The 69,123-nt window shown below is 41.3% G+C and overlaps 7 protein-coding genes and 1 long non-coding RNA gene across 16 annotated transcripts in view; 4 read left to right on the forward strand and 4 right to left on the reverse strand.

Annotated features, from left to right (window-relative positions):
• Positions 1-352: 352 nt before the first annotated feature.
• On the reverse strand, positions 353-23,847 carry LOC114848579 (glycosyltransferase family 92 protein F13G3.3-like). 3 transcript variants are annotated; one of them, XM_055505872.1, is made up of 6 exons: positions 23,759-23,847; positions 23,255-23,410; positions 3,345-3,983; positions 1,005-1,335; positions 734-909; positions 353-666 (listed from the first exon to the last, which is right to left on the reverse strand). In XM_055505872.1, exons 3-6 carry the CDS (start codon positions 3,350-3,352, stop codon positions 435-437), a joined length of 747 nt encoding a protein of 248 aa, XP_055361847.1. In that variant the 5' UTR covers positions 3,353-3,983; positions 23,255-23,410; positions 23,759-23,847; the 3' UTR covers positions 353-434. The 3 variants fall into 3 exon arrangements, with proteins under 3 accessions (XP_055361847.1, XP_028995029.1, XP_055361846.1); XM_029139196.3 differs by lacking the exons at positions 353-666; positions 734-909; positions 1,005-1,335; positions 3,345-3,983; positions 23,759-23,847 and adding exons at positions 20,466-21,007; positions 21,075-21,250; positions 21,346-21,676; positions 22,021-22,659; XM_055505871.1 differs by lacking the exons at positions 353-666; positions 734-909; positions 1,005-1,335; positions 3,345-3,983; positions 23,759-23,847 and adding exons at positions 20,466-21,007; positions 21,075-21,250; positions 21,346-21,676; positions 22,021-22,220 and having other exon boundaries at positions 23,255-23,407.
• On the forward strand, positions 9,977-13,027 carry LOC114848582 (beta-1,4-galactosyltransferase galt-1-like). The gene is made up of 5 exons (XM_029139201.3): positions 9,977-10,105; positions 10,567-11,169; positions 11,241-11,571; positions 11,670-11,845; positions 11,943-13,027. The coding sequence occupies exons 2-5, from the start codon at positions 10,577-10,579 to the stop codon at positions 12,184-12,186; spliced, it is 1,344 nt and encodes a 447-aa protein (XP_028995034.1). The 5' UTR covers positions 9,977-10,105; positions 10,567-10,576; the 3' UTR covers positions 12,187-13,027.
• Positions 23,848-35,515: 11,668 nt separating the features above from the next.
• On the forward strand, positions 35,516-39,530 carry LOC114848580 (glycosyltransferase family 92 protein F13G3.3-like). Of its 6 annotated transcripts, XM_055505874.1 has the most exons (6): positions 35,518-35,667; positions 36,898-37,009; positions 37,311-37,533; positions 37,765-38,095; positions 38,194-38,369; positions 38,453-39,530. In XM_055505874.1, the coding sequence occupies exons 1-6, from the start codon at positions 35,656-35,658 to the stop codon at positions 38,682-38,684; spliced, it is 1,086 nt and encodes a 361-aa protein (XP_055361849.1). In that variant the 5' UTR covers positions 35,518-35,655; the 3' UTR covers positions 38,685-39,530. The 6 variants fall into 6 exon arrangements, with proteins under 6 accessions (XP_028995032.1, XP_055361849.1, XP_028995030.1 ...); XM_029139197.3 differs by having other exon boundaries at positions 36,898-37,533; XM_055505873.1 differs by having other exon boundaries at positions 35,540-35,667; positions 36,646-37,533.
• Positions 39,531-40,851: 1,321 nt separating this feature from the next.
• On the reverse strand, positions 40,852-46,197 carry pdcd10b (programmed cell death 10b). Its single transcript, XM_029139905.3, has 8 exons — positions 46,038-46,197; positions 44,336-44,551; positions 43,893-43,946; positions 43,006-43,123; positions 42,778-42,904; positions 42,266-42,344; positions 42,094-42,176; positions 40,852-41,671 (listed from the first exon to the last, which is right to left on the reverse strand). The coding sequence occupies exons 2-8, from the start codon at positions 44,423-44,425 to the stop codon at positions 41,590-41,592; spliced, it is 633 nt and encodes a 210-aa protein (XP_028995738.1). The 5' UTR covers positions 44,426-44,551; positions 46,038-46,197; the 3' UTR covers positions 40,852-41,589.
• A 1,393-nt stretch (positions 46,198-47,590) lies between these two features.
• LOC114849023 (uncharacterized) lies at positions 47,591-48,767 on the reverse strand. The gene is made up of 3 exons (XR_003784534.3): positions 48,663-48,767; positions 48,559-48,584; positions 47,591-48,080 (listed from the first exon to the last, which is right to left on the reverse strand). It is a non-coding gene; the product is annotated as an uncharacterized LOC114849023 (long non-coding RNA).
• Positions 48,768-48,839: 72 nt separating this feature from the next.
• LOC114848959 (inositol-3-phosphate synthase 1-A-like) lies at positions 48,840-52,670 on the forward strand. The gene is made up of 11 exons (XM_029139895.3): positions 48,840-49,038; positions 49,305-49,429; positions 49,503-49,664; positions 49,857-49,986; positions 50,106-50,299; positions 50,409-50,558; positions 50,677-50,892; positions 50,965-51,129; positions 51,208-51,321; positions 51,400-51,617; positions 51,702-52,670. Exons 2-11 carry the CDS (start codon positions 49,316-49,318, stop codon positions 51,889-51,891), a joined length of 1,653 nt encoding a protein of 550 aa, XP_028995728.1. The 5' UTR covers positions 48,840-49,038; positions 49,305-49,315; the 3' UTR covers positions 51,892-52,670.
• A 186-nt stretch (positions 52,671-52,856) lies between these two features.
• On the forward strand, positions 52,857-54,533 carry tpgs1 (tubulin polyglutamylase complex subunit 1). Its single transcript, XM_029139901.3, has 2 exons — positions 52,857-53,253; positions 53,554-54,533. Exons 1-2 carry the CDS (start codon positions 52,907-52,909, stop codon positions 54,209-54,211), a joined length of 1,005 nt encoding a protein of 334 aa, XP_028995734.1. The 5' UTR covers positions 52,857-52,906; the 3' UTR covers positions 54,212-54,533.
• A 102-nt stretch (positions 54,534-54,635) lies between these two features.
• Positions 54,636-69,123, reverse strand: part of gna11b (guanine nucleotide binding protein (G protein), alpha 11b (Gq class)) — a 17,777-nt gene continuing 3,289 nt past the window's right edge. The window contains exons 2-7 of one of the 2 annotated variants that reach the window (XM_055505879.1): positions 64,363-64,547; positions 63,684-63,838; positions 62,669-62,797; positions 59,567-59,696; positions 59,310-59,463; positions 54,636-59,175 (exon numbers count right to left, since the gene is read on the reverse strand). In XM_055505879.1, the coding sequence (XP_055361854.1) occupies positions 58,985-59,175; positions 59,310-59,463; positions 59,567-59,696; positions 62,669-62,797; positions 63,684-63,838; positions 64,363-64,547 (944 nt within the window). In that variant the 3' untranslated portion in view covers positions 54,636-58,984. Of the gene's footprint in view, positions 59,176-59,309; positions 59,464-59,566; positions 59,697-61,670; positions 61,800-62,668; positions 62,798-63,683; positions 63,839-64,362; positions 64,548-69,123 lie in introns of both variants that reach the window. The other variant, XM_029139899.3, reaches the window with a different exon arrangement.

A 69,123-nucleotide genomic window follows, 5' to 3' on the forward strand; every position in this document is an offset into this window, starting at 1 on the left:
TGAGTGTGAGGTATGGGTTTCAAATATTTCTTATTAAGCACAGCAACAACAAATACACCTTGGGATATTTCCATAAAGTTGTGAGATGCTGTTGAATGAGGTATTAGGTTGAGACAATTTATTCCGTCGTTCCCCTGTTTCCAGGAGACAAAAGTAAAGTCTGTTGGACATTTATAAAAGAGAGAGAGGAATGCACAGGAACCCACACAAGTAGTTCAAAAAGCAAAATATGTCACATCATGATAAGGTAAAACCCATAAAGATAAATAAAAAATCTCCCTCTGATTCATTGATTTAAGTCAATAAAAAAAGCTATTACATGATCATTATGCGCAAAACATTCAGTTCACCAGCAGGTATCATCATTTATAACAGTAACAGTACCACCACTTCCCTTGATAACAATATAAAAAGCATTTGGATCCACTCAGTCATCACTTCTGCTGGTCTGAGCTCAGCAGTCCCACTTTCCTCAGCACGTTGTCCACATTGGGAATCATTCTTTCATGGAAATCCCAAAGTCGTTTGTCCACCTTCAGCTGCTCCAGCGTCAATGAGCCCTGCAGAGGCACGCGGACGTGAATGATCCGACAAACCTCCGGTGGAACCTTGAATCGTTCTCCAAAGTTCTTCCGCATCTCGTGAATGGACGTCTCCTCCACCATCCTGCCGCACACAGTTAGGCTGAGTTTACCATGTTGACATATTAGTGGCCATCACTCCGAACGCTTACCTAGGCTGAACTATCAGCTTGTAAGGTTGGTATGCGGTCCTGTCTGGTTCCTCCCTGTAGACGTGCTCCAGGATGTTAATTCCCGGCACGCCGCTCCACTGAGGCAGGTGAAACCGCTGACTTGGCTCAAAGTGTTTCTTGGGGAAGATGTGGTTCTCAATAAAGAAAACTCCTGTCTATAGAATGTGATACAAATAAATGGTAAAGGTGGAAGCATAAATCATCATTTAAATGTGATTCTAGACTTTGGATGATACCAAAGCCGCCGTACATTGGGATGCTGCGGTTGGAGCGTGTCCATCAGGCTCGTCAGGTTGTCGTGTTGGTACGGCATGATGATCTTGTCGATGTCGTTCAGCAGGACGTAGCGTGAGCGACGCATAGACCTGTACATGCACTCATTGAGCGTGGTCACCTGGCCAAAGTAGTGCACGTCCCCTGGGTACTCTAAGATATTCCAGCCCCATGCCGGTTTCAGGTGCTTGTCGATCGGCCATGGGACCATCTCCACAAAGCCCTCCTGGCTGTAGCTGTGCAGCAGGCGGTTGAGCTCTGGACCACAGCTGGTGTTGTAGATCACCACTCTGCCCACACCAAGCAGCCTGGTAAACAAAAGAAAGTAAAAAAATATTGTATTGTAGTGACACACCTTTTGGCACTGTGTTGGTATTCAAAGAGATAAATTAAGCTAATATTATTTTCTGCGTATTCCTGTCCTGTCCTGATGTGACCTAATCTGATTCTACAGTTTTGCAGTCAATCTCTTGATATCTCTGTCAACTTCATCTAGTTTAGTCCTTCCCTCTGCTGCAAAGCATTTACTGTATTGTTCTTCTAATCTTGTATTGTTTTTGTAATCTTTATCCTAATAATATCCTAACCCTGATAAAGTCCTCCTCAGCTTTGTCTTCTTTCAGCTTTAACTACTTCAGCATACTTTAAGCTATAGATGCCGTCTAAACTACAAAACAATCTTCAACTATTCAACTATTAATCTGTTGTTCAACTTTTTAATATCTGTAATACTTTTTGATTTATAGAAGTTTATATATCGGGTGGTTTTGCTTTCCCATTAGTGTGTATTGCGTGAGCTAGAGTGTGTGATGTCACAGCTAGAGTGTGGGGACACGTTTTTTTAAGCCATCACTTGTCTTTAACTCATCACTACAGCTTTTTTAGCTATTTAGTGATTAATAAGACACTTTCTCTGAATCCTTTCGAAATAAAAGCACCAATACAAATGTTTCATAGCACTATTTTTGCTTTTGAATGGGTAATTGTGACTAGTTAATGAGACAATTTTAAAATTAAGCTATTAAGCACACATCCCTCCTGAAAATCCTTTCAAAATAAAAGCACTACTCCAGATTTTTAGCTAATAATAGCAATATATCTACCCTCAACTGGTTTATTATGAACAGTTAATGAAACTATTTTGTTTAGCAATGTTTAGCAATTACCTGCACAGGCTTCCTCTGTATCCTTTCAAAATAAAAGCACCAATCGAAATCTTTAGCTAAAAATACAATATTTCTGCTTTCAACTGGCTTATTATAAGTTAGTTAGAGACTATTTTACAATTTAACAATTACTTACACTTGCTTCTTTCATATCATTTCAAAATAAAAGCACCAATTTAATTTATTAGCTTTTTTGTCATTTTTATGCCTCCGAATGGGTAATGACTGCTAATTAGACTGTTTTACAGTTTAGCGATTGTCCACACAATTTTGGTTTTAACTGGTTAAATATGACAAATTAATGAGACTACTTCATAGTTTAGTAATATTGCATGCACGTTTCGTGCATATCCTTTCAAAATAAGACCAAAAATCTAAGTATTTAGCTAAATATAGCAATGTTTCTGCTTTCAAGTGGTCTATTGTGAGTAGTTAATGAGTCTGTCATACAATTTAGCAATTACCCACAACATCTTCTTCCATATACTTTCAAAGAAAAGGACAAATCCAAATCCTTAGCTAGAAATAGCACTATTTCTGCTTTCAAGTGGTTTATTATGACTAGTTAAGACTCTTTTGCTGTTTAGCAATTACCTGCACACGTTTCCTCCAAACTGCAGCTACTTTTACATAACTTTAAGCTATTCTTTTATCTCTTGATCTCTGAAACTATTTATTTATCAGATTTAGCTGTTTTTGTTACATTTACATATATTGTGTATTCCTGTATTTTCAGCAGTTCTTTGAATTTAAATTTCAGCAAATCTTTTTCTACTTACTTGCTACTTTAATACCTCAATTTGAAATTCAACTGCTTTAGCTTCTTCTGCAAAGATTCAGCTCTGTTTAAACAACTCATTCTTTTTAAATAAATTCATCTGTTCTTGAAATGCTTCAGCTATTTTCAGCTGTCTTTAGTGTTTTAGCTACTTTCAGCAATTCTCTAGGAATACATTCAGAATGGCAGCATTCACTGTGTGTATGGAAATGCTTTATCTAGCTCATCTTTCTTTTTGCCTTGTACAGAATCTGCCGTTTGCATATAGAGAAGTACAACCAGTCCAACAACAGATGCACCTGTGCACTGGGATGAAACTCCCAGCTGTGCAGTAACAGTATCTATATTGACACAGTGTCGCTGCTGTGCTCACCTGTACATCTCCAGGGTCTGTGCAAACTGAAGCACATTGTTGTATCCACCGAACAGGTTGGAGATGCAGACTGTGAAGTCAAACTCGAAGTCATCCTCCTTCTTTGTCACCAGTTTGTTTCTTATTGGAAGCCAAGTCTGATTTAAGTCCTTCACATTATCCGGTTGTGTCAGAAGAGCGACATGTGTAGCATCGCAGTTCTGATGAATTTTTCACATTACAAATGTAGCGGTGAAGGGAAAATCATAGTGGTCTGCCTGTTGTATGTTTGTTGGAGTTGTGTTTGATATGGACAAAGTAGAACTTTGACAAAGGAAAATGCAGTAAAGTGATTGGATGGAGTCTCTCCTAAATATGCCAATGATGCGTATGTCAAAGCCAGTGACCCTCTGGTCCATGAAGGCTGACACCAGTAAGTGCTTTGTATTGATGAGTGGGGTGATGGTCTGGTCAGACACTTTAGCTAAGTCTGGTTTCACAGGCCCATGTGGCTGTGGAACCAAATTAAATATCCTGGGTGTTCTCACATTGGTCAAGAAGATGATGATCGAGATAACAGTGGTAATGAAGACTACTAGAAAAGCCCCCCTTAAATTCTTTTTCCTATCCATCCAGCCAAAATCAGGGCTGACTCCAAACCTGAGGCAGGAGAAGAAATTGTTTAATTAATTTAATTAATTAAGGAACAAAGTGTGGTTTACAGTCTGATTAAAGGGCATTGGTTCATTTAGGCTTGTCTGCAGTGTTATAACTGCCAAATGTAAACAACACAACTGTCATTTAACAATTACTTATTTCACAAAGGTTATACGATAAAGATTTATAATTATGAAAAAAAAATCCAGTTAAGGAGGTAAGGGTCGATCTACCTGTGGCTCAGTGGTTCTGTATGTGGACTTATGGTCAGTTTTTGTTGGAGTGGTTGTGGGATCGATTCCCGTTAAAATTTGTTTATTTCACAAAGTGTTGTGAATTTATAATTGATGAATATTGAACTCAGTCAAGGCTACTTACATAACTGTAATACGAGCAGTGTTCAGACTGCGTCAGGTTGTTTCTTTTAAAACTCTACGTAAAACGTGTACAGATGACAAGACATCAACGAAACAGTGACACGACATCGGCAAGGACAGTAACACTACAAACAGCTGCTGTAACTGAGAGCAACTGGGGCGGCATTCGGAAGTCGGTCGTCAGTTAACGTGGTCGCGACTTAATACGGAACACCGGTTTCTCACCAGCAGCTGTACTCTGGCTCATACAACTAACCACAAATATCAGACTGTGCATGCTGAAAAACTCACTGTCTTCTAAATAATCGACAGCGGGAACCTCGGCCATTGAATATTAGTGCTTTACGAGTATGCAAGAAAAACAATGGCGGACAGAGCAGTATTGGTGCAGTAGGCTGGCTCCGCCCCCCCTCCCAGCCAGACCAATGCTGGGGAAGTACAGAGAAAACAAGGAAAGCACTAGTTGTAGTCTGTGAGTCTGAGGCAAAATGTCTTTCTTGTAGACTTTTTGTAGAGGCAAAAAGGATCATTTCACATAATATGGAGGAATCTGAGTGTCCCTTTCATTCTTAAATGATATGTAATGCAGTTGTTGTAGACAGGCTTGGATTTTAGTGCAGAATCATGGTGCTTCTCGCTGAACAAGACCGACCTACAAGGAGACAAACGCCAGTGTTGCTGCAGAATATTTCAAGATGTCACTAAAACCAAAGAGACGGCAGAAAGCTAAGAAATCGTAATTGTTTATTTAGTTCGCAGCATTCACTTTCAACCGTCAGCTGAGGCCTGCACCACTCTGCTTCGCTTCACCCTGTAATGGAAAAATTGGGCCTTTGTGCTTTTTCTTCTCCAACCCAGTCATCATGTGCTGGTTAGGTGCAGAGAGACATTCCACCAGAGCCAGAGAAAGGGGTTAAAAGGCAGAAACAACCTGAGGATTGTGGGCTCTTTGCATCACATGTGCACTGATCTCCCCAGCTGGTTTTTGTTTGGTGTGCACGATCAACATCCATGTTTTTGATTTGCTTTCCCCATTTTTTTATTTTCCCTTTATTTTATAATAAATCACACAAAAGACAACTCTCATCTGCCTCTTTATGGGAAATTTCCACCACAGTTTTGGCGCCTACGAACAGGATCCGCTGCAGGTCGTCTGGACGGTGTGACCAGGGATGATAGTCCTCAGCCTCCAAACCTCTACAAACGGACGGGAACCGGGCCTAGAGGGGCCTGACGGTGAGTGATCACTTCAGGGAAGACTCTGTTGCTAGATCTGAGCGGTTCCCTTTCTATGGACACGTAGAAGAGAAATTTGGAAAGGTTCCGGCTGGAATACACAAAAAATCTAAGGCAGGTAAACCGCCAGACTCTGAAAGACGGGTTTGGGGCAATCTGAGTCTTCACCACCAGACAGCAACCATACAAAATTAAAAGTACTGTAATTAAAAGCAAAAAGTAAATATGGTTATTAGTGGGTTTCATGTTTCCATGAATGGGAAACTGGTTATGGGTTCAAAAGGAGAATCGCTTAGTGTAAAAGACATATGCACCTTAAAAGAAGAATTAGAGAGAAAAGATGAGATTCAAAAAAGCAAAACTATTGAAACTAAACCCCTAAAAGAAACAAAAGAGAAATGAGAGTAACGGAAAGAAAGGAGATAACAACTCTGGGGATGAATTGTTTGCACTCTGCCACTACACACACATATCATGTCAAGAGCAAATGCTCCCATTGTTTCTGCTCCCATTGTTTCTGCTCTCTATCCTAATGCAGAACTGAGCGCGAAGAGGGTAAATCCGGATCTGGACTCCTTTCCCACCGTCAGCAGAAGAACCGAAGGAGAAGAAGCGTCTGACCAACAACCAGAACGGGGTGGAAGCTCTGACACCACAGCAGCTGGAGGACACAGACCACAGCATGGAGGCCACTGCGGTCAAGTGAGCCGTCGTTCGTTCATCCGTCGTCCAGCCAGCCGCGCTTCAAAAGCGTCTTGTGCCCGTATTACGCGCTTTACAGCAGAGCACAAAACATGTTCGTCGCGACTTCCTCTTTTCATAGCGAGACGTTTGAAAAGAGGAAGTCGCGACGAGCGTGTGCTGTTCTGCTCTGTGTAGCTACAAGACGATGAGGCAAAAAATGATGGAATCATCTGCTTGAGTCTGGCAACAGCGTTGTCAGATAAACATCTGCTATAGTAAGATTTATTTCCAGCTGCAGTAAGGTCAATTATGGTAAATTCAAAAATATAATAAGAAATGGTCAGACAGAGGATTTTGGGAAAGAACTATTAAATTATCAATTTCAAGCCCATATGTCAGGACAAGCTCGAGGGTTAAAACGATGAGTGGGTTCATTTACCTGCTGAGTAAAACCAATAGTGTCTATTAAGGAGTTAAAAGCAGTGCGGAGACAGTTGCTGTCAACATCTACATGAATGTTAAAGTCTCCTTTGTGCCAAGAACTAAGTCAGATAAGAATTCAGAGAATTCAGTTAAGATCTCTGAATATGGAGCAGGAGGACGATAAACAATGCTCAAAACTATGTTTAGGTTTAGAAGTAATTAATAAATCTGAGTTATAAATTGCTGCTATTCCTCCACCTCTACTTGTACTTCTAGGAACATGATAGTTGATGTGACTCTTTGGAGTGGACTCATTTAAAGATACATATTCATCCTGCTGCAGCCAGGTTTCAGTGAGACAGAACAGATCTATGTGATGGTCACTTCATCAAGTCATTTATTAACAAGGATTTAGATGGGAGAGATCTGATATTTAATAAACCACACTTTATTAACTTACTGTTACTTTGTTCTGAAAGAGGAACTGTTTGGATGTTTATTAAATTCTGGTACAGTAAGTCACTCCTCTTTGAGGTGTGTAAGACTGCGACTCTGCGTCCTGGGCTCCACTCTGAGTTGTCACGGAGTGGGGAGACTAAGCAACAAGGCCATATTACTAGAGAGCAGAGAGGCTCTGTTCAACATGGGATGGACGCCGTCTCTTCTAATCAGCCCAGGTTTTCCCTAAACACTACTCCAATTAGCCACAAAGACCACATCATTTGCTAATTGATTCAAAGTCATAAAAAATCTGGTGAACTAGTACTACTGCGCTAAACTTACATTTCACTAAGTTACTTGTGTGGGATGTAGCGTGATGACCCCAGGAATACTGTACCCTCCACCACTCAGATGGGGTGAGGGGAGGTGGTGGTGGCCCCTCACCTGTCTGACGAGCCACAGCCTTCTATTACTGTAGCTACATTACAGAAAAAAATTTTAAAACATGTTTAATACATGGATCCTGTAAATGTGTAATCAAATCTTACCTTTGTTTTAGGATGTTTTTGTGTTTCATTTTGACTTGGCACAGAGTTCTTCTTGCTCCAGAAGGATTACACCTCATTAAACAAGAATATTACCATTATCCAATATTAATTTTGTGAAATTAAGTTATGTTTAATTCTTCATTACAATAAAAGAAGACAAGGTAACAAAACAGTAATTAAATAAACTCTCGTTCCTTCACTGATATGGCTGTAATGTTTTTTCTAATTATAATTGGCTTGAATTTTTCATATGCCAGCATTAAAACCTCCAACTCCACCTCCATGAAAGATGTTGCCCTTTTATTGTCACTTCAATTTTCTATGATGGTTCATGAATTCGGCCATCCATTGACAATGTCTTTATATATACACCGTGCACGTGCATTAACTCTGGGTTACCAACAGAGGGTAGATTAACCTAACTCTTCTCAGGTGCTTTGGAACCAACAATTGTCAAGGTAAGCAGGTTTGGGGTTAATCATCCAAGAGTTTAGGGTTTAGCAGATGGTTAGCGTCCTGCTTTATGTCACAGGTTGGTAGAGCAGACCTCTGTACACAAAGTGCTCAAGATGTTTGGAGAAATATTCAAGGTGCCTCTGGAAGTCTGCCGGATCATTCAGCACCCGATCAACATCATAAAACGACCGCTGAAGCAGCTCCACGTGGACACGCGGCTGTGGGACTTTAAGGACAAGCTGATAGTGGAGTGAACAAGACACTGAGGACAGCAGGCCTGCTGAGCTCAGGACAGGAGCCGAGGGGGTGGATGGAACAGACACACAACCTTCATTTCTCAGCTGTTCACCTGGCAGCGGACTAACCACCGTGTACAAACAGGTTGTTACAGATGAACCGAGGCCAATTCAAAAGGATCTAAGATCCAAAGCTTCAAAATAACTAATGGCAGAGAAACAGCAGAGATGCTTGTAAATAAAATGCTGCTGGTCTGGTGCCAGGATGAAAAAAAACTTTATAGAAAGACTTATTGCTTCTGCTTTTGCTCTCTGCACTTGCACTACAAACATTCTGTGTTTCCTCTAACTTCCACCAGACCTGATGACACCAGCTGCATCGGTAGTGATAGTAAAGCCATTGTTATGCCACAGAAAGGTAGAAAATTGTTATCTCCTGATATTATTAGGTTCAAACTTAGGTTCAAAGTCCTCTGGAGTCCGATTTTACAATCCTAATAGCTTTAAAAGTGTGTATTTTTCACTATTTAATATTCAGAATGCATGTTTAATCATTCTGAAGTATAGAGAGGCGTGAATGTTAAATTTTGACCCTCAGTGAAGTTTTATGCTCTTTTTAAAATTTTTAATACTGCTTCAAACAGTTTTACAGGTTTGCTCTTCATTAGGATAACAGAATACTTCACTCAAGGTTCAAATTTACTTCTCAAGGACTTGAATTGTTTTTCTTGGCATCATTCAGTAAGTCTTTTTAGAAAGGTGAAACCCATGTATGGGGATACCCTGCATTAAAGGGTGCACAGATTTAACGATTTTTACTCAGGAAAATGTTAAGATAATTGAAATTATACGAAAAATATGTATATTAATGTTGTGTATAACACAGACCAATAGACAGAAATACATTTTTATTTTATATGTTTTTTAGTCACGTGCTGGTATTGTCAGGCGAGGCGAGGTGAGGCCCCGCCTCTCCTGCCTACCCTGACCGCACGTCACTGGTATATACATAACAATGCAATTTTTCATCACACTATTCATAATGATCTTGTTTCTCATCAGAGGTCAAGAAAACAGGCAAATATTCTATGAATGCAAAGTATCTCCTACTCTTCATTGTTGTCTCCCTCTTAATTATTGAGAGGATGCCCAACAACTACTGGACGTTGATGCCGCCACATAAATCTATGAACGTCTGCTCCTCTCGGTTCTCTGACCAGACCATCACCCCTCTAAGCACATTAGGGACAATATATGATCATATGTCAGACACTAATGATATTCATAATTCGACTTTGTTTTTGAAGGAATTATGTGTTAAAGCCGCCTGTGGAGTTATGATGTGCATGTGTTATTGTGTATTTGTTCTTGTGAGCATGTGGTCACTGTAATGAGCGGACAGAAGGGTGTGTCTGTGCGGCAACAGTCTTCTCTTTTATACCTTTGTTATTTGTCTAAGTATAATCTATGTTTTGTTAATAAATCATATTTCGCTGCATCTACTCCTGGCTTCCTGAACATCCGTACTTTTGTCAAAGTTGTTTAAAGGTAAAGTAAGAACCTTTTCTAAGTTTTCATGCTGCTTTTTGTTTTATTCTATTTACAAGGACTGACACTGTCGCCGGGTACAGGTTAGTTCAGTTACATCCACAAACACTGTCAGTGGAGGAGGAAGCAGAGCTGTTTGCATCCAGAGTTTTTCACCAGTATGGAATAGTTTTTCAGTAAGTATGTCATTAAAATTATACTGTTAGAAATGTTTTTATTTCTTTAAAGCGGTAGTTGGTTGCTGGACATCTATTTCCTTTCTGTATTTCTTAAAAATTTTAAGTTAAACAAATTTGTGCTGAAATTTACACAGTGTGGGTGAAATATGGAGAAAACAAACATATTATCAACTAATAATAAAACTCTGCTACTTAGATGTAAACAAATATAGTCACCGTGAGCCATTTTAACAATCATTGGTACAGTTCCAATAACTAAAGCAGTCGATTGTCTGTTACCATTAATTATTGTTTGCACAGGAGGAGGTAAATCACATGAACATGTCTAAACCCTAAAAACAAACACTAAATTAACTTAACTTCTATAAAAGGACTGAAATCTTCCCACTTGAAAGTTTCACTTTATTAAAAAAATTGTGTTATAAATTGTTACTCATAATCTAATTTTTCTATCTCAGGTCAGACGTCATGGAAAAAGCCAAATATTCTTTGAATGCAAAGTATCTCCTACTCTTAATCACTGTCTGCCTCCTGATTTCCCTTGCATTTGAGAGGATCCCCAAAACGTACAGGACGTTCATGCCCCCACATAAATCTAACGTCTGCTCCTCTCGGCTCTCTGACCAGACCATAACCCCTCTAAACAACACAAAGCATTTTATGGTGTCGGCCTTCATGGACCAGCGAGTGAAAGGCTTTGACATACGCATCATTAGCATCTTTAGGAGAGACTCCATCCAGCCTCTGCACTGTCTGTTCTGCTGTGCAGACCATTTGTCAGATACAACTCCAGCCACTGTTTTAGTGCACTCAGACCATTTTAACTTTCCCTACGGCACCACAGATGTCATGTGTCAGATTCCTCACAACTGCAGCGCTACACATGTTACACTTGTGCCGGACACAGTGAGGCCCACAAACCCGACGTGGCTTCCATTAAGAAACAAGAAGATTATTGAGAAGAATAAAAGGTTTGAATTTAACTTCACCGTCTGCATCTCCACCCTGTTTGGAGGCTACAACAATGTGCTTCAGTTTGCACAGACCCTCGAAATTTACAGGTGAGCACAACGACAACAACTACTATTATTATGTTTCTGGTTCAGGTGAAGTTCTCCTTCCTTTTCTCCAGGCTGCTGGGTGTGGGCAGAGTGGTGGTCTACAACAACAGCGGCGGCCCAGAACTCAGCCGCCTGCTGCACAGCTACAGCCAGGAGGGTTTGGTGGAGCTGGTTCAGTGGCCCATCCACAATTATCTGAATCCGTCTCATGGTTGGCGTTTGTCAGTACACGGAGGGGATCTACAATACTACGGTCAGCTGGTTGCCCTCAACGAGTGCATCTACAGGTCCATGGAGCGCTCACGCTACGTCCTGCTGAACGACATCGATGAGATCATCATGCCGTACCAGCACGACAGCCTGACGAGCCTGATGGACACGCTCCAACCACAGCATCCCAATGTACGGTGTATTTTAACATGTCAGAATAGCATCAACCAAAACATTTTCTAGTCTTTACATTGTACATTGTACCCACGGTGTAAATTCATGTTCTGCAGACGGGGGTGTTCATCATTCAGACTGTAATCTATCCCAAGAAAACCACAGAGGAAAGTAACAAAGGCTACGTGGACGCATGGAGGCAGGTCCCAGGCTTTAACATTCTGCAGCGCATCTACTGGGAGGACCGAAATAAAGACCAATACCACCCACACAAGATGTTAGTTCAGCCAAGGTAGGAGGACAAGGCGCTTTGTTCTATTGAGCTGATGAGGTAACAAAGAAAAACCAACTAACAATCATGTGTGTCTTAATATGTCTTTATTCCATAGCTTTGTGGAGCAGACGTCAGTTCATGAGATGCTCAAGGCATTCGGAGAAAATTACAAGATTCCAGAGAAGATGTGTCATATCGTCCATAGTGTAACAAACCATCCCATTGAACGGCCGCTGGAGGAGCTGCACCTGGACAAACGACTGTGGGACTTTAAGGACAGAGTGATACCACGAGTGACCGAGATGCTGAGGAGAGCAGGTCTGCTGAGTTCAGAGGAGGAAGCTGATAGAATTAACTGATTCTACGTATGATGTAATGTCTTTTTGATTTTTTAAAAGATTTTTAATGGTGAATACAATGTTTTGGTGCTTTTCTGCGATTTGATATGATTTGATCCACCTCCCTTAACAGCAACAACCACATTGACCCAAAAAAGCAGTGGCATAAACGTTTTGCGCTGATAAGTTCTGATCAGCCCATTATGGCTGATAACATCCGAAGCGGGTTAATGTATCACATTTTTAATCCACAATGTGCAAATGGAGCGGCTTCTTGGTTTGTCATAACACACTTTGTAAAAGTGTTCTTTTAATTATGTTCTTTAAAATATTATCTACCTAACCTCCTTATAACCATTATAACTAACACCCATCAAAGTGGGGTAAGTGCCTTGCTTGCAGTTGTCCAGTCTTTCAAGTTATGTAAATCATTCCGTTTTTTCCGAAGAGCATTTTTGTCCACAGGCACAGTTCCTTTCTTTTACGTATGATCATGCAATTGTTTTCATTTCCATTAAGTGAGCTCGCATTAATCCTGTTCACACTCAAGTAGCAGGTTATAGTTCCTCTGATGTTGCCAGACAGGTAATGACTTAATGATTCAACGTTTATTACTGAGGTCACAGTGGTGTTGGAATAATAGTGAAGCCTATTTCTAGGATCTGTGTCCTGCACTATTATTCCATCCTGGTGGGCATTCACATCATTGTAATTATTGTCTTGCAGACTTATTACTGTACATCACTCTTGAATATTTTACATGAATATTTGACATTAAAAACTGAGAAAAGCACCAGGGCACAAACATGTACTGGAATGTCACAGTCTGAGGACTTTACCAGCGACCGATGCAGATATATATATATATATATATATATATATAATTCATAATATCATTTGTCATGTAAAGCGTATGTTGAACATGCGAGCGTATGATATGATTAAAAACACTTAGTAGTGCTGACTCTGTGCTATACAACGTTTTAAAACCAGATTGAAACATTTTGCTCATCTAAAAAAGATTTTAACTGCACATAAACAATTCTTTCGAAGGGTTTTGCAATGCGGGCAGCACGGTGATGCAGTGGGTAGCACTGGTCCTGGGTTTTGTGTGGAGTTCGAGCGGGTTCTCTCTATGCATGCATTAGGTTGATTGGTCGCTCTGAATTGCCTGTGAGTGTGTGTGTGAATGGTTGTCTGTCTGTGTGCGTTGCCCTGCGATGGGCTGGCGACCTGTCCAGGGTGTACCCGCCTCTCGCCCAAAGACAGCTGGGATAGGCTCCAGCACCACCCACGACCCCGCATGGGAATAAGTGGTAGAAAATGGATGGATGGATTTTTGAGATGAGGGCAGATTGGAGATGGGTCTAAAATTAGTCAAATCAGTGACATCAAGGCCTGGTTTCTTGCTTACTTGTATATATGTAGGTGTTATAATTTAAAACTGTGCAAAGTTGGTGTTGTCAAGGATGTCATTGTCTTTCATTATTTTGATTGTGTCATCTGTCCGGATTAGTATTTAAGTTCCTTGTTTGTGGTCACTGGTTGTCGGTTTATTGTTTCTTGTTACCTGTGCTTCCTGCTGGGAAGGTTGTTCCGTGTTCCTCATGGTTTGTGGTTGTGGTAGTGATGGTGAAATCGAAGCCTTATGACGCACTGAGCAACTATGACGCAGTTGGGCTGAAATCGACACGTGGCCCGACACCATTTGACACAGTCAGAACAGCGACACATGCTGGTTGATGTGGGAACTGCAGCAGAGCAAACTGACCATCACACCCTGACTGATACGTGTTTTTTCAGGATCACAGAGCATGTTTTATTCTTAAATTGAAGTTATTTAATCAAAAGTGTTTAATTGTGTTTCTCTGTGGGTAATAACATATCTGTAGCCTTGATATGGCAAATATGTTTGATAGTCAGATATTATAAACACTGTATATTGTGCTAATGCAACTTTGTTTTTTACTATATTGAGGAGAAATGTTTATCATTTTGTTAAATCAAGATTTCTTTTTTAAAATTGTTTCCACAGAACATGGCCTTTCAATACCTCTCCAGCTTTGGGGAGGAGCCATGTGACTTGTCAAAATGTGGTTGTGAGTATCTTTAATTACAGTTTGGACTTAAATACACTACAGATATCTGTAATGTGAAACATGTCTATCTTGTAGATGTTACATCTGCTTTCCATGTTTCTAAAGCTTTGACATGTTAAGACAGGCAGTCCGTTCAAACTGCAGATAAGCAGTTTGGCAGTCAGGTGACGTGTCGACACTTGATATGTACTTGATACGCTACTCTGTGACACTTCTTCAATAGGTCAATGCTGTGCCGAGTGGCGCTGCTCGAGTTGGACATCTCTAGTTTGTTGCATGTTTAGCTTTTTTGTTTTATTTACCTTTAGCCTGCAGTAAACATTGATTTTTAGTTATTCATATATTTATATATATTTATTATAGTTACAGGGGTATTCAACTAAAATTTAAAGAGGTCCGTTACGCAAATATTTTGGAAGCAAAGGTCCAGAAAATTCTAATGTCTGACTATTTACTGCAATATATTATTAGCCTATATGTAATCAATATTTGACTGTCAAAGCAAATGAATCTGTACAATTCAAAATGTTAGACAAATCTTTTGTTATGTAACATCGAACTGAGCATATATTTACAATGTTATCTAATTTATGGTATAAAAGCAGGGCTGCTTTTCAAAATAAGCAAGAATAAAACTGTTCTGTTAAAAATTAAGTGCCTCAACTTTGAAGAAATCAAATATAGGAAGGAAAGTGTTGTGGAAATTTCCCATAAACAAGCAGATGAGAGAGTTTTCTTTTGTGTGATGTATTTTAAAAATAAAGAAAAATAAAAATAATGGGCAAAGCAAATTAAAAAAATGGATGTTGATTGTGCACATCAACAAACCAAAAACCAGCTGGGGAGATCAGTGCATTCACCACAAAGGTGTGATGCAAAGAGCCCACGATCCTCAAGTTGCTTCTGCCTTTTAACCTCTCTGTCAGACTACGCTGGAACGTCTGTGTACGTCACTGTGTGTGGAGATGTTTACATTCTCACACCCGCATCACTGGCGTCTGACTATCAGAGAAGAAGGAGCGCTAAGTCTCAACAGACAGAGAGACACAACTTTGGGAGCTACAGTAGAGTCCAGAGTCTATCAGGCAGAGACAACCATTAAACAATGTAGGTGAAATGTCAAATACATAAAACAGATGGAAGACATGAGATATTAATTGGAGAACACAAGTCATGAATCATATAATAACCGCATAGAATAAGGAAAAAACAATTTTTCCATTACAATTGGCATAAAAAACGTCAAATTTAACAGGTAAAAAAACATATTCTAACACAACTGAACAGTTTTAGGGTCCTTCCCCTTATACTGTATATTTAACTCCCTCACTTTGTTGCTCAGCTAGAATTTAAAAGCTGGGCTTGAATGAATTCAGGCCATTCTCGTACACATTTGTATGTACAGTATGGTGTTTCCAGGTATTTATAGGCTGACGATATTTCTTCATTGTGGAGAAAGCTGCCTCGCAGTTGCGTGTGAAGCCAAACATGGTCAACATGTACAGGGCTACTTTCCATAGATCCAGAAAAGCTGCCTCTCCCTCTCTCCTGTATCTCCCTTTGTTTTTGCTAGCTACGTGCAACTGTTATCTTTATTTATTGCCTTGCAACCTCAAACTTTCTCTCATATACCGTCACTAAGTCGCAAAATTTACCACCTGTGGTCCACAGAATCTATGGGCTGGTCATGTGGGGTTGCTTAACTTGCATTCAATTGGCCAATGCCTTCTCGCAGCCACAAAATAACTAGCGTAAACAGCTGGTTGGAGCCAAAGTGCTGTAACTGTGGAGGGAAGCAGAGTGCAGCTTTCGGGGGCGTGAGGTTTTAAAGAAGGAGTTCAGGGTGCAGAAGATGAGGAAGGAGAAGAGGATGACATACGCAGAGGCAGTGAGTGTAGTGGAGAGGAGTAATGTGGAGATCATAGGAAGGGAAAGACTTCAGGATGAGGAAAGGAAGCAGGAAAAGGAAAAGAGGGAGGGTTAAGAAGGAAAAGTTGGTTGACTTTCGTAGTAGTGTTACATCTGACGTCAAATCAAAGACCGATAAAATACAGATTATTGTTAAGGCTGCAGTTCACCATCTGGGCATAACAGGGTTAAAGTTGGGGGAAGTGAGGGATGAATTGAGTGAGCAGGTGATTCAGGAGCTACTGTAGGCGGTAGGGAAATAGGACACAGAGCGGTGTTTAGGTTTAGTGGAGATGAGTTTTTTGGGGGTTTTTTGGCTGCGTTGTTACGAATAATGCACAATCCAATACATTAGGTGGCGGTAATGCACTATATTATACTGTTTTTTGTTTTCTTCTTCTGTGTTTTTCCAGCAGCACATAGTGCTTTTTTATATTATATTAGACTGTCCTTCCATGCTATGCAGTTTACATTTATTTTATTAGAACGCCACTGCCTTTCTAGTTGTCTGGTCTTATGCTTTAGGCTGCGGATCTCTGAGTTATACCATGGAGCTAACCTCCTCTGATTCACTGCCTTCTTCTTCAGAGGAGCCACTGTGTCTAACATTGAATGCAGAGAAGCTGCAACACCATCTACAAGACAATCAACCTGTTCATAAGGATTAAGGTGACTGTTTTCCTCTGTGTAGCTACATGACAATGAGGCAAAAGATGATGGAATCATCTGCTTGAGTCTGGCAACAGTGTTGTCAGGTAAACATCTGCTATAGTAAGATTTCTTTCCAGCTGCTGCAAGGTCAATTATGGTAAATTCAAAAATATATGTCATATGTCAGGACAAGATCAAGGGTTAAAACGATGAGTGGGTTAATTTACCTGCTGAGTAAAACCAATAGTGGGAGTTCAAAGCAGTGCGGAGACAGTTGCTGTCAACATCTACATGAATGTTAAAGTCTCCCACTACAATGACTTTATTTGTGCCAAGAACAGTCAGATAAGAATTCAGAGAATTCAGTTAAGAACTCTAAATATGGAGCAGGAGAAGGATAAACAATACAAAACACAACTGGCTTCTGGGTTTTAGAGTTTGGGTGAGAAAGGCTCAGAGTGAGGCTCTTAAATGAGTTATAAACATGTTTAGGTTTAGGAGTAATTAATAAATCTAAGTTATAAATTGCTGCTACTCCTCCACCTCTACCTGTACTTCTAGGAACATGACAGTTAATGTGACTCATTGGAGTCGACTCATTTAAAGTAAAATATTCATCCTGCTGCAGCCAGGTTTCAGTGAGACAGAACAGATCTATGTGATGGTCACTTATCAAGTGATTTATTAAGAGGGATTTAGAAGATATCTAATATTTAATAAACCACACTTTATTAACTTACTGTTACTTTGTTCTTTAAGAGGAACTGTTTGGATGTTTATTAAATTCTGGTAAGTCACTCCTCTTTGATTTGTTTGTGACTTGTATAGTTTAGGTGGTCGGGGAGCAGACACAGTCTCTATGCAATAACTAGAACTAAGAGTGGGTGGCGGCTGTAAAGAACGTGCAGAGAGGCGTGTAAGACTGCGACTCTGCGTCCTGGGCTCCACTCTGAGTTGTCACGGAGTGGGGAGACTAAGCATCAAGGCCATGTTACTAGAGAGCAGAGAGGCTCCGTTCAACGTGGGATGGACACCGTCTCTTCTAATCAGCCCAGGTTTTCCCCAAAAAGTGCTCCAATTAGCCACAAAGACCACATCATTTGCTAATTGATTCAACGTCATAAAAAATCTGGTGAAATAGTACTACTGCGCTAAACTTTTATTTCACTAAGTAGTGAAGAAGTATTTCACACTTGTGTGTCCACTTGTGTGGGAGGTAGTGTGATGCCCCCAGGAATACCCTCCACCACTCAGATGGGGTGAGGGGAGGTGGTGGTGGCCCCTCACCTCTGACGAGCCACAGCCTTCTATTACTGTAGCTACATTACAGAAAAAAATGTTAAAACATGTTTAACACATAGATCCTGTAAATGTGTAATCAAATCTTACTTTTTTTAAGATGTTTCTGTGTTTCATTTTTACTTGTGACAGAGTTCTTCTTGCTACAGAAGGAATACACCTCATTAAACAAGAATATTACCATTATTCAATATTTTTCTAATCTTATAAAATTACTTTGTTTAATTTTTCATTACAATAAAAGAAGACAAGTTAACATAACTGTAATTAAATAAACTCATGCATTTATTCAGTCTGTCAGTGAATTTTTGGCAAGCCCACTCTCGTTCCTTCACTGATACGGTGTATTGTTTTTTCTAATTATAATCATCTTAAATTCTTCATACCCCAGCATTAAAACCTCCGCGTTCGTGAAATATGTTGCCCTTTTTTTGTCGCTTCGATTTTCCGTGGTGACTCGTGAATTTGGTGATCAATTAACAATGTCTTTATATACACGCCGTGCAATCACCGCTTCGGATGTTATCAGCCATTACGAATGGGCTGATCAGAACTTATCAGCGCATTCGTATGGGCCAGTAGGTGCCTGCTCTTCCTACTCGCGAACAGCTAACAGCTAGCTAAGTTGCTACGTTTAGCAGGTTTAGAGGTTCTTGTGGTTAGGGTTAGGGCTGGATAACAGGTGGGGGGTTCAGGTTACAGTTAGCTAACACTATACCGCTAGCTACTTGCTAAGTTATGCTCGCTAATGAATCAAAATCAAAAACTTCGATCCTCCCGTCGGAACAACAACCGCTCAACAGCGCCCCTACTGACTCTGCTGGTTCAATCATCTGAGCCGTGATCAACCTTACGGATCAATGACGAGGACCTACTGCACCTTTTCACCGCTGCCAGCAGGTAGATGGGCACCTACCGGCTCATACGTATGGGCTGATAACCACTGATAATGACCATTGAATGGCGTGATAACGTCAGAAGCCGCTCGTGCAACTCCGGGTTACCGACAGGAGGTAGAATAACTTAACTCTGATCAGGTGTTTTGGAACTGACATACTCGGAGTAAGCAGGTTCTGGGTTAATCAAGCGAGAGTTCAGGGTTTAGCAGAAGGTTAATCAACCCTGCTTTCTAGAACACACCCCTGGTTGCGCACGCACCGATCTGGTTATGCACTTTTTTTCCACACGTCATTACAGTCATAGCACTTCAAACGACCACCTTTTTTACTGCAGTACGGTTGCTTCGCAACTGCGCAACGGGTGCGTCCCCGACTAACAAAGATGTGAGGACCGACTGTTCATTTCTATCTGTGTCTGCACATTAAGGACGAAGACAAAACAATGTCATATTAATTGTATCAGTAAATGTAGAGTTGTTCATTCTTAAATATTATAGATTATTATGCGTCTTTGCTCGCAATACGCGAATACTAGTGTTCGTTGTCAATTGCCGAAGCTTCTGATGTCTTTACACAGTTCCCAGGCCGGCCGAGAGACAAAACCCCTTCTCCAGCCAATCCAAAACGACAATATAAGTATAATAACATAAAATAGGAATCAATGTTTATTCATCAGTCTGTGTTATAAATGTATTTTATGTGTATATCTGTACTTGTCTTCTGGTTTGTTGGTCATAAAGAAAAAATACAAAACAAACTGAATTTTCGTTTCTCTTGATATGAGCGACAAACAGAATTCAAGTGTTGTTTTCTTCAGCACAAGGCACGAAGTTGGATTTAAAACTGATTTTTCGTTTTGATAAAAAAAGCAGAGAAACGAAAAAATTTGTCGTTCTCTCGTTATAGCAGCTTTTGAGTATGTGGAGAAACCAAACTCAAAATTTACTCAGACCACAATTTACTCGGACCGACCTATAGTTTGCTCTGACTCTGAATGAAATGTAAGAGCCGGAATGACAGGTGATGTGTCCAGACAGAGACGCCACCTATAGGCCAAGAAGACATAACACACGCTCCAACGCGGTAAAAAGAAGGTGATACCGCGGTAAAAATGAAAACTTTGCGCCATAAAGGCTTACACTTTTAAGTGCTACGACTGTACCTGGCTTCTTCTTCCCTCGTTGAAAAACTTGTCAACAGTGTGACGTATGGGTTTCAAATATTTCTTATTAAGCACAGCAACAGCACATACACCTTGGGATATTTCAATAAAGTTGTGAGATGCTGTTGAATGAGGTATTAGAGGTTGAGATACAATTTATTCCGTTGTGATGTGTCGGCTTCATGTGTGCTGACTTTGTGCATCCTTTGAACCTGAGCTAAAGCAATTGATGCAGAACATTAAAGAGGAACGTGACACTTCCCTGTTTCCAGGAGACAAAAGTAGAGTCTGTTGAACATTTAATAGCGAGAGAGAGCGATGCACAGGAACCCACAGAAGAAGTTCAAAAAGCAAAATATGTCACGTCATGATAAGGTAAAACCCATAAAGATAAATAAAAATCTCTCCCTCTGATTCATTAATTTACAGTACCTCAATAAAAAATCAAAACACTATAAAGAGCTATTACGTTATGTGCAAATCATTATGTGCAAAGAAATCAGTCCACCAGCAGGTATCATCATTTATAACAGTAACAGTACCACCACTTCCCTTGATAACAATATAAAAAGCATTTGGATCCACTCAGTCATCACTTCTGCTGGTCTGAGCTCAGCAGTCCCACTTTCCTCAGCACGTTGTCCACATTGGGAATCATTCTTTCATGGAAATCCCAAAGTCGTTTGTCCACCTTCAGCTGCTCCAGCGTCAATGAGCCCTGCAGAGGCACGCGGACGTGAATGATCCGACAAACCTCCGGTGGAACCTTGAACCGTTCTCCAAAATTCTTCCGCATCTCGTGAATGGACGTCTCCTCCACCATCCTGCCGCACACAGTTAGGCTGAGTTTGTCATGTTAACATATTAGTGGGTATCTCTCCGAACGCTCACCTTGGCTGAACTATCAGCTTGTAAGGTTGGTATGCGGTCCTGTCTGGTTCCTCCCTGTAGACGTGCTCCAGGATGTTAATTCCCGGCACGCCGCTCCACTGAGGCAGGTGAAACCGCTGACTTGGCTCAAAGTGTTTCTTGGGGAAGATGTGGTTCTCAATAAAGAAAACTCCTGTCTATAGAATGTGATACAAATAAATGGTAAAGGTGGAAGCATAAACCATCATTTAAATGTGATTCTAAAGTTTGGATGATACCCAAGCCGCCGTACATTGGGATGCTGCGGTTGGAGCGTGTCCATCAGGGTCGTCAGGTTGTCGTGCTGGTACGGCATGATGATCTCATCGATGTCGTTCAGCAGGACGTAGCGTGAGCGACGCATAGACCTGTACATGCACTCATTGAGCGTGGTCACCTGGCCAAAGTAGTGCACGTCCCCTGGGTGCTCTAAGATATTCCAGCCCCATGCCGGTTTCAGGTGCTTGTCGATCGGCCATGGGACCATCTCCACAAAGCCCTCCTGGCTGTAGCTGTGCAGCAGGCGGTTGAGCTCTGGACCACAGCTGGTGTTGTAGATCACCACTCTGCCCACACCAAGCAGCCTGGTAACAAAAGAAAGTAAAAACATATTGTATTATAGTGACACACCTTTTGGCACTGTGTTGGTATTCAAAGAGATAACTTAAGATAATATTATTTTCTGCGAATTCCTGTCCTGTCCTGACGTGACCTAATCTGATTCTACAGTTTTGGACTTAATCTCTTAATATCTCTGTCCACTTCATCTAGTTTATGAGTTCATCTTCCTTTTTGCCTTGTACAGAATCTGCCGTTTGCATATAGAGAAGTACGACCAGTCCAACAACAGATGCACCTGTGCACTGGGATGAAACTCCCAGCTGTGCAGTAACAGTATCTATATTGACAGTGTCGCTGCTGTGCTCACCTGTACATCTCCAGCGTCTGTGCAAACTGAAGCACATTGTTGTATCCACCGAACAGGTTGGAGACACAGACTGTGAAGTCAAACTCAAAGTCATCCTCCTTCTTTGTCGCCACTTTGTTTCTTATTGGAAGCCAAGTCTGATTTAAGTCCTTCACATTATCCGGTTGTGTCAGAAGAGCGACATGTGTAGCATCGCAGTTCTGAGGAATTTGACACATGACAAATGTAGCGGTGAAGGGAAAATCATAGTGGTCTGCCTGTTGTATGTTTGTTGGAGTTGTGTTTGATATGAAGAAAGGAGAACTATGACAGAGGAAAATGCAGTAAAGTGATTGGATGGAGTCTCTCCTAAATATGCCAATGATGCGTATGTCAAAGCCGGTGACCCTCTGGTCCATGAAGGCTGACACCAGTAAGTGCTTTGTATTGATGAGTGGGGTAATGGTCTGGTCAGACACTTCAGGTAAGTCCAGTTTCACAGGCCCGTGTGGCTGTGGGATTAAATTAAATATCCTGGGTGTTCTCACATTGGTCAAGAAGATGATGATCGAGATAACAGTGGTAATAAAGACTACTAGAAACGCCCCCCTTAAATTCTTTTTCCTATCCATCCAGCCAAAATCAGGGCTGACTCCAATCCTGAGGCAGGAGAAGAAATTGTTTAATTAAGGAACAAAGTGTGGTTTACAGTCTGATGTACACATGGCAATTATTAAAACTGTAATACACTTATAATCCACAGTAAATACAACCAGATGTTTACATACAGTACAGGTTTATAATGTCTATAATGACAGTAGACAATAAATTACTGACCACTGACCATAAACCTTTGGCACAATGCTATTATCATTATTATTATCTATATAATTATATTATAATTAGTTGCAAATAAATAAATAAATACAATGTCAATAAAATAAAATGTCGCTAAATCATGCAGATGTTCAAGCTGTGTACCTGCTGACAGTCAAAGGAAGTTCACACCTGCCTGAACTTAAAACCTTAAAGCCTAATTTAGTTTTCAGTAATAATGGCAATGTTACACCAATAAACGAATTGTCATTAACATATATTTAGAATGAATTCAGAATATATAATAATAATAATTTTACTGTTAATGGAAAAGAAGAAATTTCTATAATATAGATCAGCAGAGAAACGCTTTACATTTGAACATAAGCTTTAGACGACATATTATATGATAATTACATATAGAGTAGATATATCTCACCCAGATCTGCATCGGCCGCTGGTATAGTCCTCAGGTTGTGAGACTCAAGTACATGTTTGTGTCCTGGTGCTTTTCTTTGTCTTTCTGGTTTGGGCAAGTGCCAACTGCCTTCCTTTTTTCATCCCATGGGCGGTACTGGCCACACCTCGTACCTCTCTAACACACAATATGTAAGCGGTGGTCACAAATAATCAAATATTCATTAGGAATGACATAATAGGTCCACAAAACAAGATCACAATGACGTGAATGTCTTTCAGGTTAGATTAATAGTGCAGGAATTGTTTAAGCCTTTGTTTGTACTGTATTCAGGTGGCAGCAAAATGGCACAGTTATCCGCATTACCAACAGCAGGGCGGGACAGGGGTTTGTAACAGTTCTTAAATTGTGTTAACCAAGGATCTAGTCTTTGTCGTGCCCTGAAAGGGATTGAGATACGCGTTTGTTGTAGACCACAACTCTGGCCACACCCAGCAGCCTGGAGAATAGGAAGGAGAAATTCACCTGTACCAGAAACGTTGTTATTGCTGCTGCTGCTGTTGTTGTCGCTGCTGCTGCTCTGTGCAAACTGAAGCACATTGTTGTAGCCTCCTAACAGGGTGGATATGCAGACGATGAAGTTAAATTGAAACCTTAAATTCTTCACATGGGTCTTTTTGTCTCTTAACATCTGTGGCGTCATAGGCGAGTGCACTAAAACAGTGACTGGATACATATATATACAAGACATGAGCAAACAATAAGCATGAAATGATCAGCATTGCATTAATAGAGAACAGAATGTTGCTGAATTAGGGTGTGTGTGTGTGTTAAAAGGTTTATATGACAGATAATGTAGATGACAATTATGAGAAACAATGAGAAAAAAATGAGAAATTACAGAAGACATATCATTCAGCAATGAATGAACAGATGCATGAAGGGATAAAGAGTGGTCAATATCTAAGGTGGGTGATGAGAAAAGAATATTTGTTTCTAACTTAAAAAAAACCTAAGGATAACTAATAAATTTGGAATATTCAATTTCAGCACTTTGAGAAACATCAGAATTCTCGGAGGATTGTTGAGGTTTGTCTTGCCTTAATTTGCAGTTGAAGGCTGCTGTACAGTGTCTCCCGTTACCAGTTTGGATAAACGAGCAGTTCCATCTTGATCCAGGGCCAGGGTTCGTCATTGTCAGTGCTGAGGTTCAGCTTGGCCTCAGTGGGGTTCAGTCAGCCAGCTGGTTGAATGGTGAGTCCAAGGTGTCTCAAGGAGCAGAGCTCATTGAATCAGCCCAAAAGGAAAACCAGCTGTAATCAAATTTAACTAATACAATCAAAAATACCAAGTCAACTAAGGACAGTTGATTATACAGTAGTTCAGTTTCTGGTTCGCTTCTTGATGACTTCTAAAGTAACAAAATCACTGCTAAGTTTGACGTAGGTTTACAAAATTTAAGAACAAAAAAGGGGAAAGAAAACTAATGTGACATAAAAGGGAAGTAAACAAGTTTGAAGATAGAAGAGATTCAAATTCAACTACGGTTTCACTGGTTAAATACCCTGGGGCAGTGGTCACTTTGGGGGAGGAGCATGAATCCATCCAGTGGTGGAGAGTTCCGCCTCTTCAGCTCGGGTATCAAACTACTTGATTTGGTTTGATTCTAAATTTGAGATAGCTAAGCTTTTTTCTTCATCAAGCTCAGAGTTCCATCACACCATAACACAGTATACGTGTAACGATCACTTTGGCACTCAAATAAGCAGAGAAGTCAGACTGGTTAAACGGCAAAATAAATGCATAGATTATTAAGGCTTTATGCGTGGTCCTTTAAAACGCTGTAACAAATTAAATGTTGTTCTATGATGAATGGTCTTGTCATTATGTAACACCAAGTAAACGATAAAAAAATACAAAATCACAAATTATGAATGTCTTAATCTAGACATTACTAAACTAAACTATTGTAACATTGGACTTACCTAAAATGCCACACAATAATGAGGTTACATAACTTAGCTGGTCGACATAGCATATATGTATAGTGCACAGATTAAAAGAAGAATGTCGATATCTTCAATTCAGTTTTATAAATTCACACAAAGAAAAGCATGGTGGGAAGTTGTCTGAGGTCCCTTTGTTGTTCTTGAGGATTTTCCTGTTCTAAATCTATAGATTAAAAATTAAACATCGCACAGAAACCAATCTCATTTCAAATGACGGCATTTTATACTCAGAATACAATGGTATCAGTCTCATGACAGTTGAAAGTTCTGGTGCATCCGAACCACAACTATGTGTGAAAATGAAGAGTTTTCCTTTTTATTAGTTCACATTCCTGGTTTACGATCCAGATCTCCTAGGCTAGTGGGAGAGTCCATGAAATGACCCAGCAGGCCCCACGGCCTTCAATGTTAAAATATGGTTGAAATAATGTCAGTTATTGTTGTGACGTTGATGTAACATTGAAACAAAATTTAATGGTGATGGTTGTAAAAAGGTAAACAAAATACTTTTAAAATAATTAATTAAAAATATTATCAGTTGTTTTTGTGATGTTGATGTAACATTGTTGCGTTTGATCAACGCTTGATCAACTTTGAATCAACGTTGCTCCATCAACACAATCCAATGGTCATTCAACTATAATATGACGTTGATTCAACTATGATACAACGTTGAAATGTCTGCTGGGGAGTCTTGGTAGAGAAGTTATGAGAGTCTTAGGTTAGTGATAAGGCAGAGGAGGACCCTGGTGAGATTTAGGTTGTGTAACCTACAGTAAAAGTGTATCCATGGTCTTTTGTGGGATGACGGCGCCAATTGGTGTCTGTTTAATGTACAGGTGAGCACAGCAGTGTCACTGTGTCAATATAGATTTTTACTGCACAGCTCGGAGTCCACAGGTGCACCTGTTGTTGGACTGTAGTATTTCACCCGTGCGTTTGGGTCCTCAACCTAGTTTGTTTGTTCTCATTCACACTGGGCGCAGTCTCAGTCCTTGTTTGTCCAGTAACAGTTTTGACTCTGCTAAAAGGATGAAGCGAATTAGATGTAATGGCCATAGGAAATTAAAAAATCAAGTCTAAAACTGTAGAATCACATTAGGTCAGGACGGGAAAGGCATTTTCATTAAATAACATTTTAACAATTCTTTGAATACCAACAAACTGCCAAAAGGTGTGTCACTACAGTAAAAGCTGTTTTGACTTTTTGTTTACCAGGCTGCTGGGTGTGGACAGGGTGGTGATCTACAACACCAGCTGTGGTCCAGAGCTCAACCGCCTGCTGCACAGCTACAGCCAGGAGGGCTTTGTGGAGATGGTCCCATGGCCGATCGACAAGCACCTGAACCCGTCCCACGGTTGGCAGCACTTAAAGGAAAGAAGGAGGGGACCTGCACTACTTTGGCCAGCTGACCACGCTCAACGGGTGCATCTACAGGTCCATGGAGCGCTCACGCTACGTCCTGCTGTACGGCATTGGTGAGAACATCATGCCGTACCAGCACGACAGCCTGACGAGCCTGATGGACACGCTCCACCGGCAGCGTCCCAGTGTACAGCAGCTTGGGTGTTCCCTACATATTAAAGCATCATTATGTTTATGTCTATTTATGTTTTCATGTTGTGCAGACAGGTGTCTTCCTAATAGAGAACCACATCTTTCCAAGGAAACCCTTGGAGGAGTGGTTTAAAGACCCTCTGCCCCAGTGGAGCGGGGTGTCAGGATTTAACATTTTACAGAATATCTACAGGGAAGAGCCAGATAGAAGTTTGTACCACACCCACAAAATGATAATTCAGCCAAGGGAATTAGAAGATTATGGATAGATTATATGTTCCATGTATTTATGTCACAGGTTGGTAGAGCAGACCTCTGTACACGAAGTACTCAAGATGTTCGAGGAAACATTCAAGGTGCCTCTGGAAGTCTGTCGGATCATTCAGCACCCGATCAACATCATAAAACGACCGCTGAAGCAGCTCCACGTGGACACGCGACTGTGGGACTTTAAGGACAAGCTGATAGTAAGAGTGAACAAGACCCTGAGGAAAGCAGGCCTGCTGAGCTCAGGACAGGAGACGAGGGGGTGGATGGAACAGACACACATATCCTGCATTTCTCAACTGTTCACCTGGCAGCGGACTAACCACCATGTACAACAAACAGGTTGGTACAGATGAGCCAACAGCCATCTTAGTTGAACCAAGGCCAGTACACTAGGCCACTAAACTCTGGGCACACCTTTTGTGCATGGGTAAATCAGGGCATACTGCATGTTTTGTAAACGTGTGGTTATGTCTGCCCTTGATGGGAACTAAGCTGGTCTGGTGCCAGGATGAAAAAAACTTTTTATAGAAAGACTTCTGCTTTTGCTCTCTGCTCTTGCACTTCAAACATTCCATGTCTCCTCTAACTTCCACCAGAGCTGATGGCACCAGCTGGATCGATGATGATAGAAAAGCCATTGTTATGCCTCAGAAAGGTAGGAAATTGCTATCTCCTGATGTTATTAGGTTCAAACTTTGACTCTAATAACAATGGGAATATTACATAATTCATAATCATCTACTTCCCCTCTCAGGTCAGACGTCATGGAAACAGGCAAATATTCTATGAATGCAAAGTATCTCCTACTCTTCTTGTCGTCTCCCTCTTTTGAGAAGATGCCCAACAACCACTGGATGTTCATGCCACCACATAAATCTATGAACGTCTAGACAACACAAAGAATTTTCTGGTGTCGGCCTTCATGGACCAGCGAGACAACTGGGGTGGTTGTCCCTCTTCACAAAAAGGGGGACAGGAGAGTGTGTTCCAACTATAGGGGGACACTTCTCAGCCTCCCCGGGAAAGTCTATGCCAGGGTACTGGAGAGGAGAATTCAGCCGATAGTCGAACTTTGGATACAGGAGACAATGTGGTTTTTGACATGGTCGTGGAACGCTGGACCAGCTTTATACCCTCAGCAGGGTGCTTGAGGGTTTGAGGGAGTTCGCCCAACCAGTCTACATGTGTTTTGTGGACCTGGAGAAGGCATTCGACCGAATCCTCTGTGACATCCTGTGGGGGGTGCTCCGGGAGTATAAAGTCCAAGGCTCCTTGCTGAGGGCTGTTCGGTCTCAACTGGAGCTTTTGCATTGCCGCCAGTAAGTTAGACCTGTTCCCGGTGAACGTTGGACTTCGGCAGGACTGTCCTGTTGCCGGTTCTGTTCATTATTTTTATGGACAGAATTTCTAGTTGCAGCCAGGGGCCGGAGGGGGTCTGATCTGGGGACCACAGGATAGCGTCTCTGCTTTTTGCAGTTACGAGCTGCTGCTTCTCATGATGTGGGCTGTCGGGGATAGCGTTAGCTTACTTTGCTAACAACAGCCTGTGTATTAGCTATCAGCAACCCTAATACGAATAAATTAATTATTTTTATCCTTTTGCAGTTAATATCGACTGGTCGCGTATGGTCACAGAGAATCTGTGAAAGGACAACTGTCTTCTTTTTCCAGCCACTGACAGCAGATAAAAAAAGAGAGTTTTGGCTACATGAAGAATCTGTGGCTTTCTAACAACTGTGCTTCAATTCAAAATAAAAAGCTGCTTATTGACTTAGAAACTATGTCTTTATTTAAACACTGCAAAGGCACATCTACCTGTGGCTCAGCGGTTCTGTACGTGGCGTATGAACTAATCTAATGTTATCATGGACAAGCAAATGAGGCTGTAACATATTTGCATGAAATATATATTTCACAGCCTCATTTGCTGATGAGACGCCACTGGCTGCTCCGCTTCCGCACAACATTGAAGCGACCGTGACCGTGAATTGCTACGCTCTGCTTTCAATAAAGGATCGAATGTCAAACCTCTGCATTTTGTCTTTGGAGCCTTGACTGAGTTTAATATTCATCAATTATAAATAAAAACATTCACAAACACTTTGTGGATAAAGCAAATTTTAATGGGATTTAATGCTATTATTGGTATTAGTATTAATCTTCAAGGTAAACCACAGTACAACAGTTGTTTAGTTATGAATGTGTTAGCCTAAGGTACATCCCTGCTTAATTATTATTTATTCTATTTATTTTGCACCGATTGTTTACTTAGCAGATTTGCTTGGTTTCAGCAACTGGTTGCAACCCCCCCACCCCCCACCCACACCCTAAAGCAAAAACCTAACCTGTCCACCAACACAGCAACATCACATATTTGGGATTAGCTAAATAAACCATTAAATAAACCATAAATCAAGAAGAGTATATATATTTTATATATACCCCTCTTGTTAAAGCAAAGCTGCCCATCACAATATGGCATTCAGCGTAAGATATGCAGCTTGTTAAACTGCTGGGCAGAACAAAAAAAAATGACCTTGTGGCTGTTCTCTGTCAGAAATGAAAGAAGCGCTACAGTATGTTTACTACATTCTTCTTCAGTCTGTGACGCCACCAGAAATGCTTATCCGGGTCTGAATTATTCAGCAGTGTAGGGATCAGGTACCACGACTGCTCTTGGTTGTACAGCTTTTTTTACAGCCTGAAGGTCTTGTACCATCCTCCAGCCAGTGGAATGAGGAGCTTTCTTTACTGGGAACATGGGAGTATCTCAAGAAGAGTCATCACAGCGTATTAAAAATCCTAGTTCTTACCAGGGAGTCTCTGACGAGTGCTATTCCTTGTTTTGCACTGTCGCACTCAGTGTGTGTGTGTGTGTGTGTAATTGTTGATTTCCTAAGGTGGGCTGTGGGCACAGTCTGGGTTGTCCAGTTCAGACCTATTCTCTTCCAGCCCCCCATTGACCTGTATTCACACTTTTGTTGTGGTTGCCAATCATGAACTCTGTTCACAACCTCATCTGCAGGTTTTCTTTTTTGCCAAATATGATAACAGTCTTTCACATAAGTACAGATTTACTTGAGGTTCTTCCTTATCATCAACTTCACTGACTTTTCTATTTTACTTAGTCATGCGTCTCTCTGTTATTGATTATCTTGCCAATAGCATTCTTTACTGCTTAATTTCATTGGTTTGGTGCGTAGTTTTATTTTTATACTTCACATAATAATAATAATAATAATAATAATAATAATAAGGAATTACAGAATGTTAAAATTTGTGCACCACTCCCAGTGTTCAATCTATTTAATCAATGAGCTTGTTCCTTCCTATATTTTAACTGATGCATGCCTTTATATTTATGTTTTATAATTTACCTGGTGCCAAAGTTGAACATATCACCCAGTTTTTCAATTGTTTGCAGTTTGTTAATCACAGCCTGTAAGAACTGAATACAGTAGTCATTTCTTTGGTTTTGTTCCTAGACTCACTTGGGCAGATGCTTAGACTTTAACTGGATTGTTTCAAACACACAATTCTCCACTCATTCTGATCTTCCCATACCATTGTATAGTTAAACCTTAGTATTCACACAATTACCTTATAATGACTCTGTTTCAGCCAGGTAGTTTGTACAACACATTCGTTCAGAGCAACGTACTTTGTGGTGTGTTTATCATGCTGCACACAGACACTGAAGGAGTCATCACAAGCAAGATGTATTTTCAGATAAGGAAGCCTTTACCTTTTTAAATGAACACAATACTCTACAAAGTGTCAGACTTGGGCAGGCGTCGGACCCACATGCACAGCACAAAGGCAGGGTGAGGATGAATACAGGCTTTATTTCGATAAGCAGAGTCAGACGGTCCAGGTCATAGAGAGCTTGGTAATGATGCACAGAAGGGAGCAGGCAATCTCAGGTCCAGTAAACAGGCAAGGTTCGGTACACAGAGGATCTCGGTGACGGTACAGACAAGGGCTAAGCAAACTCACGGTCAGTTGTTCAAGCAAAGTTCTTCTCCAGGCAAAGGTAGCAAACTAGGTTCAGGCAGGATACGGTAGTCAAGGGAAATCAGGATCAAAACACGAGAGACAGGATACTAAGTGCTGGATAGAAGTACGAAACTAAACAATCTGGCAACTCGAGTCTGTGAACGGTGGGGCTATATACTGGTGCTGATTACTAACTGATAACAGGTGTGCTGAGTAAAACGGGAACAGAACTGAGAAACAGGAAGTACTACAAAATAAAACAGGACATAACGTGAACTGTGACACAAAGGCTGCAATAACCCTAACATACTGTATTTCCTTTAGATAATGAAATGATGAAATTCTGTGTCTCTTTGATTAAATGAACATTAGAATGTTACTATTATGTTAATATGGATTTGCTTAAAAATACTTTTAAGCAAATCCTGCTAGTATCCTGCTACCTCAAAAAGTGCAAGTAAATTAAGTGTTTAAACCTAATCATAGATTATTGTTTTTATTAGTAATTAAAATGTAAATTCCACGTAGTTGAGAAGACTAAACTCAAAACAAAATAATCAAGTGATAGTTTGTCACAAACTAAAGTAGCTGAGAAAACATCTTCTTCACGTTTCAGTGAGTAAAGTATTTTATTATTGCAAACAAATTTGAAAAAATACCAAATACATACACAGACAAAAAAGACTGTATATGTCTATAATGGACTTTAAAAATCAAAACTAAATATTTTCTTGTTTTATAATACAAACTAATAATGAAACTCTGCTACTTAGATGTAAACAAATACATTGTCACCGTCAGCCATTTTAGCAATTGTTGGACTGTACAGTTCCGATGACTAAGGCAGCAGGAGGAGTGTCATCTACCACAGCGCTCAAACGCGGCGACCCGACACTGGTCACATCACCTATGAAAACGAGCTCTAACAAGACAAAAGCCAACCTGAGTCCAAAATAGTCACCACCATTGATGGAGTTGGGTGCTGAGAGCGAATCAGATGAAGGGGAGACACCAGGCACCTCGCTCATGTGCCCCATGGTGGAAGTAGCAGGACCGCAGGGTCCGATCCTAGTGCACCGCCCATCGACAGCAAGCGATGTCTGCAAAAAACCTGCCCAATCCTATCATTTCAGGAAAAGACTTTGGAGCAGAAAAAGGACATCAAAGGCGAAAAAGCACAGAAGGAGCTGCATATGGCTTCCCTGACCTTGATGCAAGCGATCACAGGAGCACAGAAGAGAGAGAGACGTCAACCGGGGCGGAGGGAAAGCTGAAGGCCGCCTGAGACAGGAACCAGTGACTTGCTTTTGCTGTGGAAAACCTGGACGCCTCAGACCAACTAAGCCAAACAACAACCAAAGGGTTCCAGGCGTGCTGAGCAGGCGCTTTCTCGCAACTAACCCTACTGACACACATTTGCTGGTTCAGGAAACGACTCTCAAAATAAAAGTCAAATTTATTTGAAATATGAAAATCCAGCTTTTAATAAACTTCCTGTCATGACTTTTGCTATTGTCGCATAGACAGTTGTACTCCTGGTAGATTCTGGAGCAACAGGTTCTGTTCTGGGGTCATCAGAATTTACCCCCACACACACACACACACACACACACACACACACACACACACACACACACACACACATTCATCTGTACAATGGGAGTAACAGGTCTTCAAATAGATGGGAAACTAACTGTCCCTTTGCCATGTGAGTCCCCTGAAGGCAAAAAGTTTAGACATTCTTTTGCCTGGTCAGACGTCTGTCCACTAAACATAATGGGGAGAGATCTTATAGGAAAGTTGAATATTTTTTTAATCTACACACCAACAGGCTTACAAATAACCACATTTGATGAACTGCCCACATTCACAGGAGTTCAGTACTCCCCCAGTACTCCCTTGTATGCATACAGTCTGATGGAAAGCCCATTCTCCATCATAAGGTTTCACCCTTGCTCGAGGCTATCTTGCGTCCTACAGCAATCGCTGCATGCAAATGTCAGGCTCATACGAATAGCACTGACTTTGTTGCTGCAGGAAACACCGGGGCAGATGCTGCTGCCAAGGCTGCCGCTTGATCACACGTGCCTGTCTGATTCATCTCCTGTGTCCCCTGCTCCATTACCTTCATCCTTCCCGGACATGCAAACTTTCGTAAAAGCAAGTGCCAAAAAGGAAAATGGTCTTTTTATAGGTCCGGATGGCAAACCCTGTCCTCCTAAACATTTCTTTCTGCATTTTGCACGTTTGACGCATGGGTTAGACCATACGTCAAAAGGGGGGATGTTAGAGGCTTTAACACAACACTGGTACAAAAGGGGTTTTGCTATTTATGCACAAAAACGCATGACATGCGCTCAGCACAATCCAGGTAAGAAAGTCATAAAACCACCAGCAGTGCATCCGCCACCAGAACGAGGGTTCAAACACCTACAGTAATGATGGATTTCATAGAACTAACGCCGGCAGAAGCAGGTAAAGGCAGCCCTCCCTAAGCAGGCGGAGGGACCCCTCCACAGCCTCCAACCAGAGACTGGGTGATCGTGAAGGAACATCGCAGGAACCACTGGAACTCCAGGAGGCGGCGAGGCCCAGTCCAGGTGCTGCTGACCACCCACACGGCCCTGAAGGTGGCACAACGAGCAGGAAGGTTCTGGAGCCAATAGAGGTTTGCTGGAGCTGGTTCAGTGGCCCATCCACAATTATCTGAATCCATCTCCTGGTTGGCAGTTGGCAGTACATGGAGGGGCGCTACAATACTACGGTCAGGTGACCACGCTCAACGAGTGCATCTACAGGTCCATGGAGCGCTCACGCTACGTCCTGCTGAACACTGCTGTTCTTACACTGTACCCGCAGTACGACTGTGGGACTTTAAGGACAGAGTGATACCACGAATGCTGAGGAGAGCAGGTCTGCTGAGTTCAGAGGAGGAAGCTGATGTGTGACACAGGCAGAATTAACTGATTCTACGTATGATATTATATCTTTTTAAATTTTTAAAATGTTTTTATTGGTGACTAGAATATTTTTGTGCTTTTTTGTGATTTGATATGATTTGATCCACCAGCTACTGAATGAGAATTAAAACTACTCGTATAGAAGTAATTAAGACAGGTTCCCACAAAGTAATTGCTGTTCTCTGAATGAGAATAAATGTGAATGTTGACAACAAGTTATCGCCCCACGATTTAGTAAAATATCCCTAGACCATCACACTTCCTCCCCCATGTTTGACAGTTATTGACACACACTTCTAAATGATTCTGTTGCGAATTAGAGTTTGCAAAACGTCTTCCTTCCTAAGGAGAACACAGGTATATCACCACAGAATGACAGCCAGACACAAGCTGGAGTATTGGCTGTTAAACTGCTTTTGTAGTGATGGGTGTTTTAGAGGTGCTTAAAAGTAAAGCTTCGTCTCTGGAGCATTTTATTTAAAGCAAACACCTAAGTAGGTAGTTTAAATTAATTAATTTTTAATTTTGTCCCAGTTGCAGTTGCAGTGTCGCCCACCACTATTTAAAACGCAAACAAACGCAGTTTAGTTTTATTCCAAATAAACTGGAACAAGCCAAATTTAGTTTTCAGTAATAATGGCGAGGTTACAACAATAAAAGAATTATCTATAAAATATATATTAATATGAATTCAGATTTTCATATTTTTATGAATATAGTTTTTATCATTTACAGTAAAGAAAAAGTGAATTTCTATAATACAAATATGAAGAGAAAGGCTTGACGTTTGAACATACGCTTTAGATAACAAATGATATTATGAAATTTACATTCAGTAGATATATAGTAACTCACCCAGATCTGTATCTGTGGTTGGTAAAGTCCTCAGGCAGTGACTTTTCAGTACATGTTGTATCCTGGTGCTTTTTTCCATCTTTCTCGTTAGATTTAGACAAGCTTTTCCGTGGTCAAGTGAGCCGTCGCTATATTCGAGGTGCGCGATTCGTGCTAAAGTTACGGTAACAGTGTTGCGATCAAAACTATAAACTATTTTGAGGAAGTAATTTTATGGTAGGTCAATATTCAGCTATTGATACCAATTGAACTTACTGCACAATAGTTTATTGATGTATAACTCTAAAACTATACAGTAAAAATATTTGATATTTGCTGTGGTAGTAGTCGAGGTAGTACTAAGTAGAACCGTGGGAATTGTGACCAATTTGAAGAAGTCATTTTATTCAAATGCAAGTTTTAGAATAGAGACCAATTCCCTTTTTATATTTTCCATCGGTGAATATTGTTTAAACATTTACTGTAAATTTCATAATTTCTTAAATTTGCTTCGTCTCCTTACGACAGGAATCCTAATATCGCCTCAGTTGCTTATTACAGTGAGTGTCTCCGTTATGGTGAGCGCAACACTGTTACCGTAACGATAGTAAGAATTGCGCACCTCGAATATAGCGACGGCTCATTTGACCACGTAAAAGCAAACAGCGACTCATTGACCTCGAAGGTTGAAAGAACAACGGCAGCTGGCACTTGTCTAAACCAGAAAGACGGAAAAAAGCACCAGGATATAAGTATGTACTGGAACGCCACAGCCTGAGACTTTACCAGCGACCGATGCGGATCTGGGTGAGTCACTACATATCTACTGAATATATTTATTTCATGATATCATTTGTCATCTAAAGCGTATGTTTAGATGTCAAGCACTTCTCTTTATATTGATATTATAGAAATTCGCTTCTTCTTTCCCGTTAATGGTAAAAACTATATTCATAAAATATTCTGGATTCAAATATATTTTATTAATAATTCGTTTATTGTTGTAACATCGCCATTATTACTGAAAACTAAATCAGGCTTTTTCCAGTTTATTCGGAATAAAACTAAACGGCGTTTGTTTGCGTTTTAAGTAGTAGTGGACAATACTGCAAGCTTTGGTGTCGATCCGATACCAAGTAAATACTGGATCAGTGTCGCCAATATCGATACCGATACCGATACTTTTTGACAATTAATGCATTATCAAATAACAATTTTATGACTCTCAGATGTCTTGTGTTTTGTTTTAAATTATATTATTAATGTAATAAAACACAGGCAAAGCTCAACAGTAAATATGGTTGCCGTTGTTTGATTTTCGGCTTGAAAATATCACCACGCTCTTTCTTGCTTCCACCCTTCGTCTGCGTCTCTGTCCTTCATGCTTGTCCGTTTATTGGCCCGAGTCGAGGAGTCACCTGAAATCTCAAAGCAGGGAGGAGGGGGGCGGGGTCTGGTGCGTGTCTGCTTCGCTCTGGCATACGGCCGCACGCGCCACGTACACACAGGCACTTAGGGGCACAGACAGACAAGATAATTGGGTCGCGTCTTGTGCGGAGGAGTAAAAACTCAACCAAAGCATCGATAATTCGATCGATATCAAGAGTAGCGTTGGTATCTATATTAGGATAGATCTGCTCACCCCTAATTTTAAGTTCAGGCAGGTATGAACTTCCTTCGACTGTCAGGCAGCACAGAGCTCGAATCTGCATGATTAATGAAATGAGCATCGTTACTGACGTTATATGCTTGTACTCTGTAATCAGATGCTTGTTTTTGCAATAGACTGGATGGATCGAACAGCTTCAATCTCTGCGTCGTGCACCAACAGCAAAACGGTGCTAGATGCTGAGTAATGTGCTTCACTGAGTAGAAGAGCCATGGACTTTGAATTTCTCCCTCAGCCTCAGTCACCTGCTTGTTCAACCAACATGCACTTGTAACAGTGCAGAAAGGCTTAAATGAACCAGTGTCCTTTAATCAGACTGTAAACCACACTTTGCTCTTTAAATAAACAATTTCTAAATTTTACCTCAGGTTTGGAGTCGTCCCTGTTTTTGGCTGCATGGACAAGAGAAAGAACTTAAGGGGGACATTTCTAGTCCTCTTCATTATCACCTTCATCTTCATCTTCATCTTCCTCACCAATGTGAGAACACCCAGGATACTTAATTTGATCCCACAGCCACATGGGCCTGAGAAACTGGACTTACCTGAAGTGTCTGACCAGACCATCACCCCACTGGTCAATACAAAGCACTTACTGGTGTCAGCCTTCATGGACCAGAGGCTCACCGGCTTTGACATACGCATCATTGGCATATTTAGGAGAGACTCCATCCAATCACTTTACTGCATTTTCCTCTGTCAAAGTTCTACTTTGTCAAGCACAACCCCAGCAAACATTTTACAACACGCAGACAACTTTGGTTTTCCCTTCACTGCTACAGATGTGATGTGTCAAATTCCTCAGAGCTGCGACGCCACACACGTCACTCTCCTGACGCAGCCGGATCATGTGAAGGATCTGAAGCAGAAGTGGCTCCCGATAAGAAACAAAGTGGCGCTAAAGAAGGAGAATGAGTTTGAGTTTGACTTCACGGTCTGTGTCTCCACCCTGTTCGGTGGATACAACAATGTGCTGCAGTTTGCACAGACGCTGGAGATGTACAGGTGAGCAAGGCAGCGACACTGTCCATATATTGTTACTGCACAGCTGGGAGTTGCATCACATTGAACAGGTTCATCTATTGTTGCACTGTCAAACAAGGCAAAGAGTAAAAGCATTGTGTGTGAATCCAAAGACAACAATAGGAGCACAGTGGTTCACATTTCGTATTGACTTTTACTAACTGAAAGCACGCTATATTGATCTTTCTCCTTATGCACTTTCTTTTTCTCCAGGCTGCTGGGTGTGGACAGGGTGGTGATCTACAACACCAGCTGTGGTCCAGAGCTCAACCGCCTGCTGCACAGCTACAGCCAGGAGGGCTTTGTGGAGATGGTCCCATGGCCGATCGACAAGCACCTGAAGCCGTCCTGGCGCTGGAACCCCACAGAGCACGGAGGGGACCTGCACTACTTTGGCCAGCTGACCACGCTCAACGAGTGCATCTACAGGTCCATGGAGCGCTCACGCTACGTCCTGCTGAACGACATCGATGAGATCATCATGCCGTACCAGCACGACAGCCTGACGAGCCTGATGGACACGCTCCAACCACAGCATCCCAATGTACAGCAGCTTTGGTATCATCCAAAGTCTAGAATCACATTTAAGTGATGATTTATGCTTCCACCTTTACCATGTTTTATCTGTATCACATTCTATAGACGGGGGTGTTCCTTATTGAGAACCACATCTTCCCCAAGAAACACTTTGAGCCAAGTCAGCGGTTTCACCTGCCTCAGTGGAGCGGCGTGCCGGGAATTAACATCCTGGAGCACGTCTACAGGGAGGAACCCGACAGGAGCAGATACCACCCTTACAAGATGATAGTTCAGCCAAGGTAAGCGTTCGGGGTGATACCCACTAATAAAGTGTGACGCAGCCCGTTCGAAATGACAAACTCAGCCTAACTGTGTGCGGCAGGATGGTGGAGCAGACGTCCGTGCACGAGATGCTTAGGAATTTTGGAGAACGGTTCAAGGTTCCACCGGAGGTTTGTCGGATCATTCACGTCCGCGTGCCTCTGCAGGGCTCATTGACACTGGAGCAGCTGAAGGTGGACAAACGACTTTGGGATTTCCATGAAAGAATGATTCCCAATGTGGACAACGTGCTAAGGAAAGTGGGACTGCTGAGCTCAGACCAGCAGAAGTGATGACTGAGTGGATCCAAATTTATTTATTATTATTTCTTATAATAGAGCTATAATAATAGCATTATAGCATAATAGTAAAAAAAGGTGGCTTGGTGCCTCAGTTGGTAGAACATTGGCTTGGGAGGCAGAAGTCTCAGGTTCAAGCCCATCAGAGTAAGACACTTAGGACTAGCTCCCGCACTGTGGCTGCCTACTGCTCAGCTCAGGGGATGGGTAAAAGTGCAAAGGTACATTTCCCCAATGTGGGATTAATCGTCGAGTGTAGTGAGTTTTATTGTGGTGTTACTGTTTGTATTATCAAGGGAAACTTGTTGGTGAACTAGGTGCTAGGTTAACTCTGTTTGATTCCTTTGCACATAATGATCATGTGTTATTTATTGAGGTAAACCAATGAATCAAAGGGAGATTTTTTATTTATATTTATGGGTTTTACCTTATCATCATGTGACATATTTTGCTTTTGCTATGTGGGCCAACAGTCTCTAACCTTTGTCTGCTGGGAACAGGGAAGTGTCGTGTTGCTCTCCAATGTTCTGCTGCACCAACCAGTTTGGCTCAAAGGAGGAACAAAGTCAGCACACATGAAACAAAGACACACTTCGCAAGGGAGAAAACTGTGGATTATTTCTTCCATTCAGACACGAAACGAGCACAGACTATTCCACAACCTGTAATAACTCATTCAACAGCATCTCACACAACTTTATGGAAATATCTCGAGGTGCATGTGTTGTTGCTGTGCTTAATTTCCATCCAGAGGCGTATGATACAATACTCATTTACATTCATTTACGACTGCAGCAATTTTTTAAAATAAAAAAAGAGCATTCTTAGTGACAATTGGGACCTATGATGTCATCCTTCATTTCTACTCAGGTAATGACGCTTTGATCCGAGTCAGAGAGAATGTGTGCACAGACAAAGGCTGAGGCAGGAAATGAACAAAATGAGAGGAAAAGAAGTCAGGGACTTTTAATGATGTGTGGAAAAAAGATGGTCCGGCAGGATATTGATTGTTCATCAAACAATTAAGCCAGAAATATGGTGAATTTCTCACAAAGAACCTTTGACTTAAAACCTAGAAAAGAAAAAAGATTGTGTGACTTATGCGGAAAATGGCACAGTGAAACGAAGTTGATCCCTTGTAAAAATGACACCAAACACAATTCTGTTTATGCAACCTTGCAGCTCAGACAAACAGGCAAGATCCTCTGGTTTCAAGATGAAGTTTCTGTGGCTGATAAGGCAAAGTACATAACAAAAGAAACAAAGTTTCCATGAAAAAAGGCCAAGAAGGAACTCAAAGCCTGTGTAAAAGACTGGCATAATCAGAGCCTGAGGAGAACCAGATATTGTAGGCTATGAGAGATTTACATCTAGGACTCAACAATACAAGCTTCCCAGCAACATGAAAGAGAAGGATGCTGTTCCTGTAATATAACTTTCAATTCAATTGCAGTTCCACGGTGGAAATATTCATCTAATAATAGACATGAACTGGTACAGGAAGCATCTGGTTGTGGAGACAGCCTATTTATATTCTACCTTTTTAACAGTAGATTCTTAACTATTTCAGCATACTGTAAGTGGTGGAATCTCAGACTGACTAAACTGGTTAAGACTAACAGGCCTAGGGGCGCTACCTCTACTCTGGGTTCACAGAAACAGACCAGCATCAACAAGCACAATGAAAACACAACATTGAATCTAACAACACCAACACAACACAACACCAGTGATGATATCTTAAAATACCCCTATTGAGGATTTCTGGCCGTCACCACTCCCAGCTGAGCCAACAGAGCAGCTGCATTTCCAGGAGTGCGCATCACTGAGGACCTCATCTGGAGCAGAGATGACATTACTCACTAAAAGCCTCCCAACCAGCCGCGTTTACACATGCCACGATGACTGCACGTCTGCCACCAGCGGACATTGACGGTATTTACAACAGTAAACACTTTGATTTAAACCTGAAAGTTACCTTTTAGTAAAGCCTGGCGATTGATGAGAACACAGTCTGAAGGCAGTGAACTTAAGGGCAGCTTCACCTCTTGTTTGTCGCTTTTTTAACTATTAAAACACAGGAAGATGAAGCCACAACAAGTGTAGCACTCCAGAAGTTGCTCCACACATACTGGACTCGGACACATTTAAAAAAGCGCAATCATTTGGAAACTATTTATTGAACATTTGCAACCAGATATCAGTTAAATACAGAAATTTCATTTCTCTCTGTAAATCCCCCAACAGCAGGGACTGGCTTCACTTCATTACACTCAGAGGAGGGAATGTTACAGGACTTAGTAAGGCGCACACTGTGCTCGAAGTCATTTGGCTTTCTGTCTTCTGATGATAAAGAGAAATGAAATCTGAGTCTACCTTTTCAATGTCCAACACTGCTTTCTCTCCTCACGGTCATTTCACCTGCACTAAGGTGAAATGAAGACGGGGAGAGACAACCAGCAGAGAGGGCAGAGACTGAATGTGGTCTCATGTGTAGCCATGGTCTTGTCTAGCCATGATTGAAAAGCTAAAAGTAAAATGATCAACATGAATATATTAGAAAAATGGCAATTAGTCTTTAATAAACACTTCGCCTCACCTACTCCCAACAAGACCACGGTTATAAATTAAAACTGTCCAAATAAAAATTGATCAACCAAGACTTTGGGCCCATTCAGTTCCATTTCAAGACTGGAAAATCCTCATTGAAAAATACAAATGGCACTTTTCAGTCTCTTGAACTGGAATCTAGAATCTCGACTCCAACGGAATCGAACCCCCAACCCTAAAATCAACTCTTTCTAATTTACATAAATGGGTCAGGCGCTCCTCAAGCTTGCACCTATCTAGCAGTTGCTCCCCGCGTGACGAGGGGGGGAGACTCTGTAGTCTCCAGGGGCTAGGCCACAGTTTTGAAGGTCTGCAGTATGAGGTTGGTTTGGTGGATGAGCCGGTTTGCGCTGATGAAGACATTTATTGCCCTGGGAACAAAAGGAAAATTCCAGAGTGAGGAAACAGCTCAGTGATTTGTGTGCTGTTTTAACATTTGGTAAACGATTAACAAAAAAATCACAGACGAGGACAAGGAGGTCTGACCATGACCTTCCTAGAGCCGACAGACACGAGACATTTCAAACATTCCTGGCATTCTGTGATGCCAGGTAAACTGGAAACAATGGCACAATATCCAGATCATTGTCTTACAGAAGCAATTAGTTTATTGTGCCGTCATAAAATCTATTGCATGCTTTTAAAAACAATACAGGGAAGGTTATTAAACCTTTAGCAGTCACAAACAAGAGACCAGCTGTCACCCAGCTGAGGTGACAAAATGCTGACTCCTACATAGAATAATCTTTTCTAAATAAACACTATTAGAAAACACTTTATTCTTCACACTTACTTTCCATCTTTGAAGTACGTTTTGAGGGTGTCACTGAAACTTTTGGAGTATTTAACAAACTCCTTTTTCTGGTGCTCCAGAGCCTTGTTGAGCAGAGAAGGAACACAGAGAGCATCATTTAGAAACCGACAAGATATGGGACAACTGTGACTGCGTGCATCGGTTTACTCACTCTGCGATTCTGGTACTGATATTTCCTAATGACATTGTTGACTGTGTCCAGAAGCTCTTTTATGGCGCTGGCTATGTCTCTGCAAGAGGAGGAAACATGAGCACACAGCTGAAGTCTGAATACTCATCATTCAGTTATTTGTCATTGTCCCATTTTATATGCTCAGACACAAATACACGTTATACATGTAAAAAACACTGTGGCTTGTCAAAACAACTATTATGCATTGCTCACATAACAGACAGGCGGAAGGACAAGGAGCGAAAAGCAAGAGTCAATGCACACAGCATAAGTTTAGTTAGAGACCAAAAGTTAAAAGACAAAGCAATTGATTCAGAGTAATTCCTTTGTGCTGAAGCAAATAAATGAAAACATACATGGTTACTCTACAAGTACCTTCTTTGATTTGTCTGTGCTAAAATCTACACTTTAGATTATACTACAGGTGACTTGGAACAAAACATTGCTTTGTAGCTAAAAAAATCAACGCCACCCTGTTTGCGTTTACTTACTTGATAGTCTGTAGGAAACGTACTCTGTCATTGATCTCATCTGGAATTTTGCTGAGGATGTGTTTCAGGGCTCTTGCCTTCTCATTCAGGTCCTGAAACTCCTGCTCAGTGCGCTCAATAATGAACTCTGCAGGTAAAGCAAGTGAAGCACATTCGCAAAGACATGATGACCTACTGAACACAACGAGCAGAGACCTCAACCTCTTGTTTATACCTGTTTATACTCACCTTCTACATCATCAGCTGCCATGCGCAGTAAAGATTCAGTAAAGTTGATCTGGACATTCTTTTTCTCCAATATCTTCATTATGATGTCCTGAGTCAGACCAGGGTTCTCCCTCTCAGCCTGAGGAAGAGAGAAGCAGAGTTAGAAAAATACAATACAGCACAAATTATCCTCTGGAAGAAAAGTAAGAGGATGTTCAGGGCTACAAAGAAGTCATTGAATGGATGCTGGGTGCAGTCAAGATGAATGCACAAAAACTCTCTCTCTGAATAATTATACTTGGAATTACACCAGCTAGCAAGCAGTGGTGCAGCAGAGAGACCAATCAGTAAGACAAGCGAATAAAAAAAACCCTTTAATGTCATGGTAAAACTGCTGTAAGGTGAGCACTCATTCCCTTGGTGCTCTTGCTTCATTAATATCTCATCTGTCCATACTGTGACCATCATCAGCTTTGCCAGATTACCTTAACTTCATTTCTGTATAAACACGTGTGATGCCTAAGACTCTAAACAAATAGAAGTAGTGCATGCCCACGTTCACATTACAGGCATCTCCATTTAGACCCTATCATTTTAGTTTAGCTTAGTTTAGCTTTTAGGTTTCCTCTAAACTGTTAATCTAAATAGGTTTCTTCCTTCTTACACTGGAAAATAACTTAAATATGAACCTTCTGTGTTAATTTCAACCGAATCTAAGGACTTAGGGAACTAGATGACACATCAATTAAAAGAAAAATCTCAGCTCTTACTTAAAAATGGTTATTGGCCTCAGATTTTAAAACTAAAGTTTCAATGAAATATAGTTTCCTTGTATTGTAGAAATTATCTAAATTAATGATTATATCTCCAGCATTACAAAATGTTTATAATTTTAAAAAGCACCCTACCTTTATGAAGGCAGCTCTGAGTGTCTGAGCTGCTGATAGGTTGATCCTCTCCAGCTAATATGGGGAAAAAGAAAGAACTTCATTATCAAATATGAACATGTTTTTCTATCCTAGCATCTGGAACATGGTGCAGGACAGCCAATGCCATCGCAACAAGTTTTCCTTTTTTATACATTTTGAATATATTTTATTGTTTCTGTTTTTTTTAATGCAACTTTAACAATGTTCTTACACTTTGTACCAGAATTGCTAACCTGTCAAACACATTAAAACTGTTGCTGAAATTAGTTTTTACATGTTGACTGAAAAACTCAACTCAACTCCATCAGAAACAAAGCTTTTTAATGATTTAATTTAATCAGGGTATAAACAAACCACACCTGTATGGACAAGATATGTCCATTTGCAAGAAGCGACGACTGCTAGCAGCGAAAGCGCTTTACCTCATTGAAAACTGGGTACATCACTGCGTACAGCGTCATGGATACCATGGAGTTTGTCTCCGCTTCATTCTTCGTGTCCTCCATTGTCATCCTCCAGGGAGGAGCAGCTCTTGGTGAAATAGCGAGGAGGAAATTGGAGCTCACACACAGTCACACATACACTCACCCACTCACCCTCACACACACTCTGAAAACCACACAAGCTCCAGAGTGAGCCTGGAGAATAAACGAAAGACAAATGCAAAGTATTGATAAAATTATGTAATGCTACACCATATTTCAAAAGCAAGATATTGCTTAACTAAATAATGTTGCATATTAGAGTAAGCATTTAAAATGAGTGTTATTATATGCACCTTGATAAAATGTGCATCATATTTTGGTGTCATCAACATCAAATACAGTCTTCAACAGTGTTATTACTACAGTCAGCGTTTCAGACAAAAGTAACATTCAATTAGTCACAACTGGTTGCTAACATCAATTCCTGTCCACAAATTAGTTCCTCGCAGGACAGAATAAAATTTTCGACTTCAGAAGATTAGTTATCAGGACTGTACTTGTTAGTAGCAGTTTTGGAAGAATCTGAACTGGTTTGTGTATCTTTAAAGACATTTTGAAGATCCTAATTTTACTTGTCAGAACTCTTTCTTAGTTAACCTGTAGCAGTACATCTTGTCTATATCTGTATTGTCATTTTATCACTTCTTTAACTAATAAATAATCTGCGGGGATTATTTCATAACAAATTTATTTTAATTCCATTTATACATATTAAATGCATAAAAGGGGGAGAGAGTTTTTTGTCTTGATTATATTTACAATCTGTCCCTCATAGTTTTCTCATTTTTGAATTAAGAAATATAAAATATATATATATATAGAAAGTATGTGACTAACAAAACAACAAACTGACAACCAATCCATGTTTGTCACTATTACTGATTGTTCCTGTTACTTTAAGTCATCACATATGAGCAGACCCATAGGATGATCAGATATGTAATTACCAATACCTACCAATACATACTTGTTATACTGGTTGGCATGAGGATAGAATATATATAGTTATAGGCTCTCCTAAATGTAAAACAGCAGTTTAAGTTAACAACAATAAAATTAAGAAAATAGAGTAAAATAGGCACACAATCGAGACCTCCCTTCCCTCCTACCTGAATGAGTTTACAAGCTAAAGGGGCTTAATTATTAGTTTACTAATGTTAAACATTTTAGTGTTATTTATCTCGTTTACATATTTATGACTTGACAAAAGAATATACTGTGACAATAATGTGTTTTTTGTCAGCCACAGAGTCTGGTGCGAAGCTGACCAGCTGTCAGGCTGGATGGCCCAGGTAAGGCCAAGCTAACTGGGTAAAGCTAACAAAGTAGCTAGCGTAACGTTGACTAAGGCCGGGCGTTTTGATTACAACTGCAGACAAGTAAAAGAAAACGATAGGGCAATATCTAACCGAGCAAAATGTAAAACGTATAGTGGTCTCTCCGTTGAAACCTAACGGAGGCCTGTGGGGAATACATCAGTGTTAGCGAACTGCTAGCAATGAACAATGTCGTTAGCTTAGAAGCTAGCTGCAGTAAAATGTACGTTAATGCCTAGTGATGAGCTAAAATGTGTCAACAAACTGCTCTGGCGCTAATCTGTAAATCCGTATATACTTAAGGATTACGTCCTTATATCTACCTTTGCTCTGACTTCCTTTAATGGATGAATACGCCGTCGATTGCCTTTTAGCTTCTCTGTTTTCTTTACAACTTAAGGCGGAAGTTTTTTCGGACTGGCCTGAGCGACATTTTCCGGACCGTTGCTACGTAAACATACGTCCTCCAATCAGAGGTCGCAGTCGATGTGTCACATATTTCTGTTACTGTTGCAGTTATAGAAGGATTTAGTACAATATTTTAACGAAAATGTATTTTTGTACGACTTAATGAACCCAACTTTCTATCAATCATTCTGTGCTGCTTTTGTTTACATCCCAGTGTAAGTTGAAATGTGTGTATTATAAGCAAAAAAAATAAATAAAATAAACTCAATGCAGTTTTGACTGTTAATAAGTAGTAAGAAGTAAGATATATATTTATTTTTCACTAACTTCTCTCCATTGTCTCCCTATAAAGTGTAGAATAACATTAATAAACTTTCCTTTTCTTATATACAAAGCACTTCATTATCAAGGTCCATCATATTCAACAGTTTTTAACATTGCTCGCCAACTATTTGAAGTTTGACTGGTGACTTTTCCAAAATGAAGAAGTGACTTGTTTTTGGAAACTACTACGAGACAGTGAAAGGATTAAGGCACTAATGCGAGGATAACTATTTAGATGACTACATCTTCTACATGTATGTTTAAGCTTGACAAAGTGAATGATAATGATTCATTGATGCAAATGATCTAGGCCAGAGTGCACCATGTTTTATCATTATTTTCTACATGTCAAGAGATAAAAAGGCTTATTTTCCTGTGTTGTTTCATAAAAATGCAGGGGTCAACTAAGAGGCTGACAGGTGAGTTGTCTGTTTAGTGTTTAGGGTCCAGACAGATGAAGCCTCCAGCCATCTACCAGCAGCCACCTCCTATACAAAACTGTCAGAGAAGAAAACCCTGTGTTTTGCTTTTATTAAAATGTAGGAAAAGTATGCTCACCCAAGAAACCTAGATGTAAGATCAGTTAAGTCATTAATGAGCATGGTCTGCAGGAACTAAATCATTATGAACAGGCACCCAGAGCAAGACATTAGTTAAAAACTGATGGTCTTGAAGAGAGCAGTTAAAATATGTCCCTGGGTAACACAGTAAAAGGCTAATTATTAGTTGTGAGGCATTTACCATATATATATTAACAATATGGCTACAAACATAAGTGACTGTTTGGCACATACTACTACATACAATTACATATATAGTTAAAATATCAAATACTCTACATGTTAAATATGTACCTGAAAGGACAAATTTCATCAGTGAATTAGTGAAGACTGCACACGTGGCATGCAAAAAGCTGCCCTCCACCATACATGACACAAAGTAAATGAGAAACAGGCATTTATCAAACATGCTACAACCCATAAAGTATATTAGATATACTCTATTAAAACATTATGCATTATGAGATACAGACAACTGAAACAGTCCAGCTATAAAACTATATTCTGCAACAAGGCTGAGGAAAAAGATGCAGCCTTTCATTCAACCCCTATATACAGGGATCACATTAATAGTTGGGCCTAGGTTTACTTCAATTTAGGGTCAGGTCAGGGATCATTAAACATGACTGATTAGAGTTCAGGTGAAGGTGAAGGCAGGAAAAAACACATACTTGGAAAGAGACTTTGTTTCAGCCAAATTCTCCTTCCTCTTCTTGGAATCTACCCTAACCCAGTAGGCTAATGGGCCTTTCCTGGTGTACTGTGTGCAGTACAGTACACCTAACTTTGCTTTAGAAATAACTGCAGCGTTTAGATTTGGCAGACCTTCTTCCCCAGACAAGAAGCAACACTTCTCACCACCGTGTGGCCACAAAACTAACTCACATGTGGATGCAGAACAGCAAATGAACAACATTGCAAAGTAACTAATGTTTTTCTGACCTTCTCAACCTCCAGCTGCTGTAGCAAAGGAGCTACAGTTTGCCAGTAATCCATTATGTGGTTGGGAATTCTGTGTCCCAGTCTCAGTGATTTTCTTGCTTCCGTGCACAACAGACTGTTCCTTGTTGTTGGCTGCAATAAACAAACACAATCTTTAGTCTGTTTCCCCCTTTAAAGAGCCAAAACTCAACAAAATAACACAAGCATTGCTGACAACAAACACTGTATGGCAGATAATAATAAATGCTGTGCAATACACAATGTTAGTCACAAACTAGAAAACTGGAGTATATTCAAAAAGCTAGATAAACAAGTTTACATGAATAGACTAGTAAATAACACTAAAAGGGTCAAACATGAATAGACTGTCTGGTTAGTGCTAATGTAAAAAAGTGAAACCCAAAACATGGACAGATGTGTAAGACACATGTGGAATAAACATCCAAACTTCACACAAAAGAGCCTGGCTCACATGCAAAACCATTAGAATATACAGGAATCCAGTCTGTTCTGCAGTCTATGTAACCTATTATCTACTCTTCACACTTCAAGACAACATTAAATATGCACTCTAATACTTATATATACTGTATAACTGCATTTCACTTACTTGATAACCTACATATCAATATGGTTCTTTAAAAAGAGAACAACGTTAAATCAATATTGTTTTCTGAATAAATATCTAATGGGTTCTCACAACATTTTACTGACTCAAAAATAATTCTTCAGGACTCGTCTGCCATCAAGCTTTGGAACGGAATTTTCTGGAGTGGAAATTTTTGATCCGGACCACGGCATCGACACGTGAGCCTGGTGTTTCTCCACGCGCGTGCAACGCAGAAGCGGAGGGGGGGAAGGGGGAGAAACGGAGCGTTTTGATTGGCCCGTGGCCCGACTCCTTTGTAGGAGGGAGGGATATTTCATTGCTGTAGCCCGGTGTCGGTAATATTCCAACCTGCGGTGTTAGACGAAGGACTGGAAAAATTCCAATACACCGGCGAGGAACCGTGACCGATCACCTACAGAACAGTCTGCTTAAAAGACGAACTAACCTGCGTTTACATTTTTAAACTTGAAAAGAAATAAGGTAAGCCGACTTCCTGGTTTAGTAACCGTTCGCAACGAGTAACTCACTGATGTAATAAAATAAGCTGTTATTAATTAGAAAACAGGGCGAATGATAGTTTTGTGGAACATAGTCGAATAATTACGCACACAACTAATTGATTTATTCTTTTATTCATATTATATTTAGTAGTTTGAATGTATAATACCGTTTTAAGGAAGGATGCATTTCATCCATCTAATGCAGATGCTCAACACAAAATGTGTATTTTCTATCGTTATTTACAGAATCTGCAGCCATGTCTATGAACGTCCACATCAACAGCCCTAATGTGAAGTACACAGACACGCACATAGAGGCTCAGTACTGCTATCAGACCTCATCTGTGCACAGAGATGGGAACACAGTCACCGTAAGTCTCCATCCCTCCTCTGTTGTGCGCCTTCTGCTCAGCCGCTCGCTGACCCTGCCCGTATGCCCCACAGGTGACCCCCTGCTCTACCGAGATGACCTTCCGCACCCAGAGGCGCGTGCCCAGGCTGGGCGTGATGCTGGTGGGCTGGGGAGGCAACAACGGCACCACGGTCACTGCAGCAGTTCTGGCCAACAAGCTGGGTCTGGCGTGGAAGACCAAAACTGGAGTGAAGGTGGGTGTGACACAAACGTGAGCAGCGCGTTAAGAGGTTTATTTCCTTCTGGTTTTAAAATTTTTCCATTTAGGATGCACGGTTACCTTTTGAACTGGTTCTGTTTATATGGGCTTTAACTCTCCTAAAATAAAAACTGAAAAAGGCATTGCGTAATCTGTGTTTCTCTCTATTCCCTCCTTCGTTCCTCAGACAGCAAACTACTTCGGCTCCTTCCTTCAAGCGTCTACTGTCTGTCTGGGATCAGGGCTTGAGGGCGAGGTCAACGTGCCTTTCCGTGACCTGCTACCTATGGTGCACCCTAATGATATTGTCTTTGATGGTATGCACTGTTAAGGATAGCCTCCTAGCTGACACTTGAGATGGAGCACACACCTCGGTTGTACAAACAGATTTTATGGAAGAACTTTCTTTAACCTGAAGCATGTTTGTGACTTTTAGGCTGGGATATCTCCTCAATGGATCTTGGCAGTGCAATGGAGAGGGCTCAGGTGCTCGACTGGTCGTTACAAGAGCAGCTTCGACCACACATGAGTAGAATGAAACCAAGACGCACTATCTATATACCAGAATTCATTGCTGCAAACCAGGAGAGTCGAGCTGATAATGTCCTTACTGGAACCATGGCAGAGCAGGTACTGTGTAGGCTGACGACCAGCTAAATCCGCTCATCTGTGTCTTTAATGTTAATTTGTGTGGAGTTTGTAAGTCAATTTGGACTTAGCAGAGTAAATGGTCTTCTAGGTGGAACAGATCCGAGCTGACATAAGGGACTTCCGCCTGTCAAGTGGTGTGGAGAAAGTCATTGTCCTGTGGACTGCCAATACTGAGCGTTTCTGTGATGTGGTGCCCGGTGTTAATGACACTGCTAAGAACCTGCTCGCTGCAGTTCAGGTGAGAGCTGGAGCCTGGTTTCACTGGACCTCTCAACACTTGTGTCACACTGTCTCTCCTGTGTAATAACTGACATGGTGATGCCGTTATTGCCTGTTTTTTGTATTGCATACATAAGGCTGGAGCAGAGGTTTCCCCCTCCACATTGTTTGCTGTGGCCAGTATACTGGAGGATTGCGCCTACATCAACGGCTCTCCTCAGAACACCTTCGTCCCAGGCGCCATAGAGCTTGCCACGCAGCGAGGTGTGTTCATTGGAGGAGATGACTTCAAGTCTGGTCAGACCAAGATTAAATCAGTATTAGTGGACTTTCTTGTCAGCGCAGGCATCAAGGTAAGGATTCATAGAACTTACATTAGAATTTATTGCAACAAGCTTTTAAGGAGTTCCCTTTGACCTCCACAGCCAACCTCCATTGTCAGCTACAATCACCTTGGCAACAATGATGGGAAAAACCTGTCGGCTCCACAGCAGTTTCGTTCAAAAGAGATCTCCAAGAGCAACGTGGTGGACGACATGGTCCAGTCAAACCCGATCCTTTACCAGCCTGGAGAAAAACCTGACCACTGTGTGGGTAACACAAAAAGGACGAGCTCAGTTGAGGCTTAGACAAAACGTCTGATGAGACTGGTGTCTATTGCATTTCAGGTGGTGATTAAGTATGTCCCATATGTGGGAGACAGCAAGCGTGCCATGGATGAATACACATCTGAAATAATGATGGGAGGCATCAATACAATTGCACTACACAACACCTGTGAGGTCAGTCCTAACTGAAATGCACATTTTATATAAAACAAAAAACATTCTTGTAATAACTACATTCCTATGTTGCAACAGGACTCTCTATTAGCCAGCCCAATCATCCTGGATTTGGTGATCCTGACAGAGCTTTGTCAGCGTGTGACTGTTCGTCCTGAAGGCGAGGATGAGTTCCAGTCCTTCCACAGCATCCTATCACTGTTGTCCTTCCTGTGCAAGGCCCCCCTGGTCCCATCAGGAACCCCAGTCGTCAACGCCTTCTTCCGCCAGAGAGCCAGCATAGAAAACATCATGAGGTGTGGATGAACTTTAATATTGTTTGTTACATGTATGCTTTTGGCCAAGCCAAATTTACCAGTGCCCCCCCTTTCCTTTTCCAGAGCATGCATCGGCCTTCCTCCTCAGAACCACATGTTGCTGGAGCACAAACTGCAGAGAAACTTCCTGCCTCTGAAGACCACTCACGTCAACGGCTACACTGCTTTAAAAAAGGTTCCCCTCCCTGAGAATCGAGTATCAATAACAAATGGCTTGTGTGCTTATGGCAATGATGTTGCATGTGCCTTATGATTTTAAGGGCCTTGCAGTTCATGGAAAAAAACATAAACATAATACATTAAACAAAAGCCATCAGGGATACAGAATACATATTCACATACATTCATACAAAATGCAAATAAGTCAGGTATCAAGCATGTGTGAGCATTTTAGTTGTTGTTTTTTAATACCATACTTGAAACTATTAATGTAGCCTGGTTGAATATCCTTTGCTTGAGGCCTATGTGAACTTTACATACTATAACCACTCCATTTCATTGCAGGATGTTTTGTTCATAGTTTTTATGCACAAGAGACTGTAATAATTTAATATGAAGTGTTTTTTTAAGTAAAATACCAGTATGCTTTGTTTTTAATGTTTGTGTGTCTCAATGCAGTTTGTCTAATGCATCTGTATGACCCTGTGCAGTTCTCAGATTTTCCTTTTTCACAATTGGAGGATCAAATAACTGCTGACTGGTGTGTGAGTGAGGGAAAGCAGCTGAAAGTGTCACACTGTCCACTCAGATTGAGGATACCCCATATTGTTTAAAGTTAATACTTGTATTAGTTAACAACTAAGGTAATATTAAAAGTGAGAGTTTAGTAACAAACACGAAAGGTCTCGATAAACTATTTGTTTTGGAACACTACAATGTTTAACTGTCTAATTAAAACTGACGTCAACCTGCCTCCATCATGTACTGTAGGAGCTTCCTTTCTGCTCGTTCTGTTTACGCAGCAGTGTTTGTTAAGGAGACATTTTAATGACAGGAAATTGTTGCCATTAGAAATAAATATAAAGAATTGCTGCTTTGTTTTCGCCTCATACTTTTTTTTTAAATTCACATGTTCATTGTGGCATTACAAACAAAAAGGTTGTTTTTTGTTCCACCAATATTATAAGGTAATTGCGACGGTCTTTAATGATTGTGGTTCAGCAATAATAATAATAATAATAATTCAGCGCGTTTCCTGTTTCCCGGACGCTCTTAAATCACTTCCGCAGCCGTCGCTGCCGTTGCTGCGACACGAGACGTCAACAGCGATGGCGGACAAGGAGAAGCGGCGGTCCGGGGTTACTCCGCCGGGGATGCCCGAGGGCAGAGCCGCCAAACTGGACAGCGACCGCGAGTTTCTGTCGTCGGCGGGGGTGGGGGAGCTGCTCCGCGGGGCCATCCTGAAGATGGTCGAGGCCAGATCGGACGACCCGGTCGGCTTCCTCGCCGACCACTTCTGCAACCTCGCTTCTGTGACGGAGACCGGCGCGGCTGGATGCGGCGACGGGGATGCGCACGGCAACGGGCCGCTGAGCGCGAGCGCGAGCGCGCAGGAGGCGCAGCAGCATCTCAACCGTGCGCTCTGGCACCTGCGGCTGGCGCACCACTCCCAGAGGTGTGCGCACATTCATGTTGTTAGACTATAATGTGAGTCAGCAGGGAATCGGCGTGTGTAACTAATTCAATTAGACTCAACCTTCAGTATAAAACACAACCAATGTAATTGAGAGGATCGATTACAGTTTCATCCATAATGTGGCGCTATTGGACCTCCTCCTCAGTACAGTAACATTGCGTTTTTTCTATCACAGGTGTCAGGATAATACACAATTGTAACTGTTTATAATATTGCAGTTTTCACTTTCCTTTATTAATGTTGTATGATTATAAAGTTTCTCCTTTCTAAAATCCCCAGATCTGCCTTTAGCAACAACGTCCGTGTGGCCTACGATCTCCTAAATCTCACGGGGGCCTGTAGACAGCCACCAGAGGGTCCTGAGGGCCCCGAAGGCTCCTGCACTGAGGGGCCCACGCCGGAGGGCGGAGGAGGGGGCGTGAAAGGAGGCCTCTACACACAGACGCTGCAGTGTCTATGCAGTGAGGGTGGAGTGCCTGCCTCCACCTCTGCCCCGCTCCTCCAGCGCCTCCATTGCCAGGATCACGAGGCCGTCCCCTATGACGTCTTCCGTCACGGTGTGCTTACGTGCGCCGTTTTCTCAGACTACATTCGCCAAGCTCAGCGACTCTACGCGGAGGTGTGCTGCCCAGATGAGGGGCCCGCCTCACGGGCCCTGTGCCTGGCAGTGCTGGGGACCCTAAAGGAAGCCCTGGAGACGTCTCAGGGCTGCGATGCAAACTGTTGCCTTAACGCCAATGCTAAAGCTAATCATTGTCTGGAGGCCGGCGTGAAGGCAATCCGCTACCTGGAGGCCAGCGCTAAGATCTCTCCCTGCAAGCTAGCGCAGGCCATGTCCGGAGCACAGACGCGCGGCCCGGGAGGACACATGGACGCGAAGGAGTTCGAGAACGCGGCAGCAGAGCTGTTCATCACTCGAGTCAAAGTTGTGTCCTAGGTCGCTTTTCGGTTTCATAATATATACATAAGTAACCGTCCGCTTTATTAAATCTCCACTACAAATGTCTTACACCTACAAAAACATTTTATTAACTTATAAAAATTATCTTATTGCACTATTTTAAGTATGAACTTTGTTTGAGGATCCCTCTGAAAGCCATCATTTTGTGTGTAACATTATTAAAATACTGTATGTTGTGTAACATCTGTTTTCTGTAAAGGTAAAAATGACAGCATAACATCTGCAGGCAGTTAATTATGTGTTAATATTATTAAAATGCATTATGTGTTCTGTGATGGGCATTGAGAACAATAACGAATACTGGTCTCGTCAGTTTCTGCTATACCTGCAAAACAAGCATAAACAGAGTCATCAATGCAATCACCAATTCATTGTTAATATATCAACACGGACACCATCAGCAAGTATAGGAACAAATTTATTTCAATTTAAAACAGATACCTTGTCATTATGTTTCTCTCTTAGAAGGCGGCAATGATCATAAGTCATGTTCATGTTTGAATGAGGATCAGGCAACAGTGGTTGAAACAAATATATGAAACAAAAAAATATGGCAAGTTATGTAAATCAATATTTGATAATAACCAACTGATTGAAACCCCGTAATCAAGGGCTCTGCTTCAAGAAAAACAGCCAAGCCCCCGCTTCCAAAACAAAATAAACAGCACATGCAATTATAATTACACTTTCTTAAAAAAAAAACAAAAAACTGTAGATTATCTTTTAAATCTTCAATCTTAAATACAGAATAAAGTCTTTGTGTGCACCTAATCTAGCCTTTTAGTCTCTGGTGTGTCTTAATTAAAAAAAGGGGGACCTTCTCAGATGGTGGTCCGTTTGATGATGACCGCAGCGTTGGCACTTAGAGAGAGCCTGGCTCTAGAGAGTGGGGTTGGCACACTCAGTATAATACATCATTTACATTTGGTTTACATACAAAATAATGAGGAAAAACATTTTATACACCACTACACAGTTGACCATCAGGTTTCAGAGTGGGGGGGGTGGGGGGCAAATCAAGTGGTCCTAAATATTAGTGTTCAGGCAATGTCTTATACGGAGGGAAAACCCACACACACAGAGAACAAGCTTATGCTTTTGAATATGCACCAACAACACAGCTCTGTCCATAACATAAGTCTGATTCCACATCTCAGGCTGACCTACAGATCGCAGAGTGGACCAGCAATGCCAGCGTGCATTATTCAAGGCAATGAAAGGCAATAAATAGTGTTTTGGTGGAAAACAGGTCAGTCTTTTCGCCAGTTAATGCTCAAAATGGAAAATAATGAAGGAAGAAAGTGGAGATTTAAGCATTATGCCGACATCCTTCCCTCTTACTCCAACACAAGACTGCCACGCGCTGACCCATGGCTGCCCTTCACCATGTGTCATGGCTTAGCCCAAGAATAAAATACAACTTCAGTTTTCCACCGTTAGTGAGCTGCACTCGACACACCCTAACACTACTAATCCCAACAGCACTACTGATAAATACTTGGGTTTTCATACTGGTAGATTGTTGACAGTAGACTTAATGAATGGCTGGATGCTTCAGCAGCTCAGTTATAGTGTTATTTTCAGCAGACAATATGGCAGTTAATGACCATGCAGCAGTTTGAAGTATATATATTTTAGCCCCATTAACTTTAACTTGACATTTACACCACTGCTTACTTGCTGTGTTTTTAAATTGATTTCCTGTCCATCTGGAGACTCTGGTTGGTTCCTATATGAAATTCGACTAAGTGACAAAACTTGTTTGAGATCGATTGTGTTTGCAATTGATTAGGTGCTAATTAAGACATTGTAATTACCGATCTCCGACTACACTGCACGTTTCAACATTTCAAAACCCGACAAAAAAAGAATAAAATAAATAAAAAGAAATGTTTGACAGAAAAAATATTTTTGTACTTAACCAGCTGCCCACAGCGAGAGAAATGGATCATCATGATCAACATTACAGTATAAGACTTGTTGTTAATGGGTTAAAACATACAAAGCATCGCCTGAATGGTCATTAAGATTTCTTGGCTTTCAGCTACAACTCTAATACTTGGGGAAGTGTGCAATACTTGTCCTGGTAATAGTGTCTTTAGTGATAAATGTTTCACACTGTACGAGGTATTACATGTAACACTGTGATACCAATGCAATCAATTAAACACTAGTATTACGACCAGTCCACCTAAATCACCAGGACATAAAAACTGCTTAGTGTTGGTAAACTCTCTACAGACGCCTCATATTTGCATCAACTATACCTAACAGCACATACTGCAATTAATCTCCATTCCCCACAAGGTAGTGGATGACTTGGTTCACTGTGTTCCTGAACTCCACTCCCCACTGTCTGATGCCTGATACACTGTGATAGCCCTTAATGAGGATGAAGTCACCTGTAGAAAAGGTCAAAGACCAAGAAAGGAATACCTGCACTTCACTGGCACTATCAACGCAAGCCTCCAGAAACTGGAAATCAACAATGCAAAAACAGACCATAGACTTTGTGTTAAATTACAAATAGTAAGCATGGACCACATGGTCTTAAATCATTGATTAAAAAAAAAAAAAGTCATACTGTACATTTTCTAGGTGTGCATTACAGCGCTGAATCTATAAACCAGGAGTTTCTTAAAAAAGAAAAAAAAGAAAAATTGCAGGCTCCTTAAATAAATTAAAACAAAAAAAAAGAAAAAAGAAAAAAAATTATCATGGATGAAGATGTGATGCAAGTACAACTGGAAATGTCTCGCTAAGAAATAGAGAGCAGAGATAAAGTCCTTACAATACCAGACATTCGTTTTTACAGCAGTTCAGACTCAAGTAAGCTCCGCATGAGAAAAAGGAGCACTTTAACATGACAGATTCAAAAGCAGTCAAATTATCAACACCTTCAAACCTGGTCCATAAATTAGATAAATAAAAAGGAAAATCTTTAATTACTGTTAAAATCATCGTGTAACCATACTGTGAAGGTTTTACCAGCCCTAGTATGACTGTGGAACTGTCGCAGTAGTGTGGAACCGCGAGGCTGGTTGGGAGGAACCTCTACTCTGTGACTATTGCTCCTTGTCAATCATTTTCTCACCACCACTCAGCTCTTTGTAGTCCTATTAATCAAGTGAACAAAATCCATAATCACAGTATCAATACTACCATAATAATCCATAGGAAAAAACTGTATGCTAACGAAAGTTTTTTTTGTTTGTTTTTTTTGCCAACGATGGTGTACCACAGAGCATTTTGTACAGTGTGTTTTGTGTATATGTATTTACAAACATTTGCAGACTTCTGAGTGCTTTTTCTTTGAAATGTTCATACACCCTCCCCTCACACACTCAACAGCAAGCAATCCTTTTATAAACAAAGTGACTATACAATAAAAAAAAAAAAAAAAAAAAAAAAAAATCCCGATATGACCGATAACAATGTCACCATCAGGAAGCGTATCTGATTGGACGGCTGACTGACGCAGTGTGATGTCATTGGACATGTTAACTCGTGGACCCAGTGGACGCGTGTTTAATTTACAGCTTTCGCTTCGGTTCTGAATGAGCTACCTGCAGCCCAGGCTGCAGCTGTGCTCTGTGAGCTAATGAACACTGATGACATCACGCACCACTTCACATTCGCTTTCACTCGCTACTAGTGTGTGTTATACAAAGGTGGGGGGTGTATCAGTGGAGCCAGATGCACTGAAGAGAAACTCAAAGCATCTGGAGGAGGGAAGCGACGTGACTAACTTAAATATAAAAGTACTGAAATTGTTAAAGACTACTTATGTCAAGTAAATTTCTGGTTGCTTCTGTTTTAGTTGCGCGTGTTCACCATTTCGCTGAGCTATTCCTTTTTAAATAGAGGGAGATGCAGGAACAAATTGTTAATAAAAACATTTTAAAAATTTCAGCAATGAACAGATTTCACAGAGCGATGACTTTCCTCCACGTGCTTTAGGTCTTATAGTTAAATATGCACTTACTTCATTATGCAGATTTCTATTTTTTTTTTTTTGCAACAGCGATGCTCACACTGGCGGGTACATTCATAGATGCGAGGTGGAGACAGAATCCTCAGCGCTGTCCCCTTACGTCCTGTGCACACTCTCACATTCTGCCTCAGTGAAAAAGGAATTCGCTCGAACTACTTGTCTGGGGTGGTTCCAGGATGAACAGGACTGACTTCAATCTACTCTAGCGGGAGGTAAAGAGAAGACGGAGAATCTGATCTCATTCTGCTGAGGATCTGATCTCATACTGCTGAGGACCAGCTCCAGGGGTCGCAGGGCTTTGATGCTGCTATTTACCAAAACAAAGCTCCTTGCTAACGCTGCCCCAAATACACAAACGCCGCACATACAAACACCAAAGTCCCATTCAGTCTCTGTGCAGCTTGTATGAAAGATTTGTGTCCTAGAGCCACCAGCCGATGCCAAATCTGACACATGGAGTGGATTTGGAGGGAGCGAGGACACAACAAGCTGCCGAGTGAAGGAGGAAGAGGGTGAGCTTTGGTGAAAGAGGAGGGCGGCGTTTGCAGGTGGGAGGATCTGTGAATGTGGAGTGGGGAAAAGAAAGGATACCGTGTGTGTGTGTGTGTGTGTGTGTGTGTGTGTGTGTGTGTGTGTGTGTGTGTGTGGTGTGTAGGTTGGCATGGTGTGCTGTGTACTGAATGTAGTTGAGCACACTTTCCCAAAGAGGTGTGCATTTGTGCAGTGGGGAGGAGGTGTGTGTCATACACAAACTCTCACACCAGGTTGTACTCTTTGAGATTGAGCTGTAGGATGGTGTCTTTGACAGCTGCAAACACAAAGCGGATGTTCTCAGTGTCCGTGGCACAGGTGAAGTGAGAGTAGATGATCTTGTCGCTGTCTGGGTTTAAGTCCACAAACATCTTGAGGATGAACTCCCGCGCTGCCTGGGCATCTCTCTGGGGACCTTGATATTAGAGACACAAGAGGATACAAAAGCATGGGAATGAGTTACATCCTTAAAATGTGAGCCCCTAATTAATTCTTCTCAGGAAATTAAAGTAACCATTCAATGCAAAGCTGAAATTCATTTGACCTCACCATCAAATTCAGGGAAATAGTCCACCAAGTGTGAATAGGAGATCTTCTCCTCTAGCAGGTCCTTCTTGTTAAGGAAGAGAATAACGGAGGAGTTTTGAAACCAGGGGTAGGTGATGATAGTCCTGAACAGAGCTTTGCTCTCCTCCATACGGTTCTAAGAGTTGGAAGTAGGTCAAGATGTAGAAAGAGACACGGCTTCAGTTGTTGACATTAAGATATATGTAGTTTAAATTCTACCTGCCTTTCTGTCCACCTACCTCGTTGTCCGATTCCACCAGGACCTGGTCGTACTCACTCAGCGCCACAAGAAACATGATGGAAGTGACATTCTCAAAGCAGTGAATCCACTTCCTCCTCTCTGACCTCTGACCTCCCACATCCACCATCCTGATGACAAGACAAAAGTGAGGAGAATGTAACAAGTGAAGAAGAAAAGGGGGGTAGGCTCATGCTGAAGGATTTAATCAAACTCTAAATGATCAGTGTTTAAAATAAAGAAAAGTTTCAAGCTTTAAATATTCCCAAAATGCTGGGATGGCTTTACAGACAGAAGGTTTTGAATCCATTAAGGCAGATTATAGTTATCACACTAAATTATGTCATCTCTAGTAAATCACTGGATTGTGAACAAGATTTGTAATTTGTCTTCAGGTCCATATGTCTACAGTTTCAGCACATGACCCAAATAAAAAAAATATATAGTTTAATCTCTGGAAACATATAAGCATATTTTCACTACTGTACGAACACATAAAAGTAGGCCTATTATTTATTTAAAGTCATAATCATTGGCTAAAAAAGGCCAATTTGCAGTGTTATGTAGAAAAATCAAAACTTAATGGATTCAGCACCTTGAGGATGGGATTTTTCAAATTCAAATCTGGTATTTCCACTCTTTCAATACTTTTGAGGAGTACATTTTGTCAAAATGAAGACTTAATGTATTTTTATTCTCCTCATACGCTGGGTGAGTCATGCATGGTTCTACAATGATTCTCATGTAAGACAGATCTAGATTGGTTTGAAAGCCACTCAGGAACCAGAATTCCTAAATAGAAGACGTTCTCCTGCAAAACCAAAACAGCTGTCTTACAAACCCAATAAAAATATTGTAAAAGTTATGATTAACAATACAATTATAATAAAAAAAAAACAATGTAATACACCTGTGGCTTTAATTTAGATTCCAGCAGGAGGTACAGTATGTGTTCTAGAAAAAAATATCTAGAGTTCAAAAACCGAGTGGCATTCATCCAGTCATACAACATCTACTACTGAACAAGTCTGTGTTCATTGTGAAGCAGTGAAAGCGTGTTCAGTCCTCCACTACACACCCGTCATAGCAGTCACAGAAAAAAGCACCAGGCAAAAACTATTTTAGATTAAAGAAGCATTTAGTGATGGTGGGGAAAACGGAAGATGAAGAAGACAAAGATGAGATGATGAAAGACACAGGGGCACCTGTAATGGTGGATCCTTTTCATTGTGGGAGGACACCTCCTCCATACCCTAACGAGAAGCTACAAACTGAGACAACTCCACTTTAAGAACGACATATCAACCAGGACAGCTAACGGAATATATACAGGCTTGCACTCACTGAACCCATTCATGAAAAGCAATCCTGGCTCAAATACTGACTGATAGAATGTGTGAATACTTGTAAGGTTTCAGCTTTACTGAGTGTCTCCTTGACAAGGTCACCCTCCGCTCGTCTGGGAGTTTTGGTCCCAGTTTTATTAGGCCTTCATTTGTGAAAAGGGATTGGGTTTAGGGAAAGAACCTTTCCCAGTCGAAACCTGGATAGAAATGGTGCCCATACAAATTAACTCGTAATGCATTTTTGTGCTTGAGGTCTTGATGCACATGTGGAGGTAAGGCTGCATAAATTCAAAATAATTCACTATGCATTGGTGCCCCCTTGTGGTGGCCCAGTCCACGGCGGTCCACTGAGACCTGGGGCCAATAGAAGCCCTGCAGGACCTGCTGCTCAAAATAACATCCTCCACCACGGAGAGGACGACCTCATTTCTTCTGCCAAACGGAGAGGAAAGGAGAAGAGGAGGAGGAAGAGAGGAGGTGACCCATTTATAGGAACCGTCCAGGCACCAGAATGTAGGACTTTGTTCATTGTGGGGTGGGGTGTGTGGTAAAATTGCTGTTGATGGCATGAGGTAAAAGTGGATTTAGTTATTGGATTATTAGGATTGTGAGAAGAGGGAGAACGTAAAAAGGCAAAGAATCCAGGGAAGGTAAAAACACTCAACTGGGGCTTTAGACAAAAACATCAGATGACTTATGAGTTAATGATGTCACAACATAACTTGGAGCGATTCAGTAAAAGTGTCGTTTTTTTTCTACCTGAAAATGATGCTTTGCAAGTCGAAGGGGTACTCAATGATTCCCGTAGTGGGGATGCGCACCCTGAGCACATCCTGCTGAGTGGGGAGATAGTTGGAATCTGCAATACGATCCAGATCGGAAAGATAACTACAGACAGACCAGTTGAGAAAGAGAGAGATAGAGGAAAAAAGGATGGAAAAACAGTTATATAAAGCGTGACAGGCAATTACCGCAACCCCCTGCCATTCCAGGAAGTGTGGCTCAGTCCTGCTGAAGAAGCTTCACAGAAAAGACCACATCTTCAAAACAAAAGGGTGTTGAGTCAGGGTCACTGTTCCACCAACACTTTCCTTCCATTAACCAAACAACTAAAGATATTAGGCATTCGCTCAAAATGTAGCTTTAAGTTTACATTATGTTTAAAAATCTATATAAATTTACAGTGAGGTTACGTAGTTCATAGGTTATGCTACAGACAGTGAAGTGGCATCAGTGACCGTAGTAGCAGTGATTTGAAGGTCAACAGCAGCACTAGGGATCAGATGAAGGAGGTTTGGACAAGCGTGATGTCAGGATCAAATTCTGTGCACCACTTAAAAACACATGTGAATCTCAGGTCTTCTAGTTTTCAGATTTGCTAAGTTTGAAAGTTTGAAAGGTTTCCTGGAGAACCCGACATCTCAGTCTATTCCTTCTTCATCTGGTACTTGGTGGCTGCTCGTCACACGGTTCTGTGCAGCAACTGGCTTTAATTTTATCCCGAGGTCAGAACACAAACCACTAATATGCAGAGAGGTTAACCATCCTGGTCCAGAGGCTTATTTTATCTAAACAAAGTAGAATTTATTTTCTCTAAAACAGAATCTAAAAATTTGCAAATGAGTTTGAATGTCACTGATTGAAAACAAATCCTTTAAATCTATGGATCCTGAACCAACGTGTTATTTTGCTGCCTGTATCAGTGATTTCTGTCCTGTAGCCAGGGTGGTGCTGCAACCCTGCGGCCTTAGCGGTACCTGAAGATGACGTTCTCCAGGTCAAATGGGTACTCTATTATACCCGTGGTGGGAACACGGACCCTCAACACATCCTGCTGGGTGGGAACATATCCCTCCGAGGTCACGCGATCTAAATCGCTAAGGTAACTGGAGATGTACATGAACAGTGTGGATAACACTGAGATCAAGACAAACTCATTCATTTGTCACTCAGACATGCATGAGAAATACATATGGCGCTTACACATTCAGCATCAGATTCCAGTTTGCACAACAAATACACCTGTGGATGCAAATGTTAAACAGCAGTACAGAATGTTCACAACCAGGGGGCACTATGAAGTGAGCCTGATGCCTTTGCATCATGCAGCTATGAAATGCAAGTGCCAAAAACAAATATGTACACTACAACATCCTTAGGAGTGCGAGTCTCTCAAGTCTGCCTTTCTGGACCTTAAACACAAATCTAAATGTTAAGTTAGTTCAAGTAGTTGTTTCAGAATATAAGCATTAAGAAAAATAATGTAGAAAAAAAACTAAACACATTTACCTAATGTCCTGGTGATTTTGTACTTTATGCTGTCAGCCAATGGTGTTTATGAACTTAAGGCTTCTTTGATACATTATTGAACTCTAAAGGTAAACTGACCACAGAACAGAATAACTAGTGCTGGTAACTCTACTCTGTAACAAAAAAACGAAGAGCTCAACTAAATTAAGTAGTATAATGAAAACACTTCATTAGGCCAGCTTTGATTAAAACAACATTTAAAAAAAAACATTTCTGACTGAAGTTTACCATTAGGTGAATATTACAAAGTTCACAACGGTTCTAATTCAAGGACAGATGCAGCCATGCTGTCTAAATGCTTTAGTTTAACCATCCTGACATAACTGTATCCCTGTCTTGCTAAACCAACACAAACACCAGCAGTGTCACAAACATTTACACAAATAGAATTTCTTTAATTCAGGACAGACATGATGAGCATTTTCTACAGAGATACAAACCCGCATGTGTGAACAGACTTACTATTTAGTGGAGTCAGACAGCTGGTATTCTCTGCGGCGGTCATAAGCCTCCTGGATCCCTGGGTCAGCCCACAGGCTTTTGATAGCTGTGATGTAGGGCTGGTCAAACGAAGAGATCTTCTCTATGTCCACCTCCTTCACAATCATGGCATTAGACTGGAAATCCCGCAAATGACAAAGAGTGTCAGATGCGGCGAAACAAGATAGAGTACAATAATGCATGAGGGAGCAGTAAGGAAGACAATATGGCAAAATGGAATAAGAAAACAACTGCAGCTACATTTATGCAGTACCTGTTGCCAAAAAATGTTGAGCAGAAGCTATTTTAGATATTTGTAGACAACTTGCTTCAATTCTGTCTTTAGGCCTGTTGGCTGTTCCTAAACACCCACTAATTTTACTTATTCCAGAAATGAAGTTCCTGCAGGACAAACTACTACAAATGTCGCTTTTTAAAACACATGTCTCCAAAGAAAAACTAAACATAGGCACAGAGAATTAAAAGTAAATTGAATTGTACCATGACACATACAGTAGGCTATGAAATCAAAACTAAAGGTTTCAGTCCGACTTGTAGCCAAATTCACTAATTGCACCTTTCAAATCTTTAGACAAGTGAGTCTGAACAGACAGGGTGTAAATAATGTTTCCTGCCCATATTTCTAGGGGACTGTTCGTACCCTATTCTGTTCATATTTGTAGGGGATCTTCAGAGTCTCGGTGGCACGAATCATGGCCTGCATGGAGGTGAAGATGTTCTGGTAAACAAGGCGGATGAAGCCTCTCTTATCTTCGTCTGAGTAGCCAGCTCCATGGATGATCCTCATCTGCTTGATAAAGGTGCTCTTGCCACTTTCTCCTGTGCCTGAACAGAGCAGGTTACAAAAACAAGAGTGTAAGAAATCAAAGCACCGCAGAGCCAAATTGCACAACGAAGCCATGTAAGGTTCTGCATGTGTGCAGAAATTATGTCAGACAAAAAAGGCAAGGAACCTTAAAGCTAAGGGTGTATATGTATACAAACAGTTTGCTAGTTTCACAGTCTGCACTTCTAAGTTTGGAAATTAAATCAAAAATCTTTCCAGCAAAAAGGGTTAGTGGGGGTGGAGAGTTAATTTAATGAAGGCAATTAACACAATTAGCTCTCTGATCATAATTTAAGACAAGTGCGTGTGAAGTTCAGTGTTTGCAGGGGTCATTGTTGAAAGGCTGCATTCCTCCAGCTATCGTCCTCTGCCCAAGTCCATATCTAGATGTGAGCACAGTGGAATATTTCAAGTGGCATCAGGTGCACACATATGGACAAGGCGCCTTAAAAGCAATGTTTCTAACAATATGAACGCAAGAACCTACAAGTCGACTGTTGGGCCTCGCTCACATTTCATACTAACCCTCAGTGTATTGTATCATGCCCAGAAACATCAGCTGTAACCAAAATAATAAAAAAAGACACAAACACACACAAACACACAATGGCATTTCAGTGCAATCAAGAGATCAGGTGCATCCACAGCACAACAGAGAGGGAAAGATAAGGACAGGCAAAAAAAGAGAGACACATACACTCATCTCACCGCCACCTACATTCAAGGTTTTTGAAGAGCAGCCATACTTCTGTTACCATGACAACCTCTCCTCTGTCTTCCTCTCTCTCTCATTCCAATGTTTTTTTTTCCTCTTTTTTTTTTAAACCCCTCCCATCCACCCCTTCTCCCTCCTCTCTTTCGTGGCCGACAGTAAATATAACTGCGAGCCCCTCAGGCTTGCTCTGCGCTCTCCATTTTTTGGTATAGCACACAGAAGAAGGGCCTCAGCTCCATAGAGACTTTGGGGGTTAAAGAAAAGGAGAGCTGGTCTGAGGTCAGTATCAGGGGATTCTTAACACCCGGGCTGACAGAGATAGCTGGTGCAAGAGAGAAATACCTTAATCCTAGCTCCCAATTGTGGGTCTCACCACTGTGTCCATAAGAGGAAGTAACCCTCCTCCATCTTCCATCCAACAAAATGTCCAATTTTGGAGAAAAGGGACTAGATAGATAATGATAGCATAAAAAGGTCTTCTCTTCATCTTTTCTCCTGGATGAAACAATCCACTGTGGTGAATGTTACTGTAGTCGGCCTAATAGAAACCATGATGTGCCTAACAAAAGGAGTGGAGTACAGAGAGTGCTTTCTTTGTTCACGAGTGTGGCAGTAGTGTCCTGTGTGTGACTGTTTCAGCAAAAGGAGCAGGAGAATCACTCTGCAGCTAAACGTCTGATTTATTTCTCGTGACCCCGTCACAAGATCTCCCTCCGCTCTGTTCTCTTAACTGTCGCGTCTCCAGACAACACACTACCAGCCTCTGTCTTCCTACTTTTCCTCCCAACATTGTAACGACGCCAGCCACAACCGTTTCCATGCCCTCACCAGCTCTCCCACACAAACACACGCTCGGCCCCCTCCCATTCGTCACAACCCCTCCTAACCTCCCCGAGGCTAGAAATATGCCTCTCCATTCTCATCCCTCTCTGTCAAGAATTTTGGATATTCATAACTAGAATCCATCCATTCTTTTTTGGTAATGACCTAGAAAAAGGAGGTCACCTTTTATTAGCTCGCACACTACTTCGGTTTGATAATGCTTTAGGTTCTAGGTAAATGCAAATGTGAGAGTTTTCCTTCAACCAAAGGATAATGGATTCCCAAAAAAGGTAACAGTCGATGTGAGAATGAGCATAAAATTAAAACTCGCAATGAAAGTGTAGCATGCCGCCTATCGTGTATAGACGCCAAAGCCTCTACCTGCATTGTCTGTTGCATTTATAAACCTTTACATATTGTAGCTGATGTCAGCTCGTCACAGCACCCGATGGACTCGACTCACACATCGCTGGTATATCCGCTCTGGTTGAGCCTAAGGTTCTGGGCCACTAGATCATCCATGTCTACGAGTGTGTGTTCACACCATCTACTTTTTTCCTTTAATTCACCTGCACTCACTGGATAATAACTACAGGCCTCACAGGGTCACATGAACATGAAAGATTTACTTATGCATGCAAATACACACAAATGCCCCCCTAAAAGTGTAGAGCAACGTGGTTTTATGAACTGTGCTCCCAGAGAGTTTTAAACCAATCTCAGCAGAGGACACATTTGCATAAAAACCACAGAGGTTAGACTATTATCAAAACCTCAAAATTAGCATCGTGCAGGTGTGATCGTTTTCATCACTGCCCTGGAAAGACACTACATGAATCAGACCGTCACACGCTTAGCCTTTCACTACATTCATCTTGTAAAGGGGATTGAACCAGGGCAGCCAGGAGCGACACCAAACACACACACCAGCTGACTAACCAACTGGACACACATCCTGTGGCCAACCTCAAGGCATGGATGCTGCCGCCACTGAGATGGCCCATTTCTGCCGTTTTCCCACACTAACCTGGGCCGAGCTGACAGTCAGGACGATGCCTTTGCATCTGCTGAATGCCACGTGTGTGGGTGTCGGAGCTGGAAACCGAGCATAAAGGCAGTAGCAAGCACTGCATGTAACACACATGCTTAGGACAGTTTTGTCTGTTCACCAGTGACTATATGCTGAGTGCTGTTCTTGGTGAGTGGGTGTGGGTGTGCAGGGAAAAAAACTCAAATCAAATACTGGCTTTACAAAAGATCTGGAATGAGCGGCAGTATTTTAGTTCGCAATACACAGTGTGCTCAGCTGCTACCAACTAAAAACAGACTAATCCAAGATGTTGACATTATTTCTGAGGCTGTAGCTATTATTTCAGGGGAATATCATCAGATGTTATGAGATAGCACTCTTTGTCCAGATATGGGCAGAAACCATACATTGAACATCAGGGTTCCACGCTCTAAGCCCAACAACCCCCCCCAACCCTCTAAAAATGATGCAAGCATGATCTACCATTTTGAATGCAACTTAAAACTCAAAAGATGAAGTGGCAGAAGTTGAAATGCTGCGATCAGAGGCATGTGTGGGCTTTACTGTACACAGCAGCTGGTGGGAGTAAACAGGCATGAACATGCCACCCTGTCAGCACACAGAGGCTAGAAGGAACTGGCACCGAACAGAACATCTCCGTCCGCTCTGGGGAGCGGGATGGCAGGCGGCAGTATGTGGGACAGTCACTATCTAGCCTCATTCACCTCTACATCTCCAGAGAACTAGCAGTGACCCCATTAAGGAGGAGCGTGTCCGGGTTTCAGTGCACTGAGCATTACGAGCAGCTGTGTAAAAGACACCATGTCGCAGAGACAAAGGGTGAGCAAGGCCGGCTGCCTGAGCGTTTACTGGAGCAATTAGAGACGTAGACGGCGCGTGGCAGGAGACGCCGGATGTGTTCTGTAATGAGAGCAGTGTGTACTTAAATATGTTAAACTTTACAAAAATCGGGCCACATCAAACGCTTAAAGTTAGTCACAAACTGCACAAAACAAATGAATATCAGCGTGCTGACTTTGTGCGTTGCAAGGTCAAATTGGGCCGATCAACACATCTAGGTCCAACTAGTTGTCATATCTGTAGTCAAATACGAACCAATGATAAAAATGTTGAGTCCAGTACATTTCCTGGACACACCTTTAATGACTACGATGCTTATGAAACCTTTTTTGTATGGGTTTGTAGAAAAAAAAAATCAAATCGCTTTTCTCATAACCAAAATATTTCAGATAAGAATTCCCATATTTAGTGTTTGATCTGACCGCCATAAAAGAATGTCAGTAATAACCATCCATCCGGATAGCTCCACATACACTGGCATTAAAACTCCTGTACTCTCTCCCACAGAAACACACGCAGCCACTGAGGAGTAGAGCTAGAAGATCTCTATTGCCATATATGATCAAAATAAGGCGGCTTGGCAAGCAAAAGAAGGTCAGCAATAAACATCTGAGCCTAACCTCTGATCCTCTTCCTGGTTCAATCAGTCGGTTCCTCTAAAAAATGTCTTAACCTGGTAACAAATGTGCTGTTAAGACAGGGAGGATCAACAGAAACTGGGGAACAAAGATATGGCAAAGCCTGTACGTTCAACATATGCTTGGAAGACGTGCAGTTCACAGACAAATTCTGTGATTCTGTTCCAAGGATTTGTCATTAGGCAAAATGGTCTTTGGGTTTCATTCAAAATCCACATTTCCATGAAAACAGTACACTCGTAGTTTGGCCGTGGGCTTACACTTTACCTCAGTCAGCCCTTTGAGAAACCCTAAAATGTTTGCGCTTCCATTTCACTTTACTGACCGTTCTTTCGCTCCAGCAGTTCATTTACCTAATGCAGCTAAGGCCACAGCTCCTGGCCTACTGTGTTTTGACCAAGTACAGGCAAACCACTGGCCTGTGGAACAGGAAGTTGTCTGTATGACCTGATATGGCCCTCAGTGACAGGCAGTTGCTCTGTGGGCAATGCATCGGCACAGTTATTTTC

Source organism: Betta splendens, chromosome 22 (assembly GCF_900634795.4).
Source record: "Betta splendens chromosome 22, fBetSpl5.4, whole genome shotgun sequence".
Classification (NCBI taxonomy): Eukaryota; Metazoa; Chordata; class Actinopteri; order Anabantiformes; family Osphronemidae; genus Betta; species Betta splendens.

What these genes read in the sequence shown, in the direction of transcription:
- LOC114848579 (XM_029139196.3), bottom strand. Translation starts at nt 22,631, where the DNA reads ATGGATAGGAAAAAGAATTTAAGGGGGGCGTTTCTAGTAGTCTTTATT. An exon ending in CAGACGCTGGAGATGTACAG is followed by an intron (nt 21,677 to 22,020) that starts GTGAGCACAGCA and finishes TTTTGTTACCAG; the next exon opens with GCTGCTTGGTGTGGGCAGAG. An exon ending in TCCAACCGCAGCATCCCAAT is followed by an intron (nt 21,251 to 21,345) that starts GTACGGCGGCTT and finishes CACATTCTATAG; the next exon opens with ACAGGAGTTTTCTTTATTGA.
- LOC114848582 (XM_029139201.3), top strand. Translation starts at nt 10,577, where the DNA reads ATGGAAAAAGCCAAATATTCTTTGAATGCAAAGTATCTCCTACTCTTA. An exon ending in CAGACCCTCGAAATTTACAG is followed by an intron (nt 11,170 to 11,240) that starts GTGAGCACAACG and finishes CCTTTTCTCCAG; the next exon opens with GCTGCTGGGTGTGGGCAGAG. An exon ending in AAGATGTTAGTTCAGCCAAG is followed by an intron (nt 11,846 to 11,942) that starts GTAGGAGGACAA and finishes TTTATTCCATAG; the next exon opens with CTTTGTGGAGCAGACGTCAG.
- LOC114848580 (XM_029139197.3), top strand. Translation starts at nt 36,926, where the DNA reads ATGGACAAGAGAAAGAACTTAAGGGGGACATTTCTAGTCCTCTTCATT. An exon ending in TCCAACCACAGCATCCCAAT is followed by an intron (nt 38,096 to 38,193) that starts GTACAGCAGCTT and finishes CACATTCTATAG; the next exon opens with ACGGGGGTGTTCCTTATTGA. An exon ending in AAGATGATAGTTCAGCCAAG is followed by an intron (nt 38,370 to 38,452) that starts GTAAGCGTTCGG and finishes TGTGTGCGGCAG; the next exon opens with GATGGTGGAGCAGACGTCCG.
- tpgs1 (XM_029139901.3), top strand. Translation starts at nt 52,907, where the DNA reads ATGGCGGACAAGGAGAAGCGGCGGTCCGGGGTTACTCCGCCGGGGATG. An exon ending in CTGGCGCACCACTCCCAGAG is followed by an intron (nt 53,254 to 53,553) that starts GTGTGCGCACAT and finishes TAAAATCCCCAG; the next exon opens with ATCTGCCTTTAGCAACAACG.
- LOC114848959 (XM_029139895.3), top strand. Translation starts at nt 49,316, where the DNA reads ATGTCTATGAACGTCCACATCAACAGCCCTAATGTGAAGTACACAGAC. An exon ending in TAATGATATTGTCTTTGATG is followed by an intron (nt 49,987 to 50,105) that starts GTATGCACTGTT and finishes TGTGACTTTTAG; the next exon opens with GCTGGGATATCTCCTCAATG. An exon ending in ACCTGCTCGCTGCAGTTCAG is followed by an intron (nt 50,559 to 50,676) that starts GTGAGAGCTGGA and finishes TGCATACATAAG; the next exon opens with GCTGGAGCAGAGGTTTCCCC.
- pdcd10b (XM_029139905.3), bottom strand. Translation starts at nt 44,425, where the DNA reads ATGACAATGGAGGACACGAAGAATGAAGCGGAGACAAACTCCATGGTA. An exon ending in TCAGAGCTGCCTTCATAAAG is followed by an intron (nt 43,124 to 43,892) that starts GTAGGGTGCTTT and finishes TCTCTTCCTCAG; the next exon opens with GCTGAGAGGGAGAACCCTGG. An exon ending in ATCAGTACCAGAATCGCAGA is followed by an intron (nt 42,177 to 42,265) that starts GTGAGTAAACCG and finishes CTGCTCAACAAG; the next exon opens with GCTCTGGAGCACCAGAAAAA.